The sequence below is a fragment of the Sorex fumeus genome, unplaced genomic scaffold (assembly GCF_029834395.1).
Source record: "Sorex fumeus unplaced genomic scaffold, SorFum_2.1 ptg000036l, whole genome shotgun sequence".
NCBI lineage: Eukaryota > Metazoa > Chordata > Mammalia > Eulipotyphla > Soricidae > Sorex > Sorex fumeus.
In genome coordinates, this window is record NW_026606093.1 from 14,404,373 (window position 1) to 14,469,862 (window position 65,490).

Consider the following 65,490-nt stretch of genomic DNA (forward strand, 5'->3'; position numbering starts at 1 on the left):
ACACCCCCAGCCCATACCTGCTGTCCACAAGGCTCCCATGCGGCCGCCATCTTTCTTTCCAGAGAGGAGAGGGCGAATGGGGCAACACCCTTTCCCCTCCGGCAGACTTGATGGCCTGGATTAATGCATAGTCCTTTCACTTTTCTGCTCCAAGCTGCTGAGTTCTGCATTAAGTCCTTGTGCTTCTGGGGCTGTGGCCATGCTGGAGAGCCGCTCGTGGGGGGCAACTGGTGACCTCGGTAGGGCATGAAGGACGGACCGGAACGCCCCCCTTCCCATGAGGTTTTAGTCGCCCCCACACTCCCGGCTCATACCTGCTGTCCACAAGGCTCCCATGCGGCCGCCATCCTTCTTTCCAGAGAAGAGAGGGCGAATGGGGCAACAACCTTTCCCTTCCGGCAGACTTGATGGCCTGGATTAACGCATAGTCCGTTCACTTTTCTGCTCCAAGCTGCTGGGTTCTGCATTAAATCCTTGTGCTTCTGGGGCTGTGGCCATGCTGGAGAGCCGCTCGTGGGGGGCAACTGGTGGCCTCGGTAGGGCGTGAAGGACGGACCAGAACGCCCCCCTTCCCATGAGGTTTTAGTCGCCCCCACTCCCCCGGCTCATACTTGCTGTCCACAAGGCTCCCATGCAGCCGCCATCTTTCTCTCCAGAGAGGAGAGGGCGAATGGGGCAACACCCTTTCCCCTCCGGACAGACGTGATGGCCTGGATTAACGCATAGTCCGTTCACTTTTCTGCTCCAAGCTGCCGGGTTCTGCATTAAGTCCTTGTGCTTCTGGGGCTGTGGCCATGCTGGGGAGCCGCACGTGGGGGGCAACTGTTGACCTCGGTAGGGCGGGAAGGATGGACCAGAACGCCCCCCTTCCCATGAGGTTTTAGTCGCCCCCACACCCCCGGCTCATACCTGCTGTCGACAAGGCTCCCATGCGGCCGCCATCCTTCTTTCCAGAGAAGAGAGGGCGAATGGGGCAACACCCTTTCCCCTCTGGGCAGAAATGATGGCCTGGATTAACGCATAGTCCGTTCACTTTTCTGCTCCAAGCTGCTGAGTTCTGCATTAAGTCCTTGTGTTTCTGGGGCTGTGCAGCCATTTCTTAAGTGCGTTAAAATCGAGCAATTGTTTGAAGCTTGAGGAAACGCCCTCAGGGGAAGGTCCCTTAGGCTCATCAAGCTTTTTTTGTTTTGGGTGATGCTCAGAACTTTCTCCTGGCTCTTTGCTCAGAGGAGACTCAGGGTGGAGCTAGGCGGACCACAGAGGGTCCCAGCGATCGAACATAGTTGGCCTCGTGCTGGAATATCCTCCTACCTGCTGTCTTACCGCTCTGAGCCCCCTTTTTGAATGAGCATTCAAAAAGGACCAAGATGAAGCCCAGGCAGGTTTGGCAATGCACCCACCCAAGGACACACGGGCAGTATGTGACAGAGCTGGGAACCAGCTTTTCTCACCTGACCATCCTCTTTCATCAAGTCCAAAGAGGCCAGAGAGACAGTCCAAGTGTGAATCATTTGCCTTGTGGGCAGATCGTCCAGGTTTGATCCCTGGCACAACACGGTCCTGCAAGCGTCCCCAGACACAGCCCCAGAGCCCAGAGCACTAGAGGCTGTGGCCGTGGAGACCCCCGAACACCACCTGAGTCGCCCGTGTCATCCCCAGCACTGCAGGGCTCATGCAGCACCGCAGCCTTTGGCCACATAGTGAATCACACGCCCCCTGACCCTCCTAGGAGCATTTGGGAGAAAAGCGACAGTCTCCATGCCCACCAAAGAAACAGAACAAGTTCCAACTTGGCCCACACCCACTACACAACCTCACCTTCCTCTCCTCGGGTTCCTTTTGGGATGTTTGGAGGAGGGAGAATACCATCGTCTTGACCAGCCTCTGTCCTCGTGAGGCCCGCAGCGTGCAGCCAAAGAATTTATAGAGGAAAGCCTAGGAGGGGTGGAAGGGCAGATGTAGACTCTCTCGGGAGGAGCATGGGGCCATCTGCGGGACAGTCATTGCTGAACAGTCTCGCTTCAGAACCATCAGCCGTGCCTGGGTGAGACCCGGGGATCGATTCCCGAGGCCACTAAGAAAAAGAAGTCTGTCCCTGCCCCTGTCCCCTCCACTTATGGGGGCACCTGACAGAGACGGGCACCACAGTGAGGCGGGACTCAGGCTGGAGGGAAAACAGGAATTCCGTGCACTCTGACTCCTGGACAGCTCAGGAGAGAGCAAAGGCCTTTGTCCTTGCTCTCTGGGTCTGGACTGCTCACCCGAGCCACCTGCCTATCTTCACCCTCTCCCCATCTTCCCGTCTGGGGCCGCGGCATTTGCTGTTGGTTCTCTCCGGCACACTCTTTGCAGACTGCCCGGAATGTTCCAGCTCTCCACCCTGGGTCTTCCCAGAGGAGCCTCGGCATGTTCGTTGCTTCCTTCTAGGCTGGCTGGGTTGGTTCCTAACTGGCCCTCACCCTGCATCTCGCAAGAGAAAAAGCCCCACGTGTTCAAAGGGCTCCACAGGGCTTCCACCCATGGCAGGAGGAAGAGCTGCTGAGGGAGCCCTCACCTGTTTCACTTCCAGCCCTTCAGGGTCCTCCGAGGGCCCCTTCCCCCCCGCCCTGTGGGCAAGGGGTCTGGGGTAGGTGCCTTGCACTGGCCTCAGGCTCTGTGAACTCGGCTTCCTTGCTGCTTCGAGGAAGCAAAGTCCAGGGACAAAGTCCAGGGACTGCCCAGCGTTCTCTCCCGAGCCCCCCCCCCCCCCCCCCCGCCCCAGCTCCCACCAATCACGGTGGACTCAGACAGAGAGGATGGGGAGCGGGGACACAGCCCCGGCCCGGTGTCTCCAGGCAGCACAGCACAGCACAGCACAGGCTCTGCCATGTCACTTCCTCTCAGAGCTCCCCCTTCCCTGGCCGGCTTCTGTGCTCCATCACAGCTTCCCCAGAATGCGGCCCCTTGATGAGAGGCCTCGCCCCAGGCCAGCTCCTGGGAACCACGTCTGAAAGCAGCTGCTTCACTGCGTAGCTGGTCATTGGCGCTTCCTCTTTCCACACACACTCACTCCCCCGAGAATGACTCGGTCTCCCCATTTGCCCAGGCCCCAGGCATTTCCACGACACTGCACTTTCAGAGCTCGAACCGACAGTCGTGGGAAGGGGAGGACTGACGTGGTAGAGCACACTCCATCCCAGCTCCCACAGGCGCCCAGTCCAACCCTGAAGTGAAGTGACATACAGCCTTGAACAAAGCTAGAGTGGTCACCTCTGACCAAGCCTCTCGCTCCTGCTCTCAGAGCACAGTTCCCCGGAACACTTCTCTGTGCTCTCCTCACACGGGACTCAACTCCGTCCGGCACTGGCCACACGCAGTACTGCCCACATTCCCTTCCTGTCTCTCAGCAGTGGCTTCCGGTGGCCTGCTGTGCTGTGGCACTCGGTCACCATGGTCAGGAGCAGAGTGAAATTGATCAGGATTCCTGCTCTTCCACTGGAAAGCCCAAACCCTCCCACCACAGAACTCTGCATGGATGTGGTTGGTGCTCAGAGGATTTGTCACAACGAGAGAGCGAAGAGATGTCTCTCCCCCAGACCGCACCCGCACCCAAAGCCGAAAGAAGTTCTGTTCAGAGGCAGGAAAACAAGTTCCAGTTCTCAAAACGCTCAAATCATAGTCAAGCACCTGTCTCACAAACATGTGTTGGGTCTCTACCTATGTGTGGATCAACAGCTCTGCGGTTACCTCACCTTCGGAGCTGAGGAAACACCCTCCCCCTATTCCTGATTTCATCCTCAGCTGCTCTCCTGGGACCGAGAGGCGATTTTGGCCTCTGGCCAAGTGAGGTGACTGAAGAGTCCCCGAGCTGAGTCTGGACCCACGTTAGGCCCGGGAAGGACTGCAGGCTAAGGAAAAGGAACCCCATCTTTCTCAGCCCCTAGCCCCAGCACCAGCAGACACTTTCCCACGGGGAGCCCTCAAGTAGTTCTTCTTTCAGATGGACACTCGGACTTTTCCTCTGAACCCAAGAGTTAACTGTGTTGCCCGAAAACAGTGGCATGTACAATGAAGAGAACAGACTTGTGGCCAGAGAGATGGTTCACGGCTTCAGGCTTGCATGCGGCTGACCCCACTTCCAGTCCTAGCAGCACATGTGCTATCCCCCAAGTATCCCCAGAAGTGACCCCTGAGCACAGAGCGGGAGGACCACTGGGGCGTGGCCCCTAAACGAACAACAAAGACAACAGCCTGAAGCCTTTTAGGAAGCTGCCAACATAGGCCAATGGAAGACACTCAGTACTTGCGCCCACCCTGAGAGACTACCTTGTCCTTCCCCTCCCTCGATTCCCCACTTAGTGCCCATGAAATTCCTTTCTTCCTGTCTCAAGGTCTGTAATTCATGAACACTCCCCCAGTGTGCTCTACCACCACGGGATTCCCACTTTCCAGCCGGCAAAGAAACTCCCCCACTCACACTCACCTTCTGCTGCAACAATACCTCCTCTGAGTCCCTGAGCTCCAGGATGGCTTGCAGGAGGGGCACCAGCCACTGGTCTTTCCCAGGGATCAATCCCTGGGAAAACTGAGAAGGAGGGAGGGAGAAGAGGCTCACAGAGAATGGGGGCAGGGATCATCTCACCCCTGAACTGGGCCAGAAAGATCAAAGGGCAACGGGCGGCAGGATGTGCACACACAGATCCAGGGCTCGGGCAGTGAGGGAAGTTGAAACCCAAGATGGGCTTCCTCAGGACTTGAGAGCGACAACGTGGGACATGGCTTGCAATGCCCCTGTTAGGGCTAGGGCCCTTTCCTGGTCACCAGGGGCCCAGGTCACTGTGGGAGAGAGGAGAATTCCCAGAGCACAGAAGAGGACGCACGGGTAGCCAAGAACAGTAACTCGAAGACACAGAGCTCACTCCTCATAGCCCCCCAAAAAAGACTTCTGGAAGGGAGTAGAAGGTGTTGAAGACGCTAATGCAGGGGAGGGGACCCGGGACCAGGAAAGGATCCCTGGAAGCAGAGTGGGTTGGGGTGGCAGGCAGCATGATGGGGGCCTCCTCCTTGTCTGGGGTTCCTAGGGCTTCTTCTCCTTCCCAGAGACTTGCAGGCAGCTGAGCCCAGTCCTTCACCCCGGTGAAGGGCAGGGTCAGCTGTGGAGGACACATGCTCAGGGAGTGCTCACCTCCAGTAGCCTGTCCTCCCACGCCTCCTCCTGCAAGTTCCTCGCATCATTCTCTAGAAAATGGGGGTGCAGGGAACACCCCACGACACCTGTCAGAAGGGCCAGGCCAGTCCAGAACCTCACACAAGTAGCAGCCCAGGCCTGCATGGCCATCACTTCATCCCATCTTCTTCAGAACCCCAGCACAGAACTGTGTACCCAGTTGACTGAGGTTGCAGGAGTCTGGCCCTTTCCAAAGGTCAAATGGGCACAGTGGTCAGGCCTTTCAAATGGTCAGTGTCAGAGCAAGGATGCAAACCCGGGCCTGTTGGGTTGCTAAGTCCTGCTATCTACCCATCAGAGTTCCAGCAGTCCTTCAGAGAACTCGCCACAACTCTGTCCAGTGCAAAAATAGAACAAGGCTGACAGAGTGAGACCCATGCACTCAGCCTCTCGGGGACACAGGGCTGGTCCCCATTCCCCCCTCACCACAAGTCCCTCCTCCACCTCAGCTCTCATCTCCTGCAGATTCAGCCCTCTGCGACAGCTCCACCTCCCACCCCCAACTCAGGCCTCACCCACCGCTCAGGATATCCAGGAGCTCAGGGATCTCTTTCCTGCAGAACTGCAGCACACTGGATGTCATAGTAGTCAACGGCTGCAGGGCGGCTATCAAGTGAAAACACTTGACCCCCATCTCCTTCGCCCTAAAGGGCCTTGCTGCCAAGAGCTGAGGGCAAAGAGAAGCAACTCATTCTCCACCCTGGAGATGGGCCGCATCTCATCTCAAGATGAGATCTCAGGACCTATTTGAGAGAGGTCCTCTCAGATGTGTCCTCTTCAGTTGCCTTTGGAGAAACTCATGTTTCCATGTACTCTACTGAACATCTCTCTCTCTCTCTCTCTCATCCTCTCTCTCCTTTTTTCACCACACATATTTCTTTGAGTGAATTTCTTTAAATGAAGTAAAATCACTTCAAAATATAGAACAACTTAGGAGAAGGGAAGCAAACAGCAGAGAATTGATCTAGGGAAGGACAAAAAATCGGAGCAATAGGACAGCAGGTAGCGCAGGGTATTTGCCTAGCACACAGCAAGTTGTTTGCCAAGTACACAGCCAATTCAGGTTCAATTTCTTGCATCCCATACGGTCCCACAAGCCCTGCCAGGAGTGACCCCTGAGTGCAAAGCTAGGAATGACCCCATTGAATTGCTGAGTGTGGACCAAAGAGGAAAGGAAGGAAGGAAGGAAGGAAGGAAGGAAGGAAGGAAGGAAGGAGAGAGAGAGAAACGAAGGAACGAAGGAGGGAAGGAAGGAAGAAGGAAGGAGAGAGAAAGAAATAAAGGAAGGTAGGAGGGAAGGAGGGAGGAAGGGAAGGAGAGGAGGAGGGAAGGAGGGAGGGAAGGAGGGAGGGAGGGAGGGAAGGAGAGGAGGAGGGAAGGAGGGAGGGAAGGAGGGAGGGAGGCAGAGAAGAGGGAGGGAGGGAGGGAGGGAGGGAAGGAAGGAAGGAGAGAGAAAGAAATCAAGGAAGGAAGGAAGGAGGGAAGGAGGGAGGAAGGGGAGGAGAGGGAAGGATGGAAGGAAGGAGGGAGGGAGGGAAGGAGGGAGGGAGGGAGAAGGGAAGGAGGGAGGGAGGGAAGGAGGGAGGAAGGGAGGGAGAGAGGGAGGGAGGGAGGGAGGAAGGAAGGAAGGAAGGAAGGAAGGAAGGAAGGAAGGTATCCACAGAATCATAGAGCTCAGCTTAGAGCCTCACCATTGTTTTCAACCTCCTGGACTCCCCCCTGTTCTCCAGGATGCCCTGCAAATGCCTGCCTGCCATCATGGCCTCTTGGTGACCAAGTCAGCCTGTTGCTCATTGAAGATCTCCCTCACAATCTCTGTCTTCCTCTGTGGCTACATTTATCTTTAAGTGAATTATGGGTGGTCAGTCCTATACTTGTCCTTGGCACTGAGACTCAACACCTCAACAGCACGTCTATACACTTGGTACTCCAAGTGTTCCTAAGGTCTACTGTGTAAAGTCTGAAGAAGACAGAAACTCAGAACTTACCTGCTGAGAAAATGACATCCAGAAAGGAATGTGGACATGCCCCAGAGCAAAAGAAAGATGCTTTCACCAAAAGCCATAGAGGAGATAGACCAGGTCTTCCTCATCCCCATCCTTCCCCACATCCAGATCCCCATCACGCTCCTCCTGTCCTCCTTGGAGCCTCCGAACCCATGTTTCCTCTCTTCAGAGCCCAAATGATCCTTGGGCTGACCTCCTGATTCCATGACCAGCAAGATTCCTTCCATCCAGTAGACTTGACTATTTGTGGCATGAATGGAAGGATCCAGGGTTAGGGGATGGATAGAATCAAGGATGGAAGGAGGAATCCATGTCAAAGGACGGGTGCATGGAAGGATGTGCAGGGCTGAGTGGGTGGGTGAAGATCCAGATCTAGCATCCTTCCCAATATCCTTCTTGGACAACAATATGGGCATGCCTCAAAAGAGCAAGACATTGAGCTTCCACAGGACCCAACAATAGCACTTCTTGGAATATACCCTGGGGGCCCAAAAATGGACAGCAGAAATGCCACCTGCTGCACTTCTATGTTTATTGCAGCACTATTCACAATAACCAGCCTCTAGAAACAACCAGAAACAGCTCTCAAACAAATGATTGCTTACAGAAACGATGGGACATCCATATAATGGAATACTATGCAGCTAGAAGGAAAAATGAAGCTAGGAAATGTGCCTACAAATGGGTGGACATGGAGAGTACCATGCTGAGTTTGAAATGAGGCAGAAAGAGAAGGACAGACACAGAATGATTGCATTCGCTTGTGGGCTATGAGAAAACATAATCGGAGACTAATCCCCAAGGAGACTAGAAACGAGGGCCAGGAGAATCGGTCCATGGTTGGAAGTCGGCCTCAAGTGCTGTGGGGAGAAGGAAGTTGGGACAGAGAAGGAAACGCGATGACAAATATGACCACTCTGGATAAGAGCGATCTGAAAAGTGTCATTCTGGTTAAGAACTGCGCTGAGAATAAAGAAAGGAAAAAACTTAACCTTTCAGTATGTGTCTTGCAAACCATAAAAATGCCCAAAAGGGTGGGGGGGGGGAAGAGAGAGAGAGAGAGAGAGAGAGAGAGAGAGAGAGAGAGAGAGAGAGAGGTGCCTGTCATGGGGGAGGGTGGCTGGTGGGAAACTGGGGACATTGGGTGGTGGGAAACGTAAGCGGGTAGAGGGATGCGTGTTGGGTGTTGGAACTGTGTAGGACTGAAACCCACCCAGGAACAGCTCTGTAACTGTATCTCACGGTGATTCAATAGAAACCAAATTTAAAATTCAAAGAAAAATGGATCCTTCCTGTAGGATAACGTTTCTTTACCCTTCTTCCACAAGAAGCTTAGGTTTATCTGGTTACACCCATCAATCTGGTTACACCCATCACAGTGCTCCTGAAGCACTTCCACTTCCATTGTGTTTATCTGTAAACAGTCTTCCCTATGCTCTCCTTCCCACCCAGTTAATCAGCTTTCCCCTTAATCAGACTATGTTAATTTGTAAGATCAGTTTCCCAGAAATCTATGATTTTATATGTATGAGTGAAATATTGCCTTTCTCCTATCCTTATGCCTTATCAACACAGTTTACTTGAAAGCAATATCTTTTTGTATAGATACAGGAAGACCGTTAACATTATGCTCTGAAACTTAGGATTTAATTGGCCTTGAATATTATTCACTCCCGGGCATCTGCTTTCTCGACTTAAGCCTCAGTTGCCCTTAGTTCCTAACACCCCAAAAGCAGGGTCCCGACAAGGGACTAAATGGACCCAGGGCAAGCGGTGAGCTACCCTGGCATCGAAATGAGCCAGGCCAAAGTGCCATGATTCTTAACTATAAGTTAATAGTTTGATCATAGACAAATGCTGTCATGATCCAAAAGTAACGATGAGACTAGGGTCCTGCTAGGGGTGGGAAAGACTATCTGGCCTGAGCACTGTAGTCTGAGATCGAGATGGCCCTAGGAGAGCAATTCTATAAGTTTAAGATATTTCTTACTGTATCCATACAAAAGAGTTTATATTATATATGCTTATATGCTTGTCGGACAAGGAGAGGAGAGGCACACCCATGGGATTCTGCTCTAGGGTGGGTCATCCTGCTGAGAGAGGATCTGTCCTAAGAGCGGCTTTCCCTGAGGCTGAGAATTCTACCCCTATTGATTGTGACCACACCTATGTGTAATTATTACCCCAACCCCTCATGCCTTGGGATTTAACTGGATGGTAGGAGTGGGCTGGATGTTCAGAGGGGTGCAGAGAGGATCAGAAGGGGATCAGCAGAGGATCAGAAGGAGGAGGAGGAGGATGAAGGGGAATGGAGAAGGAGAATGAAGTAGCATGGGGGAGGAAGAAGCGGGAGCAGAGGAAGAGAAGGAAGACTGGTGTAGATGGAGAGAGAATCAGAATAAACTACGACTAATACCAACCAGCGTGGCCCTCATTTCCTTCTTCCGCCTGACCATCGCCATCAACCTCCCCGGGGTGGGAGAACGGTGAGACTACCGAACGCGGGAGAGATAGAGCCACCGCCGCTGTGTGCTGTGCCCCCTGTTTGTGTGAGTTTACACACCTTCCCAGTTCACTTACCACAAGATGGAGCAGGAGCTTCTGGGGAGAGATGAACTGAGCAGCTAAGTTTAGTAAAGAATAAATGAAGATATAGTGAGTGCAAGCTCTAGGCAAACAACCACCAGCCCCCACTAGCAGCCCACCCTCTGTTTCAGAGCAAGAGGAAAAGACAAGTGGCAATGGAGCATTAAGACAAATGCCAGGGAGGCACGTGCCAGTCAAAAACAGGATATTTTCACTTTACATGCATGTGCACACATGCCCTCCCCCGACACACACACACACACACACACACACACACACCTACACACACACTACACGTCTGAACCGTTCCTCCTGCTCCCCAGACTGGGTGCTCCTCAGAGCCTGAGTTCTCACAAGCACCCCTCCAGAGACACCCCCAGAGACTTACGATTTTGCTGAAAGCTGCTGAGGTAGGGGATGTTGCCCAGGGACTGGGCCAGCAGAGCCTTCTCCAACAGGATTGTGCTCATGGGCACAATGATCGCATAGTTCTTTGGATGGCAAACCACAGTAATGAGCTGTGGCAGTGAAATATGGCAAGGAATGTGGCAAGGGCTTCAGTGGAACGCTCAAGTCCGTTTGCCCATCTCCTTTCCGATCCCAGCCAATCCCTTCTTTCCCTGGGAGCCTGGACACAAAGCTTGTCCCCTCCCACTGCACACTGGTCCAACAGCCGCCAGTCCTGACTCCACCGAGACAGGAGAGACTAGAGGAGGCAGAGCTGCTTCCTAAAGTGGGGAGACCCAGGGAACACGCCAGGGATACGTGCGCTAAAGGGCAGGATGTAGACAGCGGGGGGAGGGGGCACGGAGCGGTGACACCGCCAGCAGGAAGGACACAGACAGCCATGCCAGGCCCCTCCTCGGGCTTCTCTAGCAAAAGCATATTGATGTCCCATGGTTGGCCTGCCCCATCCGCTGTGGTGCTGACCCAGGTCTCAAGAAGGCATCTGAGAATTGGGGGTAGCAGGCCTGACAGGAGAAGGCGGGCTGCTTCTCCTCACAGGTGGACAGAAGGGACAACCACAGCCACAGCCTAGTCGCACTGAGCTCAAGATTCCACAGGGAGGAGGAGGTGAGCAGTGTCCAGATGTTCGTCGAGGTGGCCCTGTCCTGTCCTGGGCTGCACCCCGAACCACTGCTCAAACACTCAGGGGCTGGGATTGAAGCTAGGAGGGTGAGGGGAAGGAGAGACCACGCAGGGGTCAGCAGATGTGGCTTGGGGTGCATGCACTTGCAGTGTGTGGGGCTCAGCAAAGCGGTCATGGCCAGGTCTCTGTGTCCCGCGATGTGTGTTTGTATAATTCCATGATTATTCTTTTTTTCCCGTGATTATTCTTCCTAGGTTTTTCAAAACGATAATGCTACTGTGTTGTAGGCGTTTTTATACAACTTCTAGAAAACAGTTAACGTCTCCCCGTCAAAATTCAAGGGATTGCTTTACCATATTGAGGAAAGCTGAAATTTTCCGTTGAAAGGCCCATGCAACCTGGAAATGGAATAAGAAACAAGAAGGCTGCAAAGGTCCCCACTGCAAGGCTCTGCCCTCCTTGCCTCCGGTCCTGCTCCCTTGCTCCATCTTCCGGGCAGTCCTCCGGGCCCTGCCTCACCGAATGCCCAGTAAGAGTCAGCTTGATGAGCTCGAGTATGAAGTGGTTGCCCTGGGGCCCCACCAAGCATCCTTGTTGGTTCAGGAGCTCCATAAGTTGCAGGACAGGGTCACGCACCTGTGGAGTCACAGACAGGATGAGCCAGGGTGGTGAGCTAGAGATCACTCCCTCAGGGGTGCAAAAGGACACGGAAGAAGACACAGGTCAGATCAGCTGAGCAGTGTCCTCAAGGGACACAAGTCCAGTGTGCCCCCCTTCCGGGAGCCGTAGGCAGTGCGCCCGAGTCTTCTGGACTAGGCCCTAGGGTCTCAGTTTGGCTCATCTCCCCTCCCTCCTGGGGAACTTGAAGCCCATGCAATGCCCATCTGATAGCCCGAGAGAGAAAACTGGCAGGAAAGTGCAGTCACGAGGGAATGTAAGTCGAGGCCACACGATGCCACGTGCTAGCCTTCCCCAGAAAAGCCAGGCGTGGACCTCAAGATCCTGGACTTGTTTGTCCTTCATGTCCTGAAGTCAGGGCTTGGCTTTTAGCAACGGATTCCCCCAATCTCCTGCTGTTTCCCACGCCCAGCTCTCCAGGCAGCCCAACCCGAACCATTCTGAGTCAGGGCTCTCTGTGCTGTCTGCACCCCCGGCAGGAGAGCTTGGTCCAAAGTCCAAGCCTCAGTGAGGCAGCTCAGTGGGGAACTACAGACTAGACGGTGGCAAACTCAGGCCAGCCGCAGCACCACAGATCACAGGAGTTACTCCAAACACAGTGAGCACAGGGCCAGGGAGAACCCTGAGCATTTTCAGATATTCCCCCAGCCCCTACCGGAAATGAACAATGGTTTCTTGACCCCAACACCACACAAGCTCTCTACCCACACATCTGCAAAATCTCAGGGTGCAGAAACTATGTCGTTTAGACCCCCCTGGGCACACCACATGGCTGCCCTGGCAAAGGCTTAGAAGTAGGCTGGAACCAGGCCCTGTCTTCTCAAAGCTGCTGAAATTTGCAGAAGCCCAAATGTGGCCCCAGGTAATCCTGAGACAGAGAGCTGGGTGAGGAAGCCTCATGATCCTCACCCCCCCCCCACCTCCTCTTGCCATCTCCCACCAGCTCCATCTCAGAAAGCGCCCAGCACCCAGGGTTAGGGGAAAGTGTCTGCTCACTGCTGTGATGTCCTGCCGAATCAATGTAATCACTGAGTGTAACAAATCACTCCTCGCCCTTTCTGTCTTCAGCACTAGAGGGAACACAAGCACACAGCTCAAGTCAGCTTCAAGGGGCGCTGCTGCTTCATGGCACAAGATCGGGGGCGCATGGGGGTGGACACGCATAGCAATACTACAACAAGTAAGCTGTTTCCCCTACATACGGCCAACCTGGTACTATCCCACACCCTTGGGGTCCCTGAGAACCACCAGAAGTATTCCTGAGTGCAGAGCCCGGAGGAAGCCCCAAGCACCATGAAGTACAGCCCGCAAACAAACAGAAAAAGGCAGGAGGGAGGACGGGGAGGAACAGACTTGGTCTTCAAAGCCACTTGGCAGCCCTGGAGGCAGGCTCCACAGTGCCCCGGCTTCTGTCCAGACTGCAAGAGACCTTCAACAGTGCTCCCTGGAGCTGACCCTGACCCCCGACCCCCAGCAGGGCTGAGGGACTGCCCACACGAGTCCTTCGCTCCCACCTCGCCTTTCTCCCACACTCCCATGCGCCTCCACCTGCAGGACTGGGGTCTCGTCCGAGGGAGTTCCCCGTCTTCCCCAACAGCAAAAGCCTCTTCCCGCTTCTTGGCATCTTTTCTTCTTCCACCCAATTTTTCCCTCCTATTTGATCCCTCTCTGCATTCCTGTCTCTCTTGGCCACGCTCAAATGAAAACTAGGCAGTGGCCAACGAGGGGTCGCTCCAAAGCAAGGCCACCTCAATGACAAGCAGCAGCACCCGATTCCCACTCACCGTGCGGCAGCACATTTCTGAAGACAGTGAGGGCCAAATCAATTGTGCCCGGGTCCCCAGATTGTAGGTCTCTGAGGAGTGACTGAAACACCCAGTCACTGCGCAGGGCGACTAGAGTGGGAAAAGAAGGGAATTAGATAGGCTGACATGGACGGGCGCAGTGCCGGGGTGGGGGAAGGAGGGGGGGTCATGCCCCCGGCTAACCCCCGACGCCACGGCCTGAATTCAATTTGCATGATCAGTGGGAGGAGGCTGTGAGCCAGCGCTTGTCTGCCATGAACCACGTGCCGAGCACAGGCCAGATGCTTTCCCACGCTAGGACTTGTCCCACCATCCCAGCACGTGCCCCCATAGGTCAGCAGTCTCCTCCTGAGCACTGCAGGAAAGACCTTCTCCCCACCAGGGCCGAGAAGCAGCGCAGGTGGACGGACGGGGAACGAGACACGCGGGGTGGAGCAAGGCCTTTCGTTGCAGGCAAAGCTCACCACGTGCATCTCATCTCGAAGGGTGGAAGCCCTTCATGGGAACCAACCTGCACCGCAGCATGGTCCAGAGTCCCCACCCCACATGGCGGTCACTTACTCAGGGAGGACAAGGACCTCCAGATGAGGCTCTGATCCGAGCCGCTGCTTCTCAGGCTGAGCTGTGTGGAAATCACAACTGTCAGATCTGGGAGGCCCGCCACCAGGGGCCCAGGGCATGGATGGGGGCGCCAGAGCTCAGAGCCCTGAAAAGTAGGGTCCTTGGCCAAAGGACCAGGGAAACAGAACCTAGGAGTCCACATTCCCAAAGTTCAAAGGGAAGACAATCATGAACAACACATTTCACAAGCTAAAGGTAACATCCATTGGCCAGTTGTCACTGTCTCTTCCTAACGAGGCCGCAACACAGAAGGCCTGACAACTCCGGCAGGAATGATAGAGTGGCTGTAGCTTTGGACCATTTCCCGGACTACAGAGCTAGGGACAGCGGCCTCCTAAGCCTACTAACTATAGGCCATGTGTCCAATTTCCACCTGCAGAAAATCTCTGTCTATCCCTGGAATGCAGGCCTTTGTGCCTTTGGAGAACCTGTGGTGTGTCTGGCTAAGGTCACTGTGCAGATGATGGCTGTGCTGAGAGGAGGCCGGGCTGGCCGCGACGCCATCACCTCCAGAGAAGAAAGCAGCCCTGAATCCTAGCCCAGAGACATTCTGGCCTATTCTGGACTGACTTGGCCTATTCCCTCATGCAGAAAATCATCACTCGGCTCTGCACATCACAAACCTATCTTCCCCAGTGAACACACAGAAAGGCCCCTGCATTGGCACCCCGAGCTCCTCTGGTCCCCTGGGTCTGGCCAGGCCCTCCGGAAGGCAGTGTCACCCATAGGGGTTGAGGGGGTTCCGGCCGTGCAGATCTTACCAGTTTTAACAGGAGAAACAGGATGTTGTCCACCTGGGACTCCCTGTCGAAACCCCCCGTCTCACCGACCAGCCGAGCATCCAGGAGTTGGAATACACACTGTGAGCATGAAAACAGAGTGAGTCCAGGCAGCCGAGGCTTCCCACGGCCCCCAGGGAACCCCTCAGTTCCTCACCCATTGTCTACAACATGGCTGGGCCCCTCTCCTGCACCCGTCCCGACTGTCACCTGCCCTCATGGACCTTTCAGGGACTCCCACGGGGCAAACTACTCCCCACCACATGCTGCCACGGCTGCTCTTGTGCCTCTCTGCGGAAGCCACATGACTGCCCACAGCCCACTTCTCGAGGAGACATTTCCAACTCAATGTTGTCACTGCAATAGTGTGGGCTAAGGCACAGGAGAGATTCATCATGCCCGAAGGAAAATCCACGTCTAGGACTCTCAAAACTGTCACAACCCTGACATCCAAGCCTGAGAGTCGCAATATTTACCCTCTTCCCAGGGGCTGGCATTTTGTGAATGCTCCTCGATCCAGTTTCAAGGGACAGAAAAAGGCCATTTCATGTCATTGGGGTATGGTTTGGGGGCACACCCGATGGCTCTGAGCTCAAGGCTCTCTCCTGGTGGGATCAGGGGACCTTAGGAGATGCAGGGGATGAAATCCCGATCAGCCACGTGCAAGGCAAGCACCTAAACCCACTGTCCTACCCTCTGGCTAATATGCACTTGGCGATTTGACCCCTTCTTCACTATGGAAAAATTCTTTAGAGCTAAAGATAATGTTTGCTCTGAAATAGATTTCAGTCACTTAGAAATGGAGCCTTTTCAATTGATAGGTGTTAACACTTCATACTGTTTTCCAGTTTCTTCCATTGAATCACTCTGAGATATACAGTTACAAGACTGTTCACGATCAGTTTTCAGTCATATGACACTCCAACAGCCATCCCTCTGCCAGTGTACATTGCCCACGCCAGTGTCTATTTGACCGATGTCTATTGATCTATTTGTATTGATCCTGGAGGATTACATACCAGGTGGCTCTCTGATAATCTCTACCTCTTAAATTGGAACACTTGGAACATTTCTCCCTCGTGATGATTTGCGGGCTAGGATCAAATCTACCACCTTCCTATTCGATTTTTCTTGGGTCTTTTGCTGTGTTCCCATTCCCGCCCTCCCACCCCACCCCACCCGCAAACACCACCACCACCACCACCACCATTTGTGGTGCCTCCTTCCTCTGTTTTGGAGACTTCAGGTCCCACCAACCAGTGATCAGGGCTCACTCCTGGCAGGACTTGAGTGACCACATACTGTGCCAGAGATCAAACCAGGGGCAGCTGCAAATAAGGCAAGTGCCAAAGTCCTTACTCTCTCTCTCTCTCTCTGACTCTTGAGTGTGTTTTCTCATTCCATGGGTATCCTTCTGAGGATTTGAACTCGGATCACGCTGTTGTGTTTTAATAACTTAGTGAAGGCTTCTAGAAAACATCTAATTTATCCCAGTCCCATTCCAGCACTTCGTGTATATAAGCATACCTTGAGCTACTTTGTATTACCACAGTCACGCGTTTACTTGAACGTGTTATAAACCTCATCGTTCATTCTTATAAAGTTGATTTAGTCAGTTTCCTTATTTTGGACGGGAATTTCCACACCACGCTCAGGGGCCCTCTGGGTACTCAGTGGCACTAAGTCTAAGTCACTCGGGACAGATGGCCCTGTGCTGGGTGGAACCCAGTATCTACCGATGTGGTTGCTCCTCCAACTTGTCAGAAAACCCAGCACACATGCAATAGGTCAGCACCTCACGCCCCACAGAAGGCATGTGTCACCTAGAGCAGGTTGACTGCTCTTTCAAAAATACCATCGAGGGGTAGGAAATAGCTCAAAGGGTTGGAGCAGGAAGCTGGAGTTTGACTCACAGCACCTCACGCTTGCCCAAGGACCCGAAGTGTGACCCCGAGCAATGCCAGGTATGGCCCTCTAACCAAATTCAACCCCAAAAGTCTCCTTTGGGAAGGCATGTTGGTGTCGAAAAAAGATGACTCTCACCTGCCTCTGTCATGGGGCGCTAACGAACCACCTCTCAGGCTGATATGCAGTTCCAAATCCCCAGCCTCTCCCCGCCTCTGACTGAAAACGGCAGGTCACTAAGCAGGCTGGTCCCGGCACCACTGGGCTCTTTCTTACAGAGGACTCAGGCTCAATGATGCCCGCGTGGCCTCCCCACAGCTTCTTAGGACCATGCTGGAACCTCTGCTTCGGCCCTTCCCTACTTCCTTCCCTCTTCCCCTTCCCTTCGGCTCAGGAAGGGTCCGCTCTCCATCACAGTCTGCTGGTTCTCTCTCAGTCGGGGAGAAACAGCAGAATGCTTCCTACCGTCCCTCATGCCTTTTCCCTCATAAACTGACCTCAAAGTCCCTGCTGACATCTGTGTCCTGGAAGACCAGACCAACCCCAGAGGAAGAGCCCTGAAAAATCCACTGCGAGAACAAGTCAACTTGAACTCAATGTTTCCCACTCATTTCCTGAACACGAAGTCTTCCTCCTTAATGACCCCTTCAAACTGGAGGCCACCTGCTTTGGGAAATGCCGCCAAGTGGGAGGAGAACTGCCACCATCAGTGGACTGGGCTCTGGATATGGGTCCGCTACAGATAAAGTATCGAATACTGGCACCACATTTCTGTGGGATAGAGGGGTAGAATTCTGACACCATCTCCAAACTCCCAGGCTGCGGGAGACACCTTCTGCCGATGATTCCCCCGTGCCATAAGGTAAGGTAAAGGTAAAGGCCCTCCCGTTGATCGTCGATTTGCTCGAGCGGGCCCAGTAACGTCTCCATTGGAGATTTTGTTGTTACTGTGTCTGGCATATCGAATACTCTCGGTAGCTTGCCGGGCTCTCCGAGAGGGGCGGAGGAATCGAACTCGGGTCGGCCATGTTGGCCGCTTGTAAGGCGAACGCCCTACCCGCTGTGTTATTCCTTGGAAGTGACCGTGAAGGTTCCCAATTGACTGGCTTGCAGTCGTCTCCTGAGGCCTAGAAATTTTGCTCTAGGGGCGAGATACAAAAGGTTCAGAGAGATTCAAAGCATGGGAGTTGTCAGGGAGTGGCTGTGTAAAATGTTCTCATTGAAAGAACCTTCAGCCTGCATTTGGCCTGGCCAACTCCAGGATCCGCTCATCAACAGTAAGGATCAAGGTGAGTGTGAGGGCTCCTTGTCTTGCAAGCTGCTGCCCTGAGTTGGACCCTGGTCCTCTGTAGAGTCCCCCCGCAGTGCAGGAAGCTGGGAGTAAGCCGTGAGCACAGCCAGGGAGAGCCCCCGAATGAAAGTCCATCAGCAAAGAAGCATGGAATGCACCACCGAACCAGATTCTCATCGCAGCTCCACCCTAATTACCTCTTGAATGTACGGGGTCATGTCGATTGGCAAGTGTGTTAACTGCTCTATCAACCAGTCCCTTTGGTCCTTGATGTTGATAACTGGCATAAGGGCCACAATGTTTCCAAACAGCTGGAGCGTTTCCTGGACGACCTGTGCCCAAGGAGACAGAAGGAACCTCAGTTCAGGGATGAGGGGCTGGCTTTCCGGTCGCTATCTTCTGAGGGCCTCCCCTAATGCTTAGCAAATCAGAGATGAGAGGAAACTCATTGCAGAACCGCTTACTTGACCAGGAGCTGGAGGAACCCCAGAGTGTTGGCTGATGACTTCCCTTCGAGGAAGAAGGTTGGGTGGGGGTTGGAGAGAAAGAAGCACGAGGCCTGCTCTCCCGAAGGCCCAGTGGATGCCTCTGTCCAGCAGGAGGACACGCCCTGCTCCTCCCACACCCCTCTGGGCGTCAAGCCTCACACCTGCCCTCCTCAACACCACCATCTACTCCTCTCACCTCGGGTTGGTGGTCCAGGGACCAATGGTCACATAAGAGCTGGAATGTGACACAGGATTTTATGGCCGACTGCTCAAGGGATACCAGTTCTTCCTTAGTCCCGGCCTTCACATTCAGATGCCTCCGGACACAGGACACCACGGCACTGAGCGCTGGGAGGGAATAGGGAGTTCACCATTCTCTTCCCACAAAGGGAAACAGAAATAGCATCCTCTGGGCCCCAACCCTGAAGGTTTCTGGAATTCTCTTCTGGATACAGCAACCCTCTAGCACAACTCCAGGTCTCTTTCACCCAACTGCACCAGGGTGGCCAGAAGGTCACCAGGATGGACAGGTGGCCAGAAGAGCCACTGTGTCCCTCTCCACTGTGGAACTAGCCCTAAACCACGACCAGGAAGGGGAACCATCTGCTCACAAGGGGCCTGCTTCGGGCTATCGTCTGCCCCTTCTCCAGCCTTCTGGGGTCCGTTTGAGGGGCACCTTGGCTCCTCTTGCCCTTCCTTCCTCCTCCCTGGACCCAAGAAAGACTTACTTCAGCCCTTCCACCCCTCACCTGCATAGATGGCCAACATATCCTCCTCCACCGGGTTCATCTGCAGGACACGCAAGATGTAGTCCCAAAGCTGGGTGGTGCACTTGTTGGACCCTGGGAGGCAGTGAAACGGTCAGTCCGCCTCTTTGGGTGGGGGTTGGAGGTGGACAGGGTGGCAGCGAGGGACGAGGAGAACTGGGATTGGACCTTCCCCCTGCATCCAAGAACCCCAAGCAGCCAGGAGCCAATGACTTTCAGCATCCTTCGCTGCAAATGACAACTAGTGCTGCCAGAGGACACCCCCGTGGGGTGCCTGGGAAGATTGGGCTCCGTGAAGGATGGCAGCACATCCCATCCCACAGAGGCCGGCTGTGCCCGAGCCCCTGACACCCAGCCCCATTGCCTCCCGAGGGCCTGCAGGAAACAGCGGGCAGCGCCCTCAGAGTCTGTGCGAGAAGACTAGCCCCACAGGTCCAGGAGCTGCGTTTCCAGATCTACCCGAGTCTGCGAGCCTGCCCTGCTGCCCACCCCACACCTCCTCATTGCCACTCTGTCCCGCAGAAAGCCACTGCCCCTCGCCGCTCTTGCAGCCCGCAGCTCAAGAAAGCGCCGGCGATGCCATCCTCCTGCGACTTGACTGTTCCCACACTCTGGGCCTGACAGAAGCACAGGGTGGGCAGGAGACCCTCCTCAGTCACAGGCTCCCAGGATGGAGCCTTTGTGCTCACCCCTGCCCAGCCCCTCACTCGAAGGCAGGCTCCCCTCAGCACTGCCCTCCCAGCTCCCCCTGCCTGCAGAGTCCAGCGGGGCCTTCTCTCTGCCTTCTGCCTCCATCTGGGTTCACACTGTTTCTCCAGCTCAGTCTCCCCTCCTAGTTTTCTTTCTCTGTCATTTCCATTCTCGTGGATCTTTCTCCCAAGTCCCCTTGCACAGCTCCTGCTGGGTCTCTCCATCCCCCATGCCCACATACAGAGCTCAGAGTGGGTCCATTAGGAGGGGCCGAGGAGGGCAAACCTGGTCCTGTGTGCACACACCACTCCAGCCCTGTGCCCCTCACCCCATCTCACACACCACCCCCTCAACCACCACAGGGACCCGTACCATCGTAGTTACAGATCTCCTTGACCACAAGAAAGAGGCTTTTGGGTGGCTGATGCTCTAGGTCCAACAACTTGTCCACAATGATGTCCGGGGATCGGATGCCGACGGCGATTAGAATGCCGGTGCATCGTCGCTCTAGTATGACGTGAGGCTCCTGTAAAGAGGAAAACCAGCTGTGAGAGGCCTGCCCCCCACGGCCAGTCTCCAGGCTTCTGAGAATCAGCTTGGTCCAACACGTGCTTCTCTTCGATTTTAGGGACAGCAAACTCATCTTCCTCCACCTGCTATACCTCACCCAACGGAACCTTCCCCGGGAAGGAGACCAGACCTCCCCATTCAGACCACAAAACAGACTGACAGGACATCTGCAAAATGTCTGGCTTCTGAGCTCAAGTGGGAGTGAGGTTGGGGGAGTCTGGAGCCAGGGATTCTCCTGTATCAGCAACTGAAACGGGAGCAAGAATTACAAGTCGATTTTGTAGGCGTCGAACTATACAAAGTCCCTGGCAGGGTCGAGGTCTTGATCAAAGCACAGTGTGCCAAGGAAGGCAGGAACGACAGGAAGACAGACACCTCTGAGCGAGATGGGTAACAGAAAAAGAGACTCCAGGGGAAGCCAGTGTTAGGAAAATCAGTACCAAGGATGTGGAGCGAGGGAGACAGCTTGAGTTAGCCGACGGACGGGTGGAACAAAATAGGTTCCTCAGTACCCTGAGATGATCCACTGTGTTACGATAACGCGATGGGGAGGCCTAGTAAGTCCAGGACTTTACAAAGCAGTCTGAAGTCCTGGTCACACGTGGAGGGGAAGAGGTAGAAGACCCAACGCTTCCTGCTTTCCATCTCTCTGCTCCTACCAGAACCTTCCTGCCATGGCCGTCCATTCTGTCTGGGCCATCATCACGGAGGTGTACTCAGGGGACCACAGACAGGCCTCACACAACATGCTAGCTGCTGGGGAATGTCTCAGCCCAAGTCCCACTTGGTTCCCAGAGTCATCATGCAGCAGAAAGAGGCTCTGGGCACAGAGCTGTGAACTTGGATTCCCATAGCCCTCAACCCAGACGCCCCGTCTCCTCACCGTCTGACTCAGGAAGCTGAGGATAAGATCGGTCACTTTCCGACACTCGGAAAGTGGCCATTGGTGGATGCAGATTTTGATCGCTATCCTCCTGAGGATTTTTTCGATATCCAATCCGGACACCTGTAGGAGAGAGGGAATCCAGAAGAAAGGCAGGGTGATGTAGATCTCTGAACATTACAGTGATCTCTGGCAGAGAATGGAAGAGCATCTGGCATTGAGGGTGAGGATTCAAGCTGGACCTGGGCTTGGGGGGGGGGAAGAAGCTCGTGCAGTCATGGGGAGAGACCCACGTGTGTTCTGTTCACAGAAAGTCCTTCCCGCTCTCCTGGCAGAGTGGGGGCATGGCCAACCCTCTCTGCTGAGCGAGGGCCGTCTTCCCCTGGTGGGAGCCAAGGAGGCGCTGCCACGTCCTCGTCGACTTCACAGCCTCACCTTAGTCAAGTCTCGAAGTGCAGTCTCCAAGTCGGTGATGAGACTGCTTGAGACGTCATCCATGTCACTTTCCGACCCCTCTGAGGAACGTGACATCCTCAGAACGGACTCTGCAAGGAAGAAAGAGGGAGAGACTGGAAATTAACAAATATAAAAACGAAAGTTCTTGAGACACTTGAAGAAAATACTCATGCCCTTCAGTGGAAGGCCACTGCCATCTGGCAGCTCACAAGCACGGGATGGCTGAAATCAGGACAGAAATGCAGGAGAGGCCAGGGAGAGTGCTCCAGTGTGCAAGTGCATGTCTAGCATGGGCAAGGCCTGAGTAGAATTCCCCAGCCGGGGAAAGAGGGAAAGAACTCTCGTGGCTCTCTGTTGTATTTGATCTAGGGCTCTTTTCGAGTAGCACAGTAACTGCTCTGCAAGTGTAAAAGACGGTTCTGAGAGCCAGCTCAACGGGGCAGAGCACATGCCTGACATGTGGGAGGCCTTGGGTTTGAGTGCTGGTGCTGCCCCATTCCTACCGGTATCACCAGGAGGGCCCTGAGCACTGCTGAGGACCACCACCATCAAAAAGAACACTATGCTCAGTTCTTCTCCAGAGTGGTCATTTCCAACGAATGTTGTCATCGTGGACCCTCCTCTCTCTGAACTATCCTCCAACGCCCACAGCCTTGTTGGAATTTCCAACCATTGACCAGTAACTCCTGCCCATTTTCCCTAGCCTTGGATATTAGTTTCATCCTATTTTTTTTAATATCCCTCAAATGAATTCAATCCTTCTATATATGTCCCTCTCCTTCTCACTCCTTTCACTCAGCATGATACTCTCCAGGTCCATCCGTATCTAAAGAAATGTCATGGCCTCATTTTTCCTAACAGCTGCCTAGTATTCCACTGTGTAGATGTACCATAGTTTCTTTATCCAGTCGTCTGTTCTCAGGGACTCAGGTTGTTTTCAGATTCTGGCTATTGTGACTAGTGCGGCCAGGACCACAGAAGTGCAGATGGGGTTTCTGCTTTGTGTTTTTGAACCCCCAGGGTAGATGCCTACAAGTGGTATTTATTGCTGGGTCACATGGGAGCTCATTTTCTAGTTTCTTGAGGGATGTCCACAGAACCTTTCAGCATCTGTATTGCAAACCATCATGCATGCCTGCCACAGAGGCAGATTGGGGTGGGGGTTGTTGGGTGGGTTGGGAAGGAAACTGGGGAATTTGGTGCTGGGATATGATACTGGTAGAGGGATGAGTTTGGGAACACTGTATGGCTGAAACCCAATCAGGCACAGCTTTGTAATGCTATATCTCATGGTGATTCACGAAAATAAAAAAAAATCATATCTAAAAAATGGACCATCAATAATATGGAAATGTTCATCCAAATTAACTGTGCATAAAACACAATCAACCTAAGAATCACAAGAAATTGATTCTAGATAAGGTACCATGTTTTCACACATGGAAAAGTTTGTTCAGGAAGATTACCATTGCAGTAGAACTCTTCCCAAGGGGACATTCATATGCAAACAGAACTAGGATGTATTCATTTTTAAGTGATACAGAGGCATGGGTCTTGAAGTTCAAAGCTTTCTATTTTTCTTTCTAATGAAAGGCAGTCTTTTGGGATTCCATGTGTGCCTCCTGGCTGGGTCACCTCCTCCCTCCACCTGATCCTTCCCAATCAGTCTCTGATCTCTCCTCTGGCACACAGTCTCACCACACCCCCACAGCACCACAAGAGGATCAGGTGACCCAGGCCAGGGCCTCCTGCCCAATTGTGGAGAGACAATGCCAGTTTGGTCACCACCCTGGAGCCCAGCCCCGCCCCCACGCCCCACCCTGTCTCCATGGGAAAGGACAGAAGGTGAAGGGAGCTCAGCCTCCTCTTCTGACCCCTGAAGAGAAGTGGCTTTCTTACAGCTTTTTTCACACTCCGGCCTCAGTCCCATACTTTTCTCTTTGCCAGTTGACCACCCCCCTCCAGGGTTTTGACCTTCAGAGCTGGGTGGGTGGGGTAGACGGCCAAACTTGAGCAATTCTGATCTATAGCACTCAACACTTTGTGTATACTAGAGACTGATATGTTCGTGGTTTACTTTCTCTCTCTTTTCCAGGAAACAGGAATTCGGATTTTTTGCTTGTTCAGCAATATGTGATCTGTGCTCATAACAGGGCCTGCCACATAGAAATGGTCCAAAACGATCGCTTTGTGATGTTAGGGGAAAGGAAGAATATGAACAGTGAACAAGTCTTGTGATGCTGGATACTTTAGTGTCTTTGGAGTGGTGGGTACCTACATTAATGGGTGACAAAATGGCAAAGAACTGTGTGAACATACACACAGAATGAGCAGTATAAATGGGTGAAATGTGAAAACTCTGTGGATTCAACTTTTCTGATTGTAATACTCTGAAAATGTAAGATGCTACCGTTCTGAATAATAAGATGATGGGGATAGGAGAATTCCGGCACATACTTGGCAAATTCATGGGAATTTGTAATTATTGTTTTAAAATTCAAAAAAATGTTTCCACAGTACTGTCCCTAGAGGTGGATCCACTTGCTATTCCCAGCAACAGAGCCTGAGGGTTCCTTTCTCCCTGTATCCCTACCAACACTGACTCCCACTGCTGGGACATGATATCTCATTGTTTTGACTTGCCTTTTCCCAACAGGAAGTGGTAATGGGCACTTTCACATAGGAGAGTACTCAACCAAGTGGAGTAGAACTCCCACAGGGACCCAGCAATGTAGCTTCTGGGCATCTACCACCCAAACACAAAAATATCACTTCAAAGACACATTCACACCTCTGTTCATTGGAGGGTTTTGTATGACCAAGATATGGAAACAACCTGCCACAGAGGCAGGGTGGGGTGGGGTGAATGGGGTGTGAGGGTGGGAGGGCTACTAGGATCATTGGTGATGGAGAATGCGCACTGGTGGAGGGATGAGTACTCGATCATTGTATAACTGAAACCCAAGCATGAAAGTTCACAACTGTACCTCACGGTGTTTCACTAATTTCAAAAAAAGTATGGAAACAACTAGCTCTCCAGCTACAGGTGAATGGATCAGGTAGTTCTAGTTCCCATAGTACATGAGGAGATACAGTGCTGCAGTAAGAATGGTGGAAACCGTGTCATTTGCTGCTCTGTGGGTACAAGAACCACACTGAGTCCAAGACCCGGAGAAGGCCGAACAAACAGAGGTGACAGACTTGAACAGACAGGAACTGCAATCAGAAACTGGAAGGAGATACACCAGAACCTTCAAAGGGGCCCCTTTGTGAAGATATCTGATCAAACCCCCACCTCCAGCCGAAAAACTCCAGACCAAGGCAACCCCGAGACTATGCATAGAAAAACAAGCCTTGGCGGCCATCGAAGGCAGCTCCATCTTTGGGGAAGCCCATCCTCTCTCTTCAGTGCTTCACTCTCCACTCTCTCCCACTTTCTCACTCTCTTCCCTTCAAAAACCTCCAACTAAAATCTGTTTGATGGCACTGCTCATCTACTCCTGAAATTCTTTTCTGCCAGGCGAGACAAGAACCCTGATGCTCTGGGTCACTCCTGGGACTGGCTTCTCCTTTCCCGCAAAGAGCAAATCCTCGCTCCAACCTGAGTCCTTGGCTCCCCGAGAGATCAGGTGATGGGAATCAACTCCCACGCCAAGAAGACCAAGCGGATGTCAGGTGTGGCTTGACGGCCACCCAGTGGAGCAGGTGGGGCTCAGGCTGAGCAGGGGCCTTAGCAAGGCAGACCTGATCAGTCCAAGTCTTCCCAGAGGGACCTAGAGTGGCAGAGGTGGAGGGGGAGAGTGACTCTCTTTCTCTCTGACTCTGTCTCTCTGTCTCTTTCTGTCTCCGACACTCTCTCTGTCTCTCTGACCTCCTGTCTCACAAGTCACCAGTGGGGCCCACCGACATCAATCACGACTCAAGTGAGGTGGGAGAACCAGCACAGATGGAAGCGTTAGACAATTCTGAAGGCCCGTGAGAAGTGATGCTGAAGAGAGATGGGGGGGGGGGGGGGAGGGAGGTTCCTCTCGTGGTCTTCTGCAAGACTGGAGAGAACTGGGGAACTCTCAACTGTGGGGAGTGGAAGAAAACCGTAAAATTCTCAGATGAAATATATCTCCACCTCTGACACTAGTTTGAGTCGAAAATCCTTCCTAGAATTTGAAGTGAAAAATCCTTCTTCCTATTTCCTTTCCTTCAGCATTCCAAGCTCAGTACACACCACTTCGAACTTCCCTTCTCTGCATGCAAACTTCGCCTCTCTCAGCCAGCAGGAATGGCCTCTTTCCCCCCAGCACCACCCCAGCCCTGCCACACAGTGGTTCTCAGAACTATCCCTGGACTCCCTCCCATCACTGTCTGCGACTAACTTCCATCCAAAACTCACCTCCTCCTTCCACCTGATCTTTTTCCAATCGAAATTTCTTTATACACTCCACACACCACTGTAAATTCGCACTCACCAAACCACCACCACGCTACAAAGAAGAGGATCAGATGAATCCAGGCCAGGCCCTCCAGCCCAATTGTTGAGTCACAATCCCACTTAACAACCACCCTGATGCTGAGCCCTGCCCCCAGCGACGCCCTGTCCCCAGCTGAAGGGACTCAAGCTGAAGGGACTCTTCCTCTGCCTCCCCCTTGAAGAAATCCCTTTCCTCAAGCTGCAGCTTTTTTCTTTCTTTTGTTGGTTGTGGGGCCAACCCAGCAGGGCTCAGGGCTGACTCCTGGCTCTGCACTCAGAGATCACTCCCAGTAGGCTTTGGGGACAGATGGGGTGCCAGGGATCGAACCTGGTTCATCACATGCAAGACAAGCACCCTAACAGCCCTGACAGCTTTTTGAAATTAGCTTCGTCTTCGTAGTGTCTCAGTGAATACTTACGAGACTCAGTGAGGGAATGAAATGGTCTTGGAAATACTAATGTTCAAAGTACACATTAGGTCTGGGGCAATGGCTTAGCAGCTGAGTTTATTCGTTACATGCATGTGATTTGGGTTCGATCCCCAGAACCTCAACACACACACAGACACACACTCACAATACACACACACTCACACAGGCACACACACTCACACAGACACACACGCACACCTGGAAACAAATGTCACAAAGAGTTTTGCCTAGGATGTCTTCAGTCGAATGAATGGATTGAGGTCTGATACCAAGGTCTTTCATCTACTTGGAACTCACTTTGGGGTAACACGAGGTAGGGGTCTGGGTTCATTTCTTTCCAAGTGGCTGGCTAGTTTTCCCAGTGCCATTTTTGGAAGACAATTTCCCAGTTTCAGTTCACACTCCTAGCTCCTCTGTCGAAGATTAACTCACCAGATCCCTGAGCACCTCTGTCTTAGACTCTCAATTCTGTTCCATTGGTGTGAGAGTCAGGCTTTTTCATACAGACCAGCCTTGCCGATGTTTACGAGAGTTTTGACTTGCATTTCACTGATAATCAGTGAAGATGTGCACTTTTGTATATGCCTAAAGCCATCTTTATGTCTCATCTGGAGAGGTGTCTGCCTACCTCCTCTCCTCATGTCTTCTGGGTGACTGTCTGGTTGATGCTGAGCTTGGAGAGTGCTGTGTAAGTCTCTCTATTAGTCTTTTGATGTGTATGCATACGTCTTCTCCCAATCATGCTTTTTCTTTTAGGTCTCATTTCCTCAGAGTGAAAACCTTTTTGTGGTTTGATGTCACATCATTTCTTTAGTTCGCCTTTTGATTTTTGGCTTACGGTGTTGTAAGACACCTCTGAAGTGAAGATCTTGGAGAGTCTTGCCCATGTTTTCCTCAATATAGTTTACAGAAGCGGGTTTGAGGGGTTCAGTAATAGTATAGCAGGTAAGATGCTTGCCGTACACAAAGCCATCTCAGCACCCATATGTTGGCCCCCACTCCCCTTTCCTGCCCTGCCAGGAGTGATCTCTAAGCTCAGCTTCACGAGTGAGCCCTGAGCACAATTGGCTGTGCCCCAGCCTGTCAAATAAACAAAAAGAAAAAAGTTTGAAGTCAAGGTCTTCGATCCATTTTCAATTCCTCTCTGTACAGCCTGAGATGCAGTTCCTGTTGCATTTCAGTGCACGTGACTCTCTGGGTGTTCCGGCACCATTTATTGAAGAGGCTTTCCTCGTTCCACTTCATACACGTAGCCCCTTGATCAACTCAATTCCCAGACATCGGCATTTGTTTTCTATATTAAGGAATGTTTCTATTTGAGCTTCACCACTACGCTGATGTGCAATTCAGGCCCTGCTGAAAACCCATGCAGTTCTCCTTAACTAGTTCCTCTAAAGAGAAGACCTCATTGTCCACGTGGGAGAGTTTTAGATATTGGGATCACTTAAGTGCTGAAAGTTACAGTTAAAAATCATGGAAATTCGAAAAAGTTCTATATACTTGCAGAAACAGTCTGAATATAAAGTTCAGAAAACAATCCTAGGATTATTTTCTAGCAGCTATGAGACAGTGGTAGAGCACTTGCCATGCACACAGCCGGCGCAGGTTCCATCCCTGGCACCACTCGCTTTCCCTGAGCCTCACCAGGAGTGATCCCTGAGTGTAGAGCTGGGGTGAGCTCTGAGCACCGCTGAGAGTGGTCCAACAGCCACTGGAAAAGTTCTTTGTGAGTTTTTCGTTTTTGAGTCGGGGCCCCAGGTGGACATGTTCAAGAGTTCCTCCTGGTTCTGCACCAGGAATTACTCCCGGTGGTGACTGGCGGGCCATAGGCCATGCCAGGGAGTGAACCCCGATCAGCTGCGTGCAAGGCAAGCACCCTAACAACTGTACTACATCTCCAAGCCCACCCTCTAAAAAGCGAAGTTTTCCGTGATCCAAGGAGCTGGCAACATAGGACGTGGGGTGAAGTGCTGGCTTTGCACGTGACTGACCCTGCTCCGTCCCTGGTACCACGCACGCTTCTGAGAGCACTACCAGGAGTGACCCGGGAACACTGAGCCTGAAATCAATCCTGTGCACAGCCAGCTGTGTTCCCCAAATACATACATGTACAGAAGACAATCTAATTCTTTGAATGTCCAAAATTCGAGAAAGAGAACAAAGCCTCTGCTCCTGATACCCATAATTCCCATCATTCTGTTTTGGCTGTGCTGTTGTTTTTCTCTGTGGCACCAAACACCAGGCTCGACTCAGACTTCCTCCTGGCTCTTGCTCGGAGCTCACTGCTGCCAGGCTGCAGGGAACACGGGAACCGGGTTGGCTGTGTGCAAGGCAAGCCCCCTAACCTCTGCACTGTCTCTCTAGCCCTGGCCCGTGGTTCCAAATCATGAAGTCCCTCTTCAGAGCAGCTGTGCTGAGCACGTCACCTTGAATGCATGGTTGGGGGTGTTGGTCAAGTGGAAGAGCACAGGCCTAGCCTGCGGGAGACCCCAAGCTGGACCCCAGCCACGGCCCAGCCGCTCTCCAGGAGCGGCCCTGCCCTGCCAGGCCCACGCACCAAACCCTCGGGCCTGCACCAGTGAGCAGGGCAGACACAGGGGCCTCCCTGGTCCCGAGCGCCACTCCAGGTGTCCAAAACACGTGCTCACACACGGGGCATGTTTCTCAGGGGCAGGCCGTGCTTCCGCAACCACACACACATGTCCTGTATTTCTGGGAGAGGGGGAGGGGCACAGCTCCTCGTGCTCAGGGGCTGTTCCTGGCTCTGTGTTCGGGAATCCCTCCAGGCAGTGCTCAGAGGGCCGTGGGCGGTGCCGGGGATCTCCCCCCCAGGCTGATCCCCGGTTCAATGTGCAGCTACCCACAAAACGAGCGCATCCATGTGCCGCAGAGGGCAGCAGAACCGTAGAGGGACTCCCTGGCACTAGGCTCCCAGCTCCCGTCCACACTGCGCCCTCCTCCAAGGGGCAGTTCAATGGGGCAGAAACACGCCCCCGGCCTCGAGCCTCCAGGCCGGATCTGACGCCCCTACGCTCCTTACGCTCCCCTCCCCCCCCCCCCCCCCCCCCCCCCCCGCACGCCTGTGTGTTCCCCATGTGCTGCTGCCAGCGGCCGGAGCCCCTTGGCCCACAGCTGAGCACGGCCCAGCCTCTCACTCGCAGGCAGCGGGACTTGCCAGGCCCAAAGGCCGGGCAGACCCAGGACCTCCTGCAGAGACAGAGGGCAGAGAGCTGAGAGGGCGGAGCTGGTGCTGGGTGCTCAGTCCCCGGGACCCTCCTCGGCCAGAACGAGCTGCCGAGGAGCGGCGCCTGTGGAGACCCTCGCCCGGGAAGGATCCAGGGAGGCCAACGGCCCAGATGGCAGAGGCCCAGCACTCTCCTGTCTGATGGCAACAAAGGCGCAGCCTGTGATGGACATGGCAGGGTGGGGAGGGACTGGTCCATGCCAGGACTGGAAATAATGCTCCTGAAATGTCCCTGAGCATCCCGGGGGCGTGCGGTCTGGTGCGGGAGGGCATCAAGGGTCGGGATGACAGAGACGCTCCATAATCTGCGATGGGCAGGGCCCGTGGGCAAGCAACGCAGGAGACGCTTCTCAGGGACAGGACTAGTCCCAGCTCAAGACTCTGTCCCAGACCCAGCAGGCAGGCAGGTGCCGCCCACCTCCTGCCCCCAACTCTGCTCCCAGAGCTCTAGGGGCTCCTCCACCCGACAGGCCTCGTCTGCCCACGGAGCAGAAGGAAGACTCTAACTCCAGGGAGCACAGCCCAGGGCCTGGCTCCCAAAGGTCTCTTCACAGAAAGTGGCCCCCACAGAAATTCTTCCCCAGCTGACATCCCCTCGGGCCCCAGAGGACTAAGGGGCCAACTCCGGGCTTGGGCAGGAGCGACTGCAGGGGTGAAGCCTCCTGTCGCATGCAGCCAAGCCCGAGTAAGAGGCGCGTCCTCCCGAATCTCCCCACCAAGAGCCCAGACAGTGGATCCCACACCCAGGCCCCCTCTCCAGCCACACTGCAGAGTGCCACCGTCCCCACCTCCGCTGGGGGACAGGCCACCACCGCGGCCATGGCTCATGTGTCGTGAGCGTCTCTGCTGCGCAAAGGTCCTGCGAAGGGCACCCGCGTCTGGCTCCGCAACAGCCTCAGCCTCCCTCTAGGGCAGGGGACCAGGCACAGGAAAAAGGTCTTTCAGAAAATCCATCGTCATCCTCACACCCCCATGGTCGCCTGCAGGAACTGGACAGAAGCCACCCCCATGCTGAAGGCGTCCCCAGGCCAGCTCGCGCCTCCAGGGGAGGGAGGGGCCCTCCGGCTCTGAAGTCTGGGCTGGCTTCCCTCTGCCCTCATCCAGGGCCAGGGGAGTCTGGCGGGGGAGGCGGACACACGCTCCTAGAGGAGACACGGAGGCATCATGCTCTTCACGAGACCGCTGCAGCCACGCCGAGTGGGTCAGACAATAGCGGAAGTGAAAGACTGCTATAGTGCCCCTGAGAGAACGCTCCGAGGAGCCGGAGTGACAGCACGGTGGGTAAGGCATGTGTCTGGCCCGGGTTCAATCCCGGAAAACACCACTGGTCCCTGAGCCCTACCAGGAGTCATCCCTGAGTACAGAGCCAGGAGGAAGCCCTGAGCACCTCTGGGGACGGACCAAAAGTTTTTCAAACAGAAAAATAGGCCTAGAGGGTCCAAGGGTGTAGCTCAGCAATAGTGCACAGGCCTTGCCTCTGTGAGCCCAAGTTCAACTAGCCCGGATTTTCAACGGCCCCAGGATTTCTCAGGGATGTGTTGCAGCTTTTGCAAACTGAATCTGGGGGAGAATAACGTGTTCTACCAGCAGCTTTGCTGCTGCTTCTTAGGTTAGGCCCAGTCGAACAAAAAGTCACATTTGGTGCCACACTGGCAGCCTCTAAAGGGCTTCCTGCCTGCCCACGTGACTCGGGTCTCCTGACACAGGGCCACTGGTTATCTCGCACGCCTGCCCGCCACCAGAACACCCAGAGGCAGCTGCAGCTGGCGCTGGCCTGCTAGACAGGCACCTGGCACACCAGCGGGACACGGCCAGCACCCGGCACACCAGACCGTAGCCCCACCCCACCTCTGCATCCCACTTTGCCCAGCTCTTTGCCAAAGCCTTGCACCAGCACCAGGTAGGGCCAGGGCTCAGGGTACATGGGGCAGGGAGCGCTGACGCTGCTCGGCTGGACGCAGGAGCGGTGACGGCGGGCCTCTGTCCTGCCACAGTCCCCAGGTTCTTCAATATTTCCGCCGGGAGCACACTGAGTAATAAAGAAGCTCGGGCTCAAAGGCAGAAACTAGAACAGTCTTTTGGCAAGAAGAGAAAAGAAACTCCCCAGCGGGGAGGAACTTAGCACTGTAGCACTGTCCTTCCTCCCGTTGTTCATCGATTTGCTCGAGTGGGCCTAGTAACGCCTCCATCATGAGACTTGTTGTTACTGTGTTTGACATATCGAATATGTCATGGGTAGCTTGCCAGGTTTTTGCCACGTGAGCGAGGTACTCTCAGGAGCCTGCCGGGTTCTCCAAGAGAGGGGCAGAGGAATTGAACCCGGGTCTGTCTGGTCGGCCTCGGGCAAGGCAAACGCCCTACCAGCTGTGCTATCGCTCCAGCCACACACACCAGTGGAAAATGGAAAGACAGGGAAGCTCCAGGCTGACTCTCACTGTGGCCCAGTCCCGGGCCTCTATTTCAGGGGACACACAGCAAGCTCCTCGCCTTGGGCCCTTTCCCCAGGACGGACACTGAGTACCAAGACTGGGCAGAGATTTGGTCCTCTTTACCGCTCTGATACTTCAAACAGAAAAAACCTGGAAACTGCCAAAATATCCAAGATAAGAGGAGAGGTTTTAGAATACACTATGTGCAGATATTGGAATCCATCAAAGCAACACATAACTGATAACAAGGAAACATGTTTTAGGCTTTTGGTGGCTGAGTGGAGAAAAAAATGTATCTTATAACAGCATGGAGAGATATTTTTTTTTTTGGAGAGATATTTTCTGTGTTGGTCTTCAAGTACGTATGTGTATTTATAAAAATCATTGCTGAAAACTACAACAATATATGACAAAGTCTTTTGCTGGTGAAAGTAAACTAATATTTTTCCTGCTTTTTGTTTGTTTCTGCTGTTTACAATCGAAATGTATTACTACTTTTCCAAAACTGTACACATGCATAGAAATTGCGAGAAGAAGGCTAGAAAGACAAGAGAGGGGAGAAGGCACTTATCTTACACGCAGCTGACCCGGTTCAATCCCCAGCACCACATGGTCCCCCAGGATCACTGGATTCTGCCCTGGCGGCTCCCAAGCACCGCAGGGGGTTCCGGGGAACCCCTGGCACCACAGGGCCTGGCCGCATGGCATCCTGGCTCTTGGCTCTGAGTCTGGCTCTGGGCATCCGCAACCACTGGGAGTGACCCCAAGGGCTCCCAGCACTGCCTGGGAGGTCCCCGCAAAAAGGGGAAAATGGGCAAAGGCGAGAGTTCTCCTGATGGGAGAACAGGAGAAAATGGCCCCAGGGTCCCCAGTGAAGAGGCTGGACCCCCAAGGGCTTCTCCGAAGTGTGCCCAGAGGCCCCAGGACAGTGAGCTGAGAGGAGCACAGGCCCAGGCCGCAATGACACAGGGCCGCGGCGCCACCTAGTGGCCGCGTGCAGTCTGCGCATCCACGCCCTTCACAGGGGCCCAAGTGCATCCATCCTGGGCGTCCAGCAACCACCCATCCCGTACCTGCCAGGAGCAAAGGGCTGCACCTGGGGCCTGACCAGCTGCACGGTGCCCCCCGCCGTCACCCGGGTCCGGCCCCCTTCACCGCCTGGCCGAAGAGCACGGCTGCGTTCCAGCGCAAGAATCTGACCTGGGACAGACAGGGGCGTTAGCTGGACACACCAGACCCCCTCCCTGTGAGGCCGGGCCCCCGGGGGCATCCGAGCAGGGACAGTCTCTTCCACGAGATCCCCCTACTCCCTGGGAGGACCCTCAGAGGAGCGGGGTCCAGGGAAAGGGTTGCGCCAGGGCTCAGGCCAGAGCCACCTCAGCCTAACCTCCGCCACAGGCGCCTCTCCTTCCGTCCCTGACACCACCCAGCACCCAGCACCCCGCAGCACGCCCACCCGCCCCTCCTCCTCGCCAGCAACTTGGCAGCAAGGCCCGGAGCCCTCGCACTCGCCGCCCCCCGTTCGGCCAGCTCTTCCCCAGCCTCTAAGGATGGCCCTGAGTCCGGATGGGCGCTGCTGAGAGCTCCCAGGAGGTCTTCCTTCCGCATCAGGAGGACGCGGGTTGGGCTGGTGCGGCCTCTCCCCTCAGGGAGGAGGCGGGAGCTGCAGACAGAAGAGGCAGAGCACTGCAGCCAGGGCCAGGTGGGAGCCTGAGTGGGGCCCAGGCCATCACTAGCACATCCCTCGGGTGCCCGGTTCTGAGGCTGCCCTCACAGGCACTCAACATGCAGACTCTAGGGCAGCTGGAGTCTCTGCTCATGCCTTTAGAAAAACCTGATTGTCCCGTAGGGGCTCTGGGCAGTGTGGGCCGTCACCCAGTGGCGCTCACGGACCCTGAGGCATCCTGGAGATGAACTCAGGGTCGGCCACCTGCAAGACAAAAGTCTTACCCCCGCACACCCCGAATTCATCTCTCCAGCCTGACAGTGAGAATGATCATCACTACTACTACTGATGGAGCAGGTGTCGAGAAAATGAGACTCCAAGGAACAGGGGCAAAGACACTACGGCTCTGAAGCAACCTTGACCGTCAACTACATCAGAAGAAAGAACGTTTCGTCATCAACAGCTGTAAAAAATCTTTGAGGGCGGCCGGGGGGGCCCGTAGGCTCTCCCAATGAAAGAATCCATATTAGGGCATCAAATTTTTGTGTACTTTAGCTAACTTGCAACATTGCTTTCTGTAAAACTGCTTGGCTGCTTTGCACCTGGGGGAGAGGGGACTTGGAAAGTGAAGAGGGCATAACTTCTTTCTAAACCAAGTGTGACAGGATTCAGGTGTATTTACTGTCCCTGAAATGTATTGTCTCAGTAAAGCACCCTGCAGATTTGGGTAAAGGATAACTCAGGATTCGGGTGGTTGGGGGAAATTGCCCTTTCCTGGAATGTATTGTCTCACTAAAGCACCCTGCAGACTTGGGTAACTCAAAACGAGGATGGTCAAGGGAGATTACCTAAGGCTTAATGATTCCAGCTATAACCTTGCTTGTGCTGACAATCGATGTACGTAAATGCTGATCTTTGAATCTATAGGCTAAGGAGTGAGGTACTTTTAAATGGATTGGTTAAGAAAGTATATGTTGTTACAAATCTATTGGCTATGAAATGCGCGGGCTTTGCTGTAACGGCCAGTGAAGGCCTATATAAGATCCCCTTTGAAGAAGTTCGGGGCTCTCAGCCACTGCCCATTTTTGGGGTATGCTGCGGAGCCCCAGCATGCTGGTCTAAATAAACCCCGTTTTTACTCCTGCAGGAATTGTGTCTATCTGGTCTCTCCGCGCCTCCCAGGGCTAGGGAACTCCCGATCCCAACACCCCTAGCCGCCTGCGCCCGGGGTGGCCCGCAGCCAGGGCGGCCCAGGCTGTGGGGCAGACAGCGGATGAAACAAGGACCAAGCCGGTTGGTTGATCAGATGCCACTTATTCCATTCTCCCCACGCGCCTGCCCGAGTCTCTCTGAGCCCCCCATTCAGTCTCACACTGCCCCTCTTACTCGGCTCCTCCTGTCTCTCCCGCTCATCTCTCCGTGCTCCATCTTGCAGCCTGGACTCTCTCCCTCCACGTGCTTACTCCTGTGTTCTTCTACATTCTCCTCTCTCTGTCCCCCTTACTAGCCTCTCCGCAGTCCATCAAGCCACCCTGCTCTTTCTCTCCCTCTCCAGCTCTCTGGCCTCTCCCACTCCCCAGCACTCTGGGCTGACACTGAGCCCAGTCGGGTAGCAAAATCAACATAAGAAAGCCCTTCCTGAGGGCCCACCAGGTTCAAAGGTTACACCACTTAAGAGGTATTGCAAAGCCCTTCCTGACTGCCCAAGGGCAAAATACCTCCTAAGGTGTTTTCCTCCTTTCCTTAGTCCAATAACTGTATCAACATCTCAATCCTGGTTATTTTTGTATGGACCCAGTAAGAGATAACATTGAGGCTTGTAGGGCAGCTCTCCTGGGAACATCTTGCCACAGACTCAGAGTGAAAGCATCCATATTAGGGCATTAAGTTTTTGCATGCTTCAGCTAACTTGCAACATTGTTTTCTGTAAAACTGCTAGGCTGCTTTGCAACAGGAGGTAACTTCTTGTGAATGTGAGCAAAACAGGACCTAACTCCTTGGGAAACCAAGTGTAACAGGGTTCAGGCCTATTCACTGTTCCTGGAATGTATTGTTCCAATAAGGAATCCTGCAGATATCTTGGGTGATGGGAACCCTGCAAATGTCTTGGGTGATGGATAACTCAGGATGCGGGTGGTTGGGGGAGATTACCTAAGGTTTAATGACTCTGGCTATAACCTTGCTTGTGCTGACAATCGATGTATGTAACTGCTGACTTTTGAATCTATAGGCTATGGAATGTGCGGGCTTTGTTGTAATGGCCGGTGAAGGCCCATATAAGACCCTCTTTGAAGAAGCTTGGGGCTCTCTCAGCCACTGCCCACTCTGGGGTATGCTGTGGAGCCCCAGCATGCTGGTCTAAATAAACCCCGTTTGTACTCACTCCTGCAGGAATTGTGTCTGTCTGGTCTCTCCGCGCCTCCCAGGGCCAGGGGACTCCCAACCCCAACAAGAGGACAGTGCTCAGGCCAGTTGAATCATTCCTAACCCTAGCAGGGTCCGAATCTAATTATTACTTTTTGAATCATGACCGTATTTGTCCATGACCAAGCTCTTAACTTAGAGTTAAGCAATATGGCGCTTTGACCAGTCCCACCTCGTTTCCAGGGTAGCATATAGCTCACCACTGGCCCTGGTTCCATCCAGTTCCTCCTCAGGACCCTGCTTTTGGGGGCTCTAGGAAGAAAGGGCAGCTGAGGCTTAGGTGAGAGTCACATAACAAAAGCAAACTGTCTCCTTGTGTCCATACAAAAAGGACATTGCTCTGAATAAACTATGCAAAGGACTTAGGGAGAAGAGAAAAACAATATTTACAAGTCAACAGAGCACAAAGGAAGAAGTTACACATAAACACAGAGGAATGGGAGCACTGTCATGGGAGCAATCCAATAGACTTCGACTACCTGAGGCTATGCAGAAAGGACAAAACAGTGTTATCCTACAAACAGTCCAACAAATCTTTGTCCTGAGGAGCCTCCAGGGCATCCAACCTAACAGGTGCAGGCGCGCACTGGGCTCCTCACCACCCAGGACAGCCACAGACTTGTCCAACACTGCAGACCTGCTTGGGGTACGGGAGGCTCTCGGCCTTCACTCGCTTCCTGAGGGGAAATCGCCAACGGACAGCCACGGTGATGATGCTTCACCAGCACCTTGCCTGTTCCAGCCACACACTGAGATCTTTCTCCGCCCATGAGCCAGAACTCCGGGGTCTCCGGAGGACTGCAGGGCCCACCAGGTTCAAAAGGAACACCACCCAAGAGGTATTGAAGGACATAGAAGGAGACATAATGTTAGGTCCCTAGGGACCCTGAGGGAGATTCCAGAGTTAAAACTCTATAAATTAGTAACTCTCCCTTTCCTGCCCTCCTTATCTGTTACCTCCCTTAAGAACTCTTCCCTTATCCACCTCCGGAATGCAGGGCTGAGAATCAGAGGAAGCAAGGTGATAACCAAATGTCCAAGTTACCTGATGCCCACTAGTCACAATGCCTATGTACGTAAATGCTGATCTTTGAATCTATAGGCTAAGGAGTGATGTACTTCTACATGGATTGGTTAAGAAAGCATATGTTGTTACAAATCTATTGGCTATGAAATGCGCGGGCTTTGCTGTAACGGCCAGTGAAGGCCTATATAAGATCCCCTTTGAAGAAGTTCGGGGTCTTGCCTCACCTAACTGACCTGCGTGTCTGTGTAGGCGGCTTGACCCTGGCTAGCCAGTCTTACAATAAACCTTGCTTGCTGTTTGCAGTCTCTGGAGTTTCTTTGTCGTTAAAGGGAGATCACGATCCGTGCCCTAACAATAGAAGGACTGCATTCATTTGTGGAATATAAAATAACATAGTATGAGACTAACACTCATGGACAGTAGACACAGGGCCAGGAATATTGCCCCATAGTTGGAAGCCTGTCTCATGAGCATGGAGAGAAGGCAGCTGGAATAGAGAAGGAATCATCAAGACAATGATGGTTGGAGGAATTGTTTAGGATGGGAGATGTGTGCTGAAAAATAAAGGACCAAATGTAATAACCTCTCAGTATCTGTACTGCAAACCATAATGCCCCAAAGTAGAGAGAGGGTATGGGGGAAATTGTCTGCCATAGAGGCAGGGGGAGGATTGGAAAGGGGAGGTATACTGGGAACATTTGGTGGTGGAGAATGTGCACTGGTGGAGAGATGGGTGTTTGATCATTGTGTGATTAAAACTCAAACATGAAAAGTTTATAACTTTATCTCACAGTGATTCAATTAAAAAAAATGTAGCACTGTCCTCCCGTTGTTCATCGATTTGCTCAAGCGGGCCCAGTAACATCTCCATTTTGAGACTTGTTGTTACTGTGTTTGGCATATTGAATGCGTCATGGGTAGCTTGCCAGGCTTTGCCGTGCAGGAAAGATACTCTTGGTAGCTTGCCGGGCTCTCCGAGAGGGGCAGAGGAATAGAACACCACTTGGCCAGGGTGACTGAGCACAAGGCAAATGCCCTACCCGCTGTGCTATAGCTCCAGCCCATTTAAAAAATAAATAAAATAAATAGATATTCAGCACAATGAAACAGAAAAATCTCCAATTTTATAAAACAATAAGTATGATTCTCACAAATACAATGCTTACCAGAAATGAAATAACTTTGAGATTCTAAAATAAAAATTGAAACACAAGTAAAACACAGTAATTTCTAATCATTAAAAGGTTTTTGAAAACTACAACTATTTTTTAAAATTTATTTATTGAATCACCGTGAGAAAAGCTTTCAGGTTTACAAAGCTTTCAGGTTTAAGTCTCAGTCATACAATGATTAAACACCCATCCCTTCACCAGTGCATATTTTTCACCATCATGAACCCCAATATACCCCCCTTCCAACCCCTCCCGATGCCTGTGAGGCAGATGATTTCTACTTAACTCTCTCTCTCTCTCTACTTTGGTTACATTCATTATTTCGACAAAAGATGCACCATTATTATTTGGAATTTCCCCCCAACAATCAGAACTGCTGAAAAGGCATTGTGAAATCATTTTTTTTCTATTGTTGGTTATAAAGACCATATGATGTCGCACAGCCTCGCAATTTCGGATTTCTGATATTTTATTATTAAGTCTGGAGGGATTTCTGCCAAGAGCCGGATAATTACGAGATTGGTTTGTGCGCCTCTGGGGCCATGGTCGTGCTGGAGAGCCGCTCATGGGGGGCAAATCGTGGCCTCAGTAGGGCGAGAAGGACATGCTGGTTCTGCCTCTATCCCATGAGGTTGCAGTTGCCCTGTCACCGCCGGCTCATACCTGGCTATCCTATAAGCTCTGAGGTAGCATACACCATGCTGCTGGGGGGAAAAGGCGGAAGAGACAGACACCCTTTCCCTCCCGGGGGTGGGGAGGTGCTGTAGTTTAACACATAGTACATTCATATTTCTGCCACAAGCTGCTGGGTACTGAATTAGGTCCGTGTGCCTCTGGGGCCATGGCTGTGCCAGAGAGCCGCTCATGGGGGGCAACTTGTGGCCTCGGTAGGGCATGATGGATGAAATCTTGCAACTATTCAAATAACATAATTTCTTCCTTATTAAGTAGGATTTCTTTCATCAATGTTATGAAATGACATATTATTTGAAGATCTGCTGAATGCTTTTAAAAGATAGAAGATATTAAACCCTTAAGGAAGGTCTTGAAGTAGATCTGGTAGAGTCCTGCCAGCATTGCTCTGCCACTATATGGATGCTTGTTTGAGGGATGATTGTGTTTGTGAAGATTCAGGAAGTGCAACCCTTCTGATATGTGTGAATTTCTATATAAACATATATGCCAATAAGAATATATTTAAAAAGAAATCCTAATTTCTTGGTGAGGAATGTGGCTTAGCAGTATTTGCCTTTTAAGTGTGAATGCCTGGCTTCAATTCCTGGCATTATCAAAAACAAAACAAAACAAAAACAAATCTCAGGTTATTCTTAATTTCTAAAAAATATATAAAGATTTTCCCTCTTCCTGTACTTTATTTTGTTCTTCGTCCCCTCCCCCCACCAAGAACTTACCATACAGATTAGAATATAACTATAATTCATCTTAAAGGTTTTGATGTCTTGATAATTGAACTGGAGTATAGCTTTTTAATGACTCTACTTTTAGAATCATTTTTTTTTGTCATTGGGCCACATAACAGCTGTTCTCAGGACTAACCTCTGGTTCTGCACTTGGAAATCATTCCTGGCAGACTCAGGGTCACTATGGGGTGCTGGGGATCAAGCCCAGATCAGCACACGCAAGGTAAGCAACCTACCAGCTGTGTGATTTCTCTGACCCCTATGATTCTACTGTTTTCTTTTTATATTGAATCACCGTGAGATATAGTTACAAAGCTTTCATGATTGAGTTTAAGTCATACAATGATTGAACACCCATCCCTCCACCAGTGTACGTTTTCTACCACCAATGTCCCCAGTATCCCTCCTGCCACCCCACGCTACCCCATCACCTGCCTCTGTGGCAGGCACCTGCCTTCTTACTCTCTCTACTTTTGAGCTTCATGGTTTGTAATACAGATTCTGAGAGGCCATCAGGTTTGTGATAGGGCCCACTTAGGCCCACCTCACTGAAATGACAACCAACTTCAAGAGTTGGGGGCCCAGTAAGGGGTGAGAAGGAAAGGTTTTTAATAAATACCTGAATAATAAATAGCCGAAGGGTTATTTATTAATCAAAACCATAAAGTTAACATTATCATACCAATCAGGAAAGACAGTTGGGTTTCTCGGTATAAAAAAGGCTCGGAGACATATTGACTTGCACATTCTCTGGGGAGAGGGCCCTGCTCTCTGCTAGGTGCAAAATGAAGTTTTGTTGAACTTTTGCAATTGTGTCTCACTTGTTCCTTAGATCATGGACCCTACCATATGGGGGTTTGCCCAGGATATAATGATGAGTGTAAGCCAGCACCAGAAATAGTCATCTAGGAATCCTCCAGAGGTAAGCTGTCTGTCTGTCTATGGAGAATCATCCAGAGGTACAGTGTCTGTCTGTCTGTCTTTGTATAAAACTCCACCTATGCCCTAAGGGGACGCAGTACTGCATCCTAGGCTCAGGGTGGGAGAGGGTTGCCCCTCCACCCCCTGGGGGTTCTCTAGGGAGTGTCCAAGTGACGGGCCCTCTGTGGGGAGATTTTGGAGTTTTGTGTCATTTTGTCTTACTGTCCCACTATGCCTCATCTTCTTCCAGATGGACAGATTAACCCCTTTTCTGGTCTGTCTTTTGTCTCTTTTTTGGTGTCTACTAAAGGAAGGCACATTTTCTGTGGTGACGGTGTGTCTCTCCCTTTCTGTCTTGTAGCCTTACCTGGCCTCATCTTCTCCTAGATGAGACAGACTAATGGGAAAGTGGCATTCTCACTCCTAACCGTAGTCACCCAACATTTCAAGGATGTCCAACTCAAGGCTCAACGTAATCATTTCTCTGAACATCCCCAGGACCTGATTTATCTCCTGACAAACATTTTTTTTCTGAGCCATCAGCCCACCTGGGTTGATATCCAGCAGTTGCTGCTCTCTCTCTTCATCGCAGAAGAGAGGAACCGCATCTGGTGGGAAGCAAGGAAGGTGGTGGCCAACCAAGTAGGCTTCCCAGACCTGGATGCACACCAACTGGATGTCATCTTCCAAAAAGAGCCCCCGCGATGGAATCCCAATGAGCCTCGAGGTAGGGAGAGTCTAGGCCTATACCACCAGGCTCTGTTGGGAGGTCCCTGGGCTGCGGTTAGAAAGCCCATCAATTTGCCAAAAATCACTATGGTGATACAAGGTGGGGAGGAGTTCCCAGCAGCTTTCCTGGAGGGCCTTTTTAAGGCATATAGGATGCACAGTCCTATAGACCCTGGGGCATTGGAGAATCAAAGACCCATAAACATTGCCTTCACGGCACAGTCCGCACTAGACATAATGAGGAAGCTGAGGAAGGCAGAGGGCTTTTTTTTTTTTTTGGCTTTTTGGGCAACACCTGGCTACGCACAGGGATTACTCCTGGCTCTGCACTCAGGAATTACCCCTGGCAGTGCTCAGGGGACCATATGGGATGCTGGGAATTGAACCTCGGTCGTGTGCAAGGCAAACACCCTACCTGCTGTGCTATTGCTTCAGCCCTGACAGAGGGATTTGAAGGAAAGAACCTATCAGAACTAGTTAGCAAAACAGAGAGAGTGGTTAATAATGGGGATGCACAGGAGTAGGATAGGCAAGTAAGAAAAATGATTGCAAATGATAGGCCTGAGGAGACCTCTGTGTAGAGAGTAGAAGGACCAGGCCCCACTGGATCCAGACCAATGTGCCTTTTGTGAGGAAAGGGGACATTGTGCCCAAGATTGACCTAAGAATAAGGCAGAGGCACAGGCTTCCAAACTATGGACCGATCCTCTTGGCCCTTGTCTATGACTTTTAATACTTCTAAGTTCTCTTATGTAATTAAAGTGTCCAACATTTGGCAAAAATTTTTAGTGTTCTTAATCACTAACGATAGCAGTAGGCATTTTCTTTTGATTGGAGGGTCTATGATAAATTAATAGGAAGTGTCTTATTTTGTCCTCCATATAGTTCCATAAAGCAAGCCTGTGAAGGCTCATTTGAAGATCAGTAAGCTAAGACTTAGGGAGATGGAATAACCTGGCAAAAGAGAAACACTCCCCAAAGTCATCATTTCCAGTGGTTGCAGTAAAACCTCTAAATGACTGATTCAGCAATAAACTCCATTCTGTTTAAGTTATTTTATACCTTTTATTCCTAAGAAGAAAGGCAATATCAGCTAACTCTGGTTCCTTGCCTGAGCTATGTGAATGATACCTCATGAAAATAATATAAGAATTGAGAACATGGAATGTTTGTGCTAAAATCCAAATTCCTAATCTCTAATGCCCAGCCCCAGTGGCTGAGTAACTCTAAATCAGGCAAGGGAACTGGCAAGAACTCTGAAATCAGACCCAGCAAGCATGTGTCCCTGAGTATCAAAATAGATACTATATTTACCCTGAAAAGCCCTTTAGTGCACTGACAGCTATAAATAGCTATTAGGGCCCAAGCAAGTGGCCTTGACACATGGATTTCATTCCAAAAATGCAAACTAGTTTTAAAAGATTGCATTACATTAAAAATTTAATTTAATTGAGTGCAACCAACCTGGATTCTGTTTGCTATCTTAGAGAAGGTGAGTAATTTTTAATTTTTGAATATTTGGGAATTAGTACACTCACAGGATTTTAGTTATAAAATAATGTCTGGGAGCCTGAACAGACCCTGGGTTTTTGGAGAGACTGTATGGACTTGGTGAACAAATGAAAGCACCTGCAAACTTGGGCCTTTTTCTCCTGCCTTCTGTCATTATCAGCATTGTCTTTGCCAATCTAGTTCATCTTAATTTTTTTGCAGAACAAGATGGGAGTCACAGCTATACTCATGCTGCCTTTGCTGCTCTTGGGAATCAGTGGCCTTCTCTTTATCTACCAAGAGGTGTCCAGGTTGTGGTCAAAGTCAGCTGTGCAGAACAAAGTCGTGGTGATTACTGATGCCATCTCAAGTCTGGGCAAGGGTAAGCGGGCTTCATCCCTTTTGTGTCCCTACTGCCTCGTGTGATGAGTGGTAGCAAGGAATAGGGTAAAATCTGTATTTTCTGCTAGCATCTGTCATTATCAAGAATCTTAACTTTTAGAGACTACAGCTTCTTCACTGGTAAACAGGGAGCTAGAATATCTGGGTTAACAAGCTCACAACCATTTGTTTTGGGTCGGATTTGTTTTGCATATATGATAGACTTCGCAAATATAATCAATGAAATATCAACATTTGTTGAGTATATTCCTTCGCCCCCTCGGAGAGCCCAGCAAGCTACCAAGAATATCTCGCCCACACGGCAAAGCCTGGCAGGCTACCCATGACATATTCAATATGCCAAACACAGTAACAAGTCTCACGATGGAGATGTTACTGGGCCCACTTGACCACATCGATGAACAACAGGAGGGCAGTGACAGTGACAGTGATTCTTTTCAAACACTCACATCTGTGCCATAAGATCATTGAAAAACATGAGTATGATCTCTGATATATTAGAATTGTTAAAAAATGCTATATTGCAGATATATATATATATATATATATATATATATCTTAGTGGTTTTCCCATCAAGATGTTGTTTTTAAAGACTATTCATTAAACACATATTTCTTTTGACAATTGCTCTATGTTCACACAAGTTGACATGTCAGAACCTTGTATCCTCTGAATTCATAAGAAGAATATCTTTTATTACACTTAGCTTCTGTGCTTTTTTTGTTTGTTTGATTTTTTGCTTTTTGGGTCACATCTGGCGATGCACAGGGGTCACTCCTGGCTCTGTACTCAGAAGTTACTCCTGGCACTGCTCAGGGGACCATATGGGAAGCTGGGAATCGAACTCGGGTCGGCCGCCTGCAAGGCAAACACCCTACCCGCTGTGCTATCTCTCCAGCCCCAGCTTCTGTGCTGTAATGACTAGGAAGTACAACTCTGCCTGAGTGCCATCACTGCTAAGATGCACTTACCCACCTTTAAATGATTCTGAAATCAAACTGTTTTTCTTTTTATCAATAGCCTCTTACAAAATTCACAGTTCATCCTTTTGCATTTGAATGTCATTATTCCTCCTTTCTCTTGGATGACCCTTGAGAAACTGGTCTCGGAATGCTCATGGCCCCTCTAGAAAACTCACCACAGCACACCTCTGGGTTCTAACTTTTGAGTCTTCCCCCTAAAATGCAAGGTTCATAGAGGAGACATAGGTTATGAAAAGTAGGACTCATATTTGTAAGGGGCAAAAGTCAGAATTTGGTGTGGAGTTTAACATTTGCTTTTCACCTACCAAGATGGTAAATACATTAGGAAATGGCTTGACAACAATATACTCCAACATGCATTTTGCTAAACAGTGGGGCGGGGAACAGGCCAAGTATCAGTATAGTTTAAAGTAAAGTTACCCAGCTGGGAAGCACATTGCTTCTGTTCACCCCTGGCTTAAAAGCTAACACCTCATTTCACTGAAACTCACTTTTATAAAACACATCCACCCACCATGGCTGCCGTGCAGAACTTCAGATTAAGGGTAGGCTTGCTTCCTTCAAATAAAAGTTGTTTTGTGGGGCTGGAGTGATAGCACAGCGGGTAGAGCATTTGCCTTGCACGCGGCCAACCCAGGTTCAATTCCCAGCATCCCATATGGTCCCCCAAGCACCGCCAGGAGTAACCCCTGAGCGTCGCTGGGTATGACCCAAAAAGAAAAAAAAAGTTATTTTGTTCTGTCATCTGTCCTTTGACACTCAGGTTTCTTTTAGATATTGGTTATTGCGAACGATATTGCTATGGAAAAGGAAGAAAAATGTCTTTTCAAAAGAAGTGAGCTTGTTAGCTTCTATGAAGACTCAATTCTTATTTTTTAGAGAAGTGTTCACTTTGTTTTCTACATAGTTTGAACCATCTGTCATTCCACCAATAGTGAATGAGGATTCCTTTTTTTGATATCCGTATCCATGCTGATTAGTTTTGCTTTTTTTCATGTGTTTCAGCTTAACTGATGTGAAGTGATATTGTCATGGGTGTTTGATTTGTATTTTCCTGATAATAAGTAATACAGAGCACTTTTAACTTGCCTATTGGCCACTTGTCTGTCTTCATTGAGGAAGCGTTCATTCATCTTTTACTACCATTTTTGATGAAGCTGTTTTTGTTGTTAAGATTTGCAAGTGCTATTTAAAGTCTTAAAGTCTTTTGTCAGATTAATGGTGAGCATTTTCTCCCAGTTGTGAAGTTTCTTTTATCTTAGTCATTACTTCTTTTACAGTGTAAAAACTTTTTAAAATTTCACGTAGTTCCACTTGCTTATTTTTCCTTCTGTTTGCTTGGCCAATGACATTGAAGACACTGCTAGATTTAATGTCATGAAAGTTTCTGCCTGTTTCTTCTATGTAGTTTTATGTCAAAGTCATCTTGTTTTGAAAGATTTTCTTTTCTTTCATTGTTTATTTTGATTTTGGAGGGAGGCTCTCCCGACAGAGCTCAGGGATTACTCCTGGCTCTGCATTCAAAAATCACTCCAGGAGATGCTTGGGGGCCATTATGTCCCATATGCTGGGGATGGTACCTGAGTGAGCTGCATGCAGGACAAGCACCTTACTCACTATATTACATCAAAGTCTTTAATCCGCTATAAATTACTTTTGGTAAGGTAAGACATTGGGGTTTGAGTTAATATTTTTTTTCACGTGACTTACCAGTTTCCTCAAGATCGTTTTTTGAATGAACTTTTTCTGATACACTTCATATACTGTTTAGGATTTTCTCAGTAAGTAGAACAAAATACTACATGAATGTATCTAGAAGGTATCACGTTAATGAAGTCAGTTAAAAGGAGAAGGACAGATTGAGAACAAGTTTCCTCATTTGTAGTTTATAAAGAACATTAATAGCAAAGGAATAAGAAATGACCAAAGAAAAGAGGAACAGAGAATTGATATATAGAACATAGTTTACCAAGATGCGGGGGGCAGGGGGAGAAGACAGGGGGTTGATGGGCTACTGATGTAGGAAGCCAACACTCTGGTGGCAGAAGCAATTTTAAAATTTTAAAGAGGAAATCACAGTGCCTCAATAAAAAGTGACAAAATAAACGTGTTTTATTATTTAAAATATTATCATAAAAACCACATGCATTAAAAGTGATATTTTAAAAGAACATAACACATCTAAAGTCCTACCTACTAGGCAGTGTTTCAATTTTCTTTCAACTCCTAATCATTAATGAGATAGCATAAATCAAGGGATATAAAGAAACTGTTCACACAAGCTGCTCACATTTTGTAGAAAATAAAATCTTACTTGTTCCCTGATTTGCTCGAGCGGGCCCAGTAACGTCTCCATTGGAGACTTTGTTGTTACTGTGTCTGGCATATCGAATACTCTCGGTAGCTTGCCGGGCTCTCCGAGAGGGGCGGAGGAATCGAACTCGGGTCGGCCATGTTGGCTGCTTGTAAGGCGAACGCCCTACCCGCTGTGCTATCGCTCCAGCCCTGATTTAAAAAATATTTTAAGACATTGCAGTTTTATTCATGTTATATTATACAAGGTCTTTGTCATATTTGGCAGCATCTATGTCCCAAAACAGAGAAAGATTCAGAAACTAATATGTACTGTATACAATGTAATACTATACAGCTGTTAGAAAAAAAATGATGTCATGAAATTCGCTTATAGATGAATGACATGGAGAGTATCATTCTGAGTAAAATAAGTCAGAAGGAGAGGGACAGATATAGAATCACTGCACTCATTTATGGGATATAAAAAAATATTATGAGACCAACTCCAAAGAACAGTAGAAACAAGTGTCAACAGGAATGGTCCATGGTTTAATGCCTACCTCAAAGGCTGATGGGATAGAGAAGGGACCATTATAACAAAGATGGTTGGAAGGGATCCTTCTGGATGAGAGATGTGTGCTGAAAGTGGGTAAAGGACCAAACATGATGGCCTTTTGGCATCTGTATTGCAAACCTTAATACCAAAAGAAGAAGAAAGATAAAGAGACAGAGAGACACAGAGAGAGACAGAGAGACAGATAGTGAGGAGAAGTGCCTGCTATAGAGGCAGGCTGGGGTGGTGGTGGTGATAGTGGCAGGAGGGATAGGAGGAATATTGCTGGTGGGAAATGTACACTGATGGGCGTTGGAACATTGTATGATTGAAACCCATGATAAAGGTTTTGTAACTGTATCTCAGAGTGATTCAATAAAATATATTATTAATGATGACACTTTCCATTGAAATAAATAAATAAATAAATAAATAAATAAGTTTATTTCCTTCCTCCACTCCTATCCAAAGTTTCAGACTTTTTGCTGATCCCTCTAAAAATAAAAGGACTGAAAGTAGAAGAGTAAGAGATAAAACAATCTTTTCTGACTAATCCTTTTATAACAAGACTCCAAGTCCCATAGTCTGAACATGTTTAAAATGTATTTTGATTTTTTGTCTTGTGGATATCTCTAGTCTTGTAGAGAATCTTCCTGCGAATATTTATCTACTCTCGAGTGAGTACATTACACATGCTCAATTTCACTTCATTCTCTAGTTTTTAGTCACCTTGCACGTAGGCCCCTTTTTTATGTCTTCCACTGCCTTTTTAATAGATGCCCTTACGCTGAATTAAAAAGAACTCCGGCAATTTTGTATCCTACCTCTGGGTCACTATGATTGTACAGTGTATTCTTTGGCAAGAAAAAACATATCTATATAAATATCAGCCACATTCCCTTCTCTCTAGACCATCCTTTCTTCACAAATCCAACTAAGACGATTGGATTAAATGACCTCTCAAAGACCTCTTGACCTTAGGCACTGTGAATCTTTTGAGTTATTGTAGTCATAAGTAAAGAAATCTCACCATGCGAGTCCATACATACAGTGGACACAGCCTCTCTTCTTTTCTTTTCCCCACAGAGTGTGCTCGGATATTCCACACAGGTGGCGCAAGGTTAGTGCTATGTGGAAAGAACTGGGAGAAACTAGAGACTCTACAGGATTCATTGACCAGTGTAGCTGACCCAAGCAAGGTAAGGTCTTCCATCAGTTGACTTTGCGTAAACATTGGGAATCCCTTAGCCTTTATTCAATAATGGGCACAGTAAAATTTTGCAATAACTGGGGCTGGAGTGATAGTGGAATGATTAGGATATTTGTCTTCCTTGTGGTAGACCCAGGTTTGCTCCCCGGCATTTCACATAACCCCCTAATCTCTTTAGGAGTGATCCCTGAGTGTGGAATAAGGAATAAGCTCTGAACATCATTGGGTGCGGTCCAAACACACCTCCCTTTCCCCCCAAGAGAAATTTTGTTATTACTTTGGGAGAATGTAAGACATATATGCCAGTCCTAAAGAATCCACTCATTCTAACTATGCATTAGGAAAAATCTGCACTCTACATGTTAATACTCCACTCCAAATTTAAATATTAGACTCAAAGCAGATACTGTTTTTAACAAATATGACCAAGCATTTATGAATGATATAGTATCTCCTCTGATATTTTTAAAAGAAATAAAGGAAGTACATTTTCAACTACTCATTTAAAACAAATACAAAACATAAACATAAATTTCAATGAAACTTTTGCTCTGAAAGTATTTTTTTTTGCTTTTTTGGGTCACACCCAGCGATGCACAGGGGTTACTCCTGGTTCATGCACTCAGGAATTACTCCTGGCCGTGCTTGGGGGACCATATGGGATGCTGGGAATCAAACCTGGGTCGGCCGCCTGCAAGGCAAACACCCTACCCACTGTGCTATCACTCCAGCCCTCTGAAAGTATTTTTAAAGGCCAGTTTCTTAGCATTTTTTTTTAAAAAAATCTTGGCTTACACTGTACCTCATGATGTCTCACTATTAAAAATAAAAATAATTTATATAACCTCTAATACAGTTTAAAACACACACATGCGTGCATGCACACACACACACATATATACTTTGAATTTCATGAAAAGCAGTAGTAGAAAACAATTTTATTCCAAAAATAAAGAGTATTAAAAAAAATCTTGGGCTTTGATGTTGAATTTTGTTTTTGGAAACAGTCTAAAGTAATTTTTTATTCAATCTGGTATTGGAGGAGATTAATTGAACAGGAAAACATTGTATGCTTCTTGTGATATTGGTAGGTATTAAATAAAAAAGATGCTGTAACTGCAGAGCCCTGAGCTGATCCCCCACACCCCATGTTATTCCACTGGGAGCAACACCCAGCACCAAGTCAGGAGCAGCGTTAGTGCACTCTTCAATGTGGACCCCTTAAAAAACAAAACCAAACAAATGAGGTTCTGAGGTCAGTTATATGATAAATACTAAGTTAAGCTTCCCTAATTTTAATTATTGCAGACATCATTATCTCCAAGAAAAACCTATAATCATTTCCCAAATAAGCCTAATGACAGTGCCCTTTTATAAAATTCATATTTCATGATTAATGTTTGTTCAACACTGAAATTGCATTGATAAGAGTTATCAATTGTCTTATCTGTGTCTCCTCTACACTATGAGTCTTGATGACAGTGAATATTTACAGTGTAACACAATAGGTGATACATCCTGGTGATCAAAAAATGTTGTTCTGGGCATTACTGTGAACAAAATAAAACATGAATGCAAAGTATTGTAACAATTTCTCTTGTTCCTTAGAATCCAATTTGGAAATAGATTTTCAAAAGAGGAGCTCAAAGATATCATAAGTGATGGCATATTTGGAATTACCCATCTGAGTTCCTTGGTCAAAATTCCAATTTATATCTCTTGTTTTATTTTTATTTTTTGGCCACACTTGGAAGTGTTCAGGGCTTAATTCTGGCTCTGTGTTTGGGGATTATTCCTGAAAGTGCTTGGGGGAACCACCTGGACTGCCAGGTGGAATGAGCCACGTTTGGCTACATGCAAGGCAAACAAACACCCTGTCCACTGTACTATCTCTCCAGCCCAACACTTCCAACTTATTTCTGCCAATTTATAAGTCTTATTAATGTTGCTAATTCTCTAGATCCCCCCAAATAACTTCTTCATTAATTCCCTTCTTTCCAGAGACAATTCTGTCTGGTCCTTGTTATTTGGAGGAAAGAGGAGTCTTTCTAGGAGCTCTTAATTTCTAAAGGGGTAACTGGTATTGAGGGACTACAATGTGTGTAAGAAGGAGGCATTTTTATACATGCTTAGGCTATTGCATTTGCTCAACAGACATTCACTCCGAAGTTGATCCTCTTGGACCTATCAGACATCAGTTGTGTTCAGGATGTGGCAAAAGAAATCCTGGATTGCTATGGTTGCGTGGATATCCTCATCAACAATGCCAGCATGAAGGTGAAGGGACCTGCTCATAAGATTTCACTGGAGCTTGACAAAAAGATCATGGATGCCAACTTTTTTGGACCCATCACCTTGACCAAAGGTAATGTGAATTTTCAATAGATTTTTGACAACCACTGCTAGAATGAATTCTTTAAAGTAATCAGGTGATCATTTGATTCTGAAGAGAGTCTCCAGAATCCCTAAGAAAGATCCCTATTTTATCCTGTGAAAGTTTCACATTCTGCCTGTAATGTTTAAAAGAGGAATCTGAAAGTATCATACTTACATATTTTAATTTCCTTTTATGTATAATCATCATACCTACCCAAGTCCTGCCTTCATTCCATTCTTCTTACTCATATCCATTGCATGTCCCCCACACCCCCAACTTTGGACCAATGTAACCTATTCTTTGCATATATTTGGGTAAATCATCCATGTAGTCTATGCTCCAAAGCAAGACACTTGGTGGAAGGTAGAGATCATAACCTCAGAAATAAAAATAAAGTTCCTAATACGAATCTCGGCCATTATTGAGTGTTAGTCTCTTATTTTGTTACTTTATGTTCCCCAGATGAATGCAATCTTTCTATGTCTAACCCTCTCTTTCTGACTCATTTCGCTTAGCATGATACTTTCCATGTAGTACCACTTGTATGTAAATTTCATGACTTCATTTTTTTCAAACTGCTACATATTACTCCATTGTGTAAATGTACCAAAGTTTCTTCAATCAGTCATCTGTTCTCATGGCACTCAGGTTTTTTCCAGATTCTGGCTATTGTAAAGAGTGCTGCAATGAACAAACAAGTGCAAAGGGCACTGGTGGAGGGATGGGTACTTGATCATTGTATAACTGAAACCCAAGCACAAAAATTTGTAAGTCTACAACTGTACCTCATAGTGTTTAACTAATACAAATTAAAAATAATAAAAAGAAATAAAACTAAAGGCTTATTTATAAACTCGAGACCAGTTATATTGTCAACCCCATAGTAGAAATGGGGAAAGCCAGAGGATGTCTCGCTTTTAAATGCAGAATGGCTGTTCATTTGCAAATATCTTGAATGAAGTTCTGAAGTCTGGAAGGCTAAGGATGGAGATACATGCAATTAAATAGAGAATTTAAAATTAAAATTCATCAAAACAGAACCCAAAGTGTGATGAAAATATGAGTATTTCTACTTAGGGTGTGGGATCCCATGACAGTAGCTGAGAAAGCATTAACTTACAATAATACCCAGCCATTACTTCCAAAATGAAAGGGCAATGAAAGGATGTATTTGGGGTTTGAAAAACGACTTCCTAAAGCTTCTTCAATGGTGTCCCAGAAATAAAAGTTTCCTCCAATCCAGTCCCTGTGGACACAACACGTCAACCAGTGTAGGTAATTCATTGTATCAATCCCGTATGTTCATTGACATCACTGTGAGGAAAGCACTAGAATGAAAAAGGCCAGGACTAGCTGATGTTCCTTCATGGACTCTAACTCTGGGGCTCAGTTTGCCTTCAGCATGCAGTGACTAGGTGTAGTTGATAATTATGAAAGTTAGGTGTTTTATTTTTTGTCATTCTATCTTTTTTCCCATTATGTCATTATTTACTTCATATTGTTTTTTGTTTTCTAATTTTTAGCTAATTTTAAGAGGTCCTTAAAAACCATGATAAATTTAAAAAAAATATTTTCTATCAATAAATAAAACATGGAAAAGATATTAAAGTTCCCAAAACAACTAATAAATGCTCATAACTGATATTTCCTCTTGAGTCACATATGCTAGAGAAATGCTTACAGTATTGTAGAATCAATTGTTCTTTATCACTATTGAAAAAAGTGTAAAATTATGCACTCTGGTGGGCCCCTGCACCCAGCAGTTCATCAGTTGAACCCAGACCACTGATAGTAAGCACTGGATAAATGATTATTGGATCCCATCCTAACTCTTCTCTACCAGTGAGGCAAAAGAATTATGCATGATGAAGGAAATACAGGGAAGGGATTTGCCTGCTACTACCTGACTTGGATCAATTTCTAACTATGATATTTTTCTGTGCCTTTCAGTTCTGCTTCCCAACATGCTCTCCCGGAGGACGGGCCAAATCATATTAGTGAATAACATTCAAGGGAAGTTTGGGATCCCATTCCGTACATCTTGTAAGTTTCTAAAACAAAAGTGTCTTATTTTAGGATGTGTGTCCTTTAATGGTTTTTTAAGTCACTCTCAGACATGCTGGGACTATTCTTAGTCAAATCCTTGTCCATTTTGTGCCTGAGAAATGAATCTGGATTTCCACATGCAAACATGTGCTCCCATCAGTAAGACTTAGTCCTGTTTTGTGTCTTATAAGAGATGTCATATCCAGGAATAGTTGTTGGCTAATGTGGAGGGAAGTCCAGGAATAAAATTTTTTTTGACTTTTTTATCTAATCAATTCCTATTCTGAACACCTATTGCATGAAGTTCACTATTGAAGATGCTGAAGTGTAAAAAATAAAGTCTTTATTTTCCCAAACTCACATCTCACAAGTTGTCAGTACAGGCCTTGGTTGAACATGCTCAATGCTAAATGAAGTTCATGCTCCTTAAAAAAGTGCACAACACTAGGATAATTGCCTCTTTCTTTATAAAGATGGTCTGTAACTGAGACGTTGTCATGTTTGTTCCTTGACCTACCTTCAGCACGCAGTTCCTATCTAGAGTGATCATTTCCAACTATCTTTGTTATAATGGTCCCTTCTCTATCCCAGTTAACTTCTTCCCCAGCACTTGAGGCAGGCTTCCAATCATAGACTAGTCCTTCTTGCCCCTTTTTCTACTGTCCTTGGATTCTCAGATTATATATTTTTTATTTTCCACAAATTCACTGTATCACTGTCCTCCCGTTGTTCATCGATTTGCTCAAGTGGGCCCAGTAGCATCTCCGTTGGAGACTTTGTTGTTACTGTGTTTGGCATATTGAATACATCACGGGTAGCTTGCCAGGCTCTGCCGTGCGGGCAAGATACTCTCGGTAGCTTGCCAGGCACTCCGAGGGGGTGGAGGAATCGAACTCGGGTCGGCCATGTTGGCTGCTTGCAAGGCAAACGCCCTACTGCTGTGCTATAGCTCCAGCCCCTTTCCACAAATTAGTCCAATCATTCTATGTCTGTCCTCTTTCTGATACCTTTCACTCAGCATGATGCTCTCCATGTCTATCCATTTATAAGCGAATTTCATGACTTCATTTTTCATAGCTACTACATAGTATGGGGCTGGAGCAATAACACAGCGGGTAGGGTGTTTGTTTGCCTTTCATGTGGCTGAACCAGCTGACCCGAGTTCAATTCTTCTGCCTTCTATTCCTCCGCCCCTCTTGGAGAGCCCAGCAAGCTACCAAGAGTATCTTGCCCACATGGCAAAGCCTGGCAAACTACCCATGACATATTCGATATGCCAAACATAGTAACAACAAGTCTCACAGTGTTACTGGGCCCGCTCGAGCCAATTGATGAAAAATGGGAGGACAGTGACAGTGACTACATAGTATTGTGTATATGTACCATAGTTTTGTTTTGTTTTGTTTTATTTTTAACCAGTCATTTGTTCTCAGGCACATAGGTTGTTTCCAGATTCTGGCTATTGTGAATAGTGCTGCCATAAATATAGAAGTGCAGATGGCTTTTCTGCTGTGTCTTACACAATTCTTATATCCCATAGCATTGTGCACAAATTAGGAACTCCGTAAATTTGTGCAGAAGGGACAGGTGCAAGGGAATGAAGGAATAATGGAAAAATGAATAGTATCCCTATATTTATCTGCTAGGGTTGGTGTAACAAAACCACAGAATGGATGGATTAAGCAGTAGAAATCATTACATTAAACAACAGTTCTGGAGGTTAGAAATTCAATAACAAGCTATCAGCAGGGTTGACTTTTCTTAAAGGCCCTCTTCTTTGCTTGGTGGTATCATATTCTTCACGTATTTTCACATGGTTACTTCTCTGTTCACACAAACTGGTGCTGTGTCCAAATTTCCTCTTCTATAAGGACACAAGGCAGTATAAATTAAGGTCTACCCTAAAGGCTTCATTTCAGTTTAATGCTAACCATTTAGAGGCCATCTCTCCACATAGTCACATTCTTTGGAAATGGGAGCAGGGTCTAGATTTTATCAATTTGGAGGAAAAAATTCAACCCATTTTACTCCCTTATGTTTTCATTTTTATTGCTTTTATATCCAGCAGAAAAAAAATCAGAATAAGTGGTTTCTCTGTGCTTCAGTGTTTGAATAATTCACCAACTGTCTTCTAAAGCAAAGCAATTTTCAGCCAATAACCTTTTCAACCAATTTTCTGATTTTTCATTCTACACACATTTGTTATTTTACCTTAAGTTGTTTAGATTCTAGTTGTTCTAGAGGTCTGAAATAATATGTCCTGTGATTTTAATTGTTAATGACCTTTGATGATGCTTTGTACTCAGGAAAGTTTGGTGTTATGGGATCCACAAGAGAAATCCTAATCCTACAAAGAAGATATAAAGGTTAGATTCCTGTACAATCTGGTACATTCACATAATCTCTCAGTTTTTCAACTATCAAGTAGGGATGATGGTAGTTCTGTCTTGCATAAAGTAGATTCCAATTTGAGAGAGTCTCTCCAAGGCACAGAAAATATCCAATTAGATCTGTCTGTCTGTCCTTCCATTGTTCATCAATTTGCTCGAGCGGGTCCAGTAATGTCTCCATTGGAGACTTTGTTGTTACTGTGTTTGGCATATCGAATACATCACGGGGAGCTTGCCAGGCTGTGTTGTATGAAAGGAGAGAAGGTTAGCACTCCCCTTGACAAGGATCCAATTAGATATGTTCACAAATTTATTATATAAAGAAGTTAGGGGCAGTCTTGATACCCCATCTGGGTTCTGTTGGTATAATCATTTATTTTAAATATTAGCTCTTTAGATTAAAATATCATGATTAATAATAAGGAAATATATATTAGAACCTATATATATTAGTCCAGTTTCTGGGGCAGAAACCCTTGGAATTTTTAAAATACTTAAAGCAATAAAAGTGTCACTCACACTAATGAGGTGACTAAGAAAGTCCCTAGAAAACATAAGGATAAGGGCTAATTGTCAGGGGAGAAATACTCTGATTAGAGTCTTTTAGGTCATGATCCATATACCCTGCCACATTTGGGAGAGGTTATACTCAAATCAATCACCAATGTCCAGCATTTAATAAACTCTGACTGCATAATGGTCATGGTCACGGTCACAGTCCTCCCGTTGTTCATCGATTTGCTTGAGCGGGCCCAGTAACGTCTCCATTGGAGACTTTGTTGTTACTGTGTTTGGCATATGAATACATCACGGGTAGCTTGCCAGGCTCTGCCCTGCGCGCGAGATACTCTCGGTAGCTTGCCTGGCTCTCCGAGAGGGGTGGAGGAATTGAACTCTGGTCGGCCATGTTGGCTGCAGGCAAGGCAAACGCCCTACCGCTGATGAAGCCTCAAAAAAAGGATGGATTCAGGCTGATAGATTTAGGGAGACTTGAGTAGAGAGGAGTACCTAAAGAGAGCATGGGTGCTTCCCATCTTTTTGCATGACTGTCTCTGATTGTTATTCTTATAGAAAGACTGCTTGTTTTTTCTGAATTCTGGGAGCTACTTTAGAAAATCCTGAGATCTTCAATCTATAGTTTATAGGTGCGTTTTGTGACTGTCATCTGAAGTATGTCTCATTTCTCTCTCTAATCTCATAATAATTGATTCAGATTATAGAAACAAACTGGTAATTAAAAATTGCTGGTGTGGAGAAAAAAATTCACACATTGAAATTGTTTGCAGAGTTAAGGTATTACATTTTTAACTAGCAAAACATCATCAAATATTGTTTCCAGAAGAACAAATGATCTGATGCCACAGAACTCACATTCTCCAGGTTCTCAAGACAGCAATAGACCAGGGTTCAAGGAATGATATAGCCTATGAATAGAGCCCATGGTGCCCCAAGGGGGCCCCAAAGCTGCTTCTCTTTTCTTTTTCTGCCACTCCCTTTTGACATTTTTCCCCTTGAAATCAAAGCTAGCGTGATCAAGAACATATTGTCCACTTTCCAAATGGTTTCTCTGAGCCCAGCATATATTCAGTGCCTATGGTAACTTCAAGAATATTCCTGACAAACAATCCTCTGTTGTAAACAAGGCACCTGTACCTTTAACACCTGCATTCTTAACCCTGCAGGGGACAAGGTAGAAGGTTATTTAAAGGGCATCTGGAGAGTATGCAACTCATGAGGACTACTTTGAGACAGAACTGGGTCTGATGAAAAACATCTGGGCTACAGCTAGAATTCATGTTCCCATTGTCTCACTCAAACCCTAGCAGATAACCCATTTCACCCTATCCAAATATGATTCCAAATTCCAAAACATCAGGGATGACAACTTTATTATTTCTGGATTACCAGAATTATCTATATCCAATTTATAGAATCCACCATTTGAATTAGAGTTTGTGAGTAAAGTTCTTGAACCATACTAAAAAAATGGAACCAAGAAGACAGAGTTCTCTTTCCCAGGTTCAGAGTGGCTACTTGCTCTCCTAAGGACTTTGGAGAAATCATGAGAACACCTGCTTGAACTGACCATTTTATATACTTATTTTTCCGATTTGGTCTCCACAGCAACTTGATTATGACAGTATTATTCCCCTTTTAAAGATAAGAAAATATCCTTACATAGGTAAAGTGATTTTCCAAGGGTCATACACAAGGTGGGAAACTAAACAAGATCTCTTTCTTTCTACTACATAAACTCTCATCCACAAAGTCAGGGGCAGAGCTGGGCATCTGAGACTCTATTCAGTGAACTTACATGACTGTGCCTGCTGGTATCTTGTCTTTGAAGTTCCCTAGAAGCAACCCACACTCCAGCAAAAGCTCTCAGCTTCTAGTATGTTTTCTCTCCAGATGCGGCCTCCAAGCATGCTGTGCTGGGCTTCTTTGACTGCCTCCGAGCTGAAGTGGAGGAATATGATGTTGTGGTCAGCACTGTGAGTCCAACGTTTATCCGATCTTACCACAGCTCTACTGGCCAAGGAACTTCTATTTGGAGATGTGAGTTTTCAAAGGGAAACTATAGAGATAGACAAGGGAGGGATACAGGAGCCTCTGAGACACCTTGGTTTTTTTAGGCCCATGTTTCTATGTTTGAAATTGAGGGAAGTAAAGATTTTGTACTATGTTAATTGGACAAATGGAAATGATACTGGTGCCCGCTCGAGTAAATCGATGAATGGGATGACAGTGATACAGTGATATAGTTAATGGCAGAAAAAGGTTCCCAGTCTTTGACCCTCAGACCCCGGGGGGGGGGAGGGGAGAGAGAGAGAGACAGAGAGAGACAGAGAGACAGAGATAGATACTCTTAAACCAAAACAGCAGACCAAGGAAGTCCCAATGGGACTCAGTCAAAATTTCCATAAATAAACCAGCCATTTCCCTTCTCTGACTCTGTTTTCACGATCCCAGCCATCTGACTATAATATTGGACAAGTGACTACCTGAATTTCAATTTCCTGTGGAATAGCTAATATTTGGTTTTCATATTCTTCCTTACTCACTTTCACTAGGAGGCAGTACTGACTCTTAAGGCTGAAGCCAGATTATGTGCATTAGAAACTAGCTCTGTCACATATTAAATATTTGAACATAAGTAATTCCCTTAATCTCTGTTCTTCAGTTTTCCCTTTACAAATAAAATAGGTTGGTAATAGCTATCTCACAGGCTCATTGGGAGGAGAGATATTTCAGCTCCTACAAATTTTTGAAAGCAACTAACACATAGTGAGTGCAATGTTAATGAACTGGTTATTATTAATATTTGAGAATGCTCAAACACAAGGCCTCAATCTGTACTGAGCCCAGATTAGCCAAGATGTGAGAAAGTGATTCCCAGAAGGCTCTTGCAAGTACAGTTTTCAAACAGTGTGATAAGCCATAACCCTTAATGCAGTCCACAACTTCTTATTTTTAAGCTCTTATTCACCTTTCCGCTACTCATAGCCACCATAAGGCACAGTGTTTCCTCAGTGCCTCATAGTCAGCAGACGACAGAGGTAACATGGAAGTCATGACTTCTTTATTATTGGCTAGGTGGAAGTTTATTTTCCTTCTCAGATGATGACATTGAACTCCTCTGGGAAATTTCTAGTCTTTTTCAGGAAGCTGACCTATGGGGTTCACCCCGTGGATGTGGCTGAGGAGGTGATGCGCACCGTGAGGCGGAGGAAGCAGGAGGTCTTCATGGCCAACCCCATCCCCAGGGCTGCTGTGTACACCCGCACCTTCTTCCCAGAGTTCTTTTTCGCTGTGGTGGCCTGTGGGGTGAAGGAAAAGCTGAATGTCCCAGAAGAGAATTAATGGCAGGCGACCATATAGATCACCCTGAAGGGAATAAAGATTTTCTTGGAAGATACTTGTTTCTACACGATGATAAACGCTGGAACCCCCAAGTGTTATCATTGGTAATTTGGAGGTATTTCCCATTCCCCCATTCCAGGACACTCTTCCAGAAAGAGGAAACTTCAGGTTGTCTAACAAGTCCAGCATATAGACACACACACCACACCACACACACAGACACACAAAAACTCATATTCACACAAAACTGAATGAACAGAACTTCTTGCAACCATGGAATTATCCTGTAAGTCCGTTGTTGATAATGGCAGCAGCAAACCACGCACCACATGTTGCCATTAGCACTTATAATGTATTCTGGAAATTGAGTTTATTTTCTATGTTAATTTGAATTTAAATAGCTACATGTATCTAGTAACTCCTAGGTTGGTGACATGCAAAAATCAGTCTCCTTTCCAGACTTACTTGCTTCCAGGAGGAACCCAGTAACAAGTTATGTTTTTAAAACCTCTTTTAATTCTTTTTTTTTTTGGTTTTGGGGCCACACCGGGCAATGCTCAGGAGGGAGGATCATTATGGTATGACAGAGATCAAACCCAGTTAGGCTGAGTACCCAGTGTACTATGACTCTGACCCACTATTCTTTTTAAAAAGAGATTCTCAAACTATTCCGAAATGCAATATATTTGAGAGCATCTGCAATGGAATCTCCTCCTCATTTCAGCCTTTGCTTATGTTTTCAAAACAAAACAGTTTTATTTATAATTACCATCCTAGTTATTAGTGTGTCCTGTTATCCCTTTAATTTTGACATCAAATTAATTATTCTTTGAAAGTATAGTGTGTTTTTAACAAATTTGTACAAAGTATCTTCAAAAGTATAGTGTACACAATTTGCACTATTTTTTAACTACAGCAGCAAATTTTCTAATAGTTATAGATGAAAAACTGCTCAAATTTCTTCCTAACTCAAGCCATTTAAGGAAGTAAGAAAGGAGAGGAGAATGAAAGACTGTCTTGGAAGTGTTGTAGGTGACTTATGTGAAGTGAGGATAACTACTCATTATCCACCTTAGTCACCTGGGAAGTGCATGGATGGTTTAGAATTGATGAAAGTCTTCTTTGAGCAATGGCATGGCACAGACATTTCTTTATTAAATTTAATTTTATTTTTATAAAGTTGCTCACAATAATTTATTACAATTACACTATCATCAACACCATATTTCAAAATTTTCCATCCTACATCTAAAGCCTGCCCCCAAAGCAGGTCTTAAATATTCTGTTTTGTATTGCTTGTTATGAATAATCTGCTAAAAAACAATCCAATAAAGCTTCCTTAGAGGAAAGTGTGGGAAGATTGTTGTATCTGATCCTGAAGCCATTAAGCCTCATATAAGAGATTACTAACATGTTAAAAGTTGAACGTTGTGTGCTAATGTATGTATATAACATATAACACTATATATAATACACAATATAATATATATAACACATTCAAATATATATAATCGAGATTTATTGCCTTCTACTTTACATACCACGAACATGGAATGCTACTTTTGATACATCAGTATCAATCATGAATATGAAATTAATGGACATATGCACCAGGAATTCTAAGATTTTAAATAGGATGATACAGCTAGAACTAAATTTTTGACTGGATGGTGACTTTGGGGTCTGGAGGCATCTCTGAAGCATGTTGTTCTCTTCTGAGGTTTATTTGTGAGTCTCTGGTTCATGGCCACTAATGAGCTTATATGGTGCCAGAGGTAGTTTACAATTGTGACTGCCAGACTCCCAGAAGAACAGGGAGATAGGAGGAGGTTGGTCTGATTCTGCATAATCCTGGAAATTCTGATCACAAATCCCACATACTTGGGTTTTTCAGCAGATTTACTCATTGGATGAGGCTCCCCTGAGCCTGCTGTGGAGATCGGCCATGAGCATGATGGTGATTGAGTTCTGGAGGTTTCTGGCTGCTGGAGCTTTGTTGGAGTAGGTGGTGGGACTCACCCACTCCCCTCTGGGTTGCTCCTGATAAGACAGCCTGGTGCAGGATTCAAAGGCATCTCTGCGGTGTATTGCTCTCTTCCACTTCTGAGGTTTATTTGTGAGTCTCGGCACAGTGATTTTATCTCACAAGATACACATGACTATCATCAAACTGCACTTGAGTTCCACATGAATTTTCCAGAAATGCCAAACTCAGACTGAGAAAGGAATTACTTTTTTAAAGAAAGGTAAAACCAATTCTATCCTCTTCCTAGGTTACTCTTTTTGATATTTCTACTCTTACTGGCTGGAGCGGTAGCATAGAGGTAGGGCATTTACCTTGCGCTCAGCCAGCCCAGCTGAGCCGGGTTCGATTCCTCTGCCCTTCTCGGAGAGCCCTGCAAGCTACCGAGAGTATCTCACCTGCACAGCGAAGCCTGGCAAGCTACGCGTGATGTATTCGATATGCCAAACACAGTAACAAGAAGTCTCAAAATGGAGACGTTACTGGGCCCGCTCGAGCAAAATTGATGAACAATGGGAGGACAGTATTGTTGTTGTTGTTGTTGTCTACTCTTACAGAAAAGAATTTCAGAAAGAAGACAAATAGTGAAGTAAGTTTTGTGAAAAATGAGGTGGGAGTAAGAGTTTCACATTCAAATGAAAATGTGGACTTCCCAGAGTGGGGAAGGCATAAAAATTCCAGTAGAGCTGTGGGAAAATCTTGACGATGTAGAGTGCAATCCATGAAAAAAAATTAATAATAGTATACGTATCTGACTGAGATGTGGATCATCTCCCCAGAATGAGAAAATACATGCCCTTTTCTTTGCCAAGTTAGTTTCTATACACTTTTCCAAATTGTCCAGCAAAGTCTGCTGCTGCTGCTGCTGCTGCATGTGTGTGTGTGGTGGGGTGTGTATGTGTTGAGCTCGATAGTATTAATCTTCTTTGTCACTCTCTTAGTATTTTTTAATGTTTGTATTTAATTAAAGGACCATGATTGTCAAAGTTATTGAGAGATCGTTTTAGACATACAATACTCCAACACCAATCCCATTGTCAGTGTCAACTTTCCTCCACCAGTGTTCCCATACTATCCTCCTTTCCAGGTTTCTCTTCACATGCTACCATACAGGCACATTTTAAAATTTGGTGGTTGTGGTTTAGATCTAGTATATTGATATTGAGTCTGTTGAAATGCTATTATAAAGCTATAGTGATCAAAAGTACATGATATTGGAATAAATATAGGCTGTGGCCAAAGGATCAGAGTTGAATATCCAAGGCCAAAACCCATACTTATGGAAAGATCATCTTCAACGAAGAATCTGAGAATATTAAATGAACTAAAGACAGTCTCTTTAAACAAATGGTTCTGGGAAAACTAGATAACCAAATGTGAAAAATTACAGCTTTAGAACCCTCTTCTTATAAGAGATGTCATATCCAGAAATAGTTGTTGGTTAATGTGGAGGGAAGCTCAGGAATAAAATGTTTTGTTGACTTTTTTATCTATTCAATTCCTATTCTGAATACCTATTGCATGAAGTTCACTATTGAAGATGCTGAAATGTAAAAAATAAAGTCTTTATTTTCCCAAACTCACATCTCACAAATTGTCAGTACAGGCCTTGGTTGAACATGCTCAATGCTAAATGAAGTTCATGCTCCTGACAAAGGTGCACAACACTAGGATAATTGTCTCTTCATTTATAAAGATGGTCTGTAACTGAGAGGTTGTCATGTTTGTTCCTTGACCTACCTTCAGCACACAGTTCATATCCAGAGTGATCATTTCCAACTGCCTTTGTTACAATGGTTCTTTCTCTATTCCAGTTGCCTTCTTTCCCAACACTCCTGCCAACTACTCCCCAGAGTCGCCAGTACCATGTCCCCATAGGCTGCCCCTCTGGATATCCTCTTGTTGCTAGAAGTCATCTCAGCGACCATGCTGATACCCCAAACATGAAGTGCAACATCTTACCTTCATCTGCCCCACTAAGACACAGGCTGGTAGGTAGTGGGAGGTTCACAATTCAGCCTCAGAATACTTCCATAACAACACTGGTGTCTAAACAGGAGTAACTAGACCTACAACTGCTTTTTCATAGTACTGCCCGTCACAGGACCAGTGAATGGTTAGAAAAAGAGATAAACAGTAGCCAAAAAACTAATCAGATCAGTACAAATTAGCTAGTCAGATCAATGCTCCAATACTGAAAAAGTTACAACTGAACTCACAGAACCTGAAAAAATCTCAGGACAATGGGTAGACAAAAGAATTCACCTAAAATGGGCAGACAGAGAGACAAGAGTCCTTGAAAATCCTCAAACTTGACAAGAATCCCTAGCCTCATAGAGGAGGACTTCAAATCAGTGCTACATTCAATGGAAAAGGAAAGCAATCACTGGAGGTTGAACTTAATCAGATCAAGGAAAAATTGATTTAGAATATCAAAGAGTTTAAACAAACAAAATTGAAGAAGTTATGGAATACTATAGCAAGCTAAAGCAGCAGAATTCAAGAAAGCAGAGAATTCTTATATTGCCATTGAAGACAATGTGTGCTTAGTAGCTAACAATAATTAAGCAGCAAAAGAAAAAGGAAACAGACAAAAGAGAAGGTAAAATTCTTAATTGGTAGCATCATGAGGAATAATTTCTGAATTATACTAATACCACAAGGAGAGGTTAAAGAGAACAGGTATGAACAGTTGCTGGAAGCAATAATAACAGAGAACTTTTCAGTTTATGTTGGGAAGCTTTTGCACAGAATGAAGAGGTACAAAGATTGAAAAACAAAATTGAGACAAAAAAATAACACCAAGAGACGTGGTAATTGAAGTGGTAAAAACACAATACATAAATAAACTACTTAAGGAATTAAAAGAAAAAGAAAACCTCAACTACAAGAAAAATGATATAAGAATCACCACAGATCTCTGATATTGTGTCATAAAAGAAAGAAAGGAATGGAATGACATATACAAAGTACTTTTAAATTAAAAAACCTTCAAACCAAGACAAACTCTGAAAATTTTTCATTTATATGTGAGGTAGAGATATAAAAACCTTTTCAGACTGAAACAAGAAGACAAAATTTGCAGTATCTAAACCAAACTTTCAAGAAGTATTGAAAACCTGCTTATAGAAAGCAACCAGACATTTGCAAAAGTAACCAAGGTACCCACACAACAAAAATCGCTCTGAACATCAATGGACTAAAATTTCCTATCAAAAGGCATAAAGTATGTAGATGTATAAGAAAAGAAAACCCGTCTATCTTTTTATAGGAAACACACCTAAACTTTAATACTGGTTCAAATTGAAAAGACAGAAAACAATCATATAAGTCAATGGTAGAAAGAAAGCAGTCTGAACAGCCATAATTCTATCAGACCAAATAGCATTCAACCTAAAGAAAGTAATTAGATGACAAAGAGAGACACAATTTTTTGGTTAAGGGAGCAATTAACTAGCAGTACTAATTCCTATTTAACATCTATGAACTCAACAAAAGACCAGCAATTTTTTTTAAATTTATTTTTTGAATCACCGTGAGAACAGTTAAAAAGCTTTCATGTTTGAGTCTCAGTCATACAATGATCAAATACCCAGCCCTCCACCAGTGCAAATTTTTCACCACAAAATCCCCATTTACCCCCCATCCCACCCCTACCCCTACCTTTATGGCAGATCATTTCCACCTTACTCTCTCTACTTTGATTACATTCAATATTTCAACACCAGTCCCACCATTATTATTTGGAAATTTCCCCCCAACACTGAGACCTGCCAAAAAGGCCATGCTAGAAAATTTGTTTTGTATTGCTGGTTATGAATAGCATATGATGTCACGTGGCTGGGAAAGTGGTCATATGGTCTTGGAATTCTAAAATTCTAATAGTTAGGTCTGGAGAGATTTCTGCCGAGAGCCACTCGGTTCGGAGATTTGTTTGTGTGTCTCTGGGATCATGACCGTTAAGGAGCTTAATAAATAGCCAGGGAGTGGGGGGCATTTGTGGGTGGCATCTCAGGGTCCTGTCAGGGCAGAGGAGAAGGATGGGCTCCTCCCCTATCCTGTGAGGTCTGGAGTGTGTCTTCACTATGGCTCATACCTGGATTTTCCA

The 65,490-nt window shown here is 47.7% G+C and overlaps 1 protein-coding gene and 1 pseudogene across 1 annotated transcript; both read left to right on the top strand.

Moving 5' to 3' along the window:
- Positions 1-43,116: 43,116 nt before the first annotated feature.
- On the top strand, positions 43,117-60,708 carry DHRS7C (dehydrogenase/reductase 7C). Its single transcript, XM_056117850.1, has 7 exons — positions 43,117-43,242; positions 43,464-43,623; positions 48,562-48,674; positions 50,840-51,050; positions 53,013-53,105; positions 57,908-58,054; positions 59,151-60,708. The coding sequence occupies exons 2-7, from the start codon at positions 43,470-43,472 to the stop codon at positions 59,357-59,359; spliced, it is 927 nt and encodes a 308-aa protein (XP_055973825.1). The 5' UTR covers positions 43,117-43,242; positions 43,464-43,469; the 3' UTR covers positions 59,360-60,708.
- On the top strand, positions 55,741-55,878 carry LOC130027298 (uncharacterized; annotated as a pseudogene).
- Positions 60,709-65,490: the final 4,782 nt, after the last annotated feature.

Excerpts from the sequence above, each read along its gene's own strand:
- DHRS7C (XM_056117850.1), top strand. The coding sequence starts at position 43,470 with ATGGGAGTCACAGCTATACTCATGCTGCCTTTGCTGCTCTTGGGAATC. Across the intron at positions 53,106-57,907 it reads GATCCCATTCCGTACATCTT|ATGCGGCCTCCAAGCATGCT; the intron begins GTAAGTTTCTAA and ends TTTTCTCTCCAG. Across the intron at positions 58,055-59,150 it reads AGGAACTTCTATTTGGAGAT|TCTTTTTCAGGAAGCTGACC; the intron begins GTGAGTTTTCAA and ends GGAAATTTCTAG.